The sequence below is a fragment of the Bos indicus genome, chromosome 1 (genome assembly GCF_029378745.1).
Source record: "Bos indicus isolate NIAB-ARS_2022 breed Sahiwal x Tharparkar chromosome 1, NIAB-ARS_B.indTharparkar_mat_pri_1.0, whole genome shotgun sequence".
Classification (NCBI taxonomy): domain Eukaryota; kingdom Metazoa; phylum Chordata; class Mammalia; order Artiodactyla; family Bovidae; genus Bos; species Bos indicus.
In genome coordinates, this window is record NC_091760.1 from 87,426,731 (window position 1) to 87,498,819 (window position 72,089).

Below are 72,089 nucleotides of genomic sequence, written 5' to 3' on the forward strand. Positions count from 1 at the left end.
GAAAAGGACCTCACCCTGATGTTCACAGTGACTATCTTTGCAGGGCAGGGAAGAGACTATGAATATTCCTTTTAAGGAAATAAAAATTTGCTTATCTATGTTCTTTAATTTTGTTTTAAGCTGCAATTTTAAAACTATAATAAACTTTTTGAAGGAAATCCACTAGAAGTTATACAATCTGAGTGCATTCTGTCAGATCACACTTGATTATTAATTAAAAGGGGATGAGAGAATGTGGGGGTGAACATATGCAGATGAGTACATGATTAAGAGCCCTAGTGAGGATTTTATAAAACAGAGAAGTGCCAAAGTTGTCCAGAGGTCACTATATGTACAACCCTGCTTATATGACAGAAAAAACCCCAGAGCATCTGCATAATTTAAAAATATTCAAAGTCAAATAAGATTTACAATATGAAGAGTTTCATTCATGAAAATATACACCTATTTTAATAACAATGATGATTCAAGAATGTTTGATTGTTAAAGATACTATTAAGAAATAGTGCCAAGAGCCAAAATGAATCACTTACAAAGTTGAGGAAAATTCCTCAAGTAAAGGGAAACTTAACATTCCTAATCACACACTAACTGAAACCATAATAGTAAAATTCTAAAAAAGATTACATGGGGACATGTATTAAGTATGACATTTAATCCACTTGTAATGCTGTTCAATATGTTCATCTGTACTTGTTTTATTTCTTCCCCTTCCTTGAACTCAGAGGATCAGATTTTGGGAGCCTATTCTACTTTCTCCAGTAATTAATTCAAGGAAACAGTGTATCAGAGATTGAAATCTCCTCACATCGTTCTTGAGTTCTCATTTCTTTTTTAAGCTTACTGAATGTCAGTGGTATTATAAAACACAAAAGTCTAACTTTTCCAGTAACTTTTAAGATGCCTGCTGCAAGCAGAATCAAAATTAACAAAAGAAACAACTCAAACAATACAAAAATCTTGGTAGTGCTTTAACACTGGGAAGAATTTAAATGCCACATGCAAATATCAAATGACATTTACAAAGCACATACCCTGTCTAATTCTTCTGTGAGCTAATGCAGTAATTACAGACTTTATACTTTCCAACAAAATCACCATTGAGAGTACACCAGCCAGGAAAAATTCAATCATAGTATAAAAGCCACAAAGAATTGCTGAAATTGTCACCCACTCAGATTTAAAGTTCAGAGGGTTAATTGTGTTAATTACTAACTGACTGATTCTTTTGTTCCTTAAGAATGAATGTCAGGAGTTAGTACCTGTATAGAATAAATATTCATATCTAGTTCTATATCTGTATCTGCATATGCATCTGAATATATGCATATTTGTATATCTATCTCATCTGGGCTTCAGTAATGGACAGCAGAGCCTGGTGGGCTACAGTCCATGGAATGACAAAAGCAGACACAAATGAGCACACAAACACAACACTGACATATGCAGTAATTTGCTGCTATGAAAAACTAGGAGTATTAACTCTGGGAAATATTCAGTTTATAACCAAAGACAATATCTTTAAAAGAAAAAAGCCATACTCTAAAATAGTTTTGTTTAATAGAACATTCTGAAATGATGGAAATATTCTATACCTGCCCTATCTAACACACTAGCCACTAGACCATTTGAAATGTGGTTCAGTTCAGTCAGTTCAGTCGCTCAGTTGTGTCCAACTCTTTGCAACCTCATGGACTGCAGCACGCCAGGCTTCCATGTCCATCACCAAGTCTGGAACTTGCTCAAACTCATGTTCATCAAGTCGATGATGCCACCCAACCATCTTATCCTCTGTCACCCTTCTCCTCCTGTCTTCAATCTTTCCCAGCATCAGGGTCTTTTCTAGTGAATCAGTTCTTTGCATCAGGTGGCCAAAGAATTGGAGTTTCAGCTTCAGCATCAGTCCTTCCAATGAATATTCAGGATTGATTTTCTTTAGAATTGACTGGTTTGATCTCCTTACTGTCAAAGGGATTCTCAAGAGTCTTCTATAACACTACAGTTCAAAAGAATCAATCTTCGGTGCTAAGATTTCCTTATAGTCCAACTCTTACATCTATACATGACTACTGGAAAAACCATAGCTTTGACTAGATAGAACTTTGCTGCAAAATAATGTTTCTTCTTTTTAATATGCTGTCTGGGTTGATCTTAGCTTTTCTTCCAAGGAGCAAGAATTGTTTAATTTCATGGCTGCAGTCACCATCTGCAATGATTTTGGAGCCCAAGAAAATAAAGTCTATTACTATTTCAATTGTTCCCCTATTTTCCATGAAGTAATGGAACTGGATACCATGGTCTTAGTTTTCTGAATGTTGAGCTTTAAGCCAGCTTTTTCACTCGCCTCTTTCATTTTCATCAAGAGGCTTATTAGTTCTTCTTCACTTTCTGCCATAAGGGTGATGTCATCTTCATCTCTGAGGTTATTGATACTTCTCCTGGTAATCTTGATCCCAGCTTATGCTTCATCCAGCCCAGTATTTTGCAAGATGTACTCTGCAAATAGGTTAAATAAGCAGGGTGACAATATACAGCCTTGACATACTCCTTTTCCTATTTGGAACCAGTCTGTTGTTCCATGTCCAATTCAAACTGTTGCTTCTTGACCTACATACAGGATTCTCAGGAGGCAGGTAAGGTGGTCTGGTATTTCCATCTCTTTAAGAATTTTCCACAGTTTGTTGTGATCTACACAGTCAAAGGCTTTGGCATAATCAATAAAGTGGAAGTAGATGTTTTTCTGATATTCTCTTGCTTTATCTATGATCCAAGGGATGTTGGCATTTTGATCTCTGGTTCCTCTGCCTTTCTAAATCCAGCTTAAACACCTGGAAGTTCATGCTTCAGGTACTGTTGAAGCCTGGCTTGGAGAATTTTCAGCATTACTTTGCTACCATAGTAGATAAGTACAATTGTGTAATAGTTTAACTAATATGCAGAGTATATCATGAAAAACACTGGGCTTGATGAAGCACAAGCTAGAATCAAGATTGCCAGAAGAAATATCATTAACTTCAGATATGCAGATGACATCACCCTTATGGCAGAAAGTGAAGAAGAACTAAAGAGCCTCTTGATGAAAATGAAAGAGGAGAGTGAAAAAGTTGGCTTAAAGCTCAACATTCAGAAAACAAAGATCATGGCATCCGGTGGAGAATGGCAAATAGATGGAGAAACAGTGGAAACAGTGGCAGACTTTATTTTCTCAGGCTCTAAAATTACTGCAGATGGTGACTGCAGCCATTAAATTAAAAGACACTTAATCCTTGGAAGAAAAGTTATGACCAACCTAGATAGCATATTCAAAAGCAGAGACATTACTTTGCCAACAAAGGTCTGTCTACTCCAGGCTATGGTTTTTCCAGTAGTCATGTATGGATGTGAGAGTTGGACTGTAAAGAAAGCTGAGCGCAGAAGAATTGATGCTTTTGAACTGTGGTATTGGAGAAGACTCTTGAGAGTCCCTTGGACTGCAAGGAGATCCAACCAGTCCATCCTAAAGGAAATCGGTCCTGAATATTCATTGGAAGAACTGATGTTGAAGCTGAAACTCCAATACTTTGGCCACCTGATGCGAAGAGCTGACTCATTTGAAAAGACCCTGATACTGGGAAAGATTGAAGGTGGGAGGAGAAGGGGACGGCAGAGGATGAGATGGCTGGATGGCATCACTGACTCAATAAACATGAATTTAAGTAAACTCTGGGAGTTGGTGAGGGACAGGGAGGCCTGGTGTGCTGCAGTCCATGGGGTCGCAAAGAGTTGGACATGACTGAGCGACTGAAATGAACTCGACTGAACCTGAACATTCTTTGACATTGCCTTTCTTTGGGATTAGAATGAAAATTGACCTTTTCCAGTCCTGTGGTCACTGCTGAGTTTTCCAAATTTCCTGGCATATTTAGTGTAGCACTTTCACAGCATCATCTTTTAGGATTTGAAATAGCTCAACTGGAATTCCATCACCTCCACTAGCTTTGTTTATAGTGATGCTTCCTGAGGCCCACTTGACTTCGCATTCCAGGATGTCTGGCTCTAGGTGAGTGATCACACCATCATGGTTATCTGGGTCATGAAGATCTTTTTTGTATAGTTCTTCTGTGTATTCCTGTCACCCCTTCCTAAAACCTTCTGTTTCCATTAGGTCCATACCATTTCTGTCCTTATTGTGCCCATATTTGCATGAAATATTCCCTTGGTATCTCTAATTTTCTTGAATAGCTCGCTAGTCTTTCCCATTCTATTGTCTTCCTTTATTTCTTTGCACTGATCATTGAGGAAAGCTTTGTTATCTCTCCTTGCTATTCTTTGGAACTCTGCATTCAGGTGGGCATATCTGTCCTTTTCTCCTTTGCCTTCAGCTTCTCTTCTTTTTTCAGCTATTTGTAAGCCCTCCTCAGACAACCATTTTGCCTTATTTGCATTTCTTTATCTTGGGTACGGTCTTGATCACTGCCTCCTGTACAGTGTCATGAACCTCCATCCATAGTTCTTCAGGCACTCTGTCTATCAGATCTAATCCCTTGAATCTATTTGTCACTTCTACTGTATAATCAGAAGGAATTTTATTTAGGTCATACTGGAATGGTCTAGTGGTTTTCCCTACTTTCTTCAATTTAAGCCTGAATTTGGCAATAAGGAGTTTATGATCTGAGCCACAGTCAGCTCCCAGTCTTGTTTGTGCTGACTCTATAGAGCTTCTCTATCTTTGACTGCACAGAGTGTACTCAATCTGATTTTGGTATTGACTATCTAGCGATGTCCATGTGTAGAGTTTTCTCTTGTGTTGTTGGAAGAGGGTGTTTGCTATGACCAGTGTGTTCTCTTGGAAAAACTCTGTTAGCCTTTGCCCTGCTTTATTCTGTACTCCAAGGCCAAATGTACCTGTTGATCCAGATATTTCTTGACTTCCTACGTTTGCCTTCCTGTCCCCTATAATGAAAAGGACATCTTTTGGGGGTATTTGTTCTAGAACACCTTATAGGTTTTCATAGAGCCACTCAACTTCAGCTTCTTTAGCATTACTGGTTGAGGCATAGACTTGGATTACTCTGATATTGAATGGCTTGCCTTGGAAACGAATAGAGATCATTCTGTCATTTTTAAGATTGTACCCAAGTACTCAATTTCAGACTCTTTTGTTGACTATGATGGCTACTCCATTTCTTCTATAGGATTCTTGCTTACAGTAGTAGATATAATGGTCATTTGAATTAAATTCTCCCATTCTAGTACATTTTAGTTCACTGATTCCTAAAATGTCAATGTTTATTCTTGCCATCTCCTGTTTGACCACTTCCAATTTGCCTTGATTCATGGACCTAACATTCCAAGTGAAAGTGAAGTTGCTCAGTCATGTCCGACTCTTTGCGACTCCATGGACTATAGCCTACCAGCCTCCTCTGTCCATGGGATTTTTCAGGCAATAGTACTGGAGTGGATTGCCATTTCCTTCTCCAGGGGATCTTCCTGACCCAGGGATCAAACCCGGGTCTCCCGCATTGTAGACAGGCGCTTTACCGTCTGAGCCACCAGGGAAGTCCAAGTTCCTATGCAATATTGTTCTTTACAGTATTGAACTTCATTTCCATCACAAGTCATATCCACAACTGGGTGTCATTTTTGCTTTGGCTCCATCTCTTCATTCTGGAGTTATTTCTCCACTCTTCTCCAGTAGCACATTGGGCACCTACCAACCCAGGGAGTTCATCTTTCAGTGTCATTTCTTTTTGCCTTTTCATAGTGTTCATACCCAGTTCAGTAGGTGCCCAGTATGCTACTGGAGAAGAGTGGAGAAATAACTCCAGAACAGTATGAAATGTGGTTAGTTTGACTGAATGACTGGTTTATTTTCTTTTATTTTAATTAACTTAAATAGCCAGATTTGCCTATTCACTACTGTATTGGGCAGCTCTTAAGAAGTTAATGAAATGACAGTGGTGAAGTGCTATCCAAATAAAATAGCCTCCATTTACTTACCAACTGTTTACATATGAACAAGTTAGACTTCCCTTCTACAGAATTAAGCCATCCACAAGGACTGATGACAGGGAAAATGGGTAGAAGACACACAAGCTATTTGGGATATTTAGGATGTTTTGTTGAGGTGGAGACAGCATTATTCTCTCTGTATATGCAGTAAATAGCACAGTGCATAGAACAAAGTAGGTGGTCAGTGTTTGTTTTTCAGTATGTTTGATAAGGTGTGTCTACTGGGTTGGTCAAAAAGTTTGTAGGGTTTTTCTCTATGATTTATAGACAAAGACGGTCCCCAAGAACTTCACAAAGGCAATGCCCAGGGCTGCTGCAGCCACCACCAGCACATTGCTCCTCAGCCAGCTCCCAGTCTTCTCTACACAGTCCTCAGTGTGGATCTCCTTCACCTTGAAATTGATTCCACAGCCTTGAGTGACATTGACACAGCAGGAGTCAGGGACTTGCTTGGTCATGAGCGGGATCATCTCCTAGTCTATGTAGTTAGCCACCCCAAAGTACCTGAATCACCTGGCAAGTTTGTTAAATGCAAAATTCAGATTCGTTGCGTCTGATATGGTTAAGACTCTGCATTTCTAACAAGCTCCCGCTGATATCCATATTTTGGTCTGGGCCACACTTTGAATAGTAAGGGTCTCTACATCACACTGCTTTTCTTGGGATAGTGCTACGGGGCCAGCATAAGTATTCAATACATGGTAATGGATGAACAAAGACAAATCAAACTATATGTGCACAGAGATTATTTTCAAAATTTTCAGAATGTTTCTTTCTTAAGAAAACCAGTACCTGCATTTAAAAAATAACCATTAAGCTTAATATGAAATCAAGTTACGTATTATGTGATTTCAACTCCATTTCTGTGACAAAGTGTGTTTGGTTTTAACCCTCATTGGGATAATATTCTAATTTAAAGAAAATAGCAACAGCAAAATGAACAAGTAATTAGTTTAATTTTGAGGTCTGAAATAAACATCTCGGATTCTTTTCTTCTTTCTCCCTTCATTCCCAGTAGCTCTCTGGGGAATGTGTCAACCTAGGAAGACACTTCCTTCCTATGGTATTGCTCAAAGTCTGCCCTAACATTTCTAAATTCAGGCTTTCTCACCCTGGGCCTAAATGCTCAAGGAAGTAATAGATCCCAGTCATTGATTGGTAGCAGCTTCCATCCAGCTAGTTCTAAAGAGCAATTGGGTGGAGGCATTAAACAATGCACACTTAGGCTGTGGTTAGAACAGTTAGAAGGCAGCCAGAGGGCATGTCAATCACCTTCCGGCTGCTGCAGTGCCAGGCAGAGGGATGACTGGCTGGAGACAGGGGCTACTTCGGGTCATTTATGCCCAGGCTCTGGGGGTCCCAGAGGCACTGCAGAATGTAGGAGAGGAGGGGCAAGTGTCCTGTTGGAGCATCAGGTAGTCTCTTACAAAGGACTTTCTTATTTGGCTCTTTTATTTATTTTTAAATTTTCTTGGTATGTTATTTTATAAGAAAACGATTGTTTTTAAATGACTGTTTTATTTTTGAGCAATAAAGGAATTCATTTCAATGAACCAAAATGAAATATTTGTGAATAATCCTATTTAGTAGCCAGAGGTAATTTAACAATCTAGAAATGGCTGGTTTAATGAACAACAATGAAAATAATTTTTAATAATTTTTAAAGATCTTGTTACTCTGAAAGTCCAGCTGACACATATTTTCTACAGATTACATGGGAAAATTAAAAATATGAAAATCTCTTTGGGATTGATAAGTTCACAACAGACAGAGGGAAATAAATATTTTCAGCAAGTTTTAAGCTCTCCTTCCCTTCCCTTTGTTGTAAATTGCTGAGTTGTCTTTTTAGTCACAGACTGTAAAAATTGGCTAGTAAACATTTTCAACAACTTTGAAAGCATTTATAGATCTTTCTTCCTTGCCAACTCTTGGTTCATATCCTTTATGTTCTTAACTTGTACTTATAGTGATATCTGATCTAAGGCATTTATATGCATTTTATAAGATGGATTTATATTTTATTCTGATTTTGACTTACCATATTGAGTATACTCTCTTCCAACTGACAGCTTTATCATAGCTTCATTATTCCAAATTTTTGTCAAGTAATTGTGAACTCTTTTGTATAATATTTATTAAGTAATGTTCAAAAAACTATCTCCTAGGTTCTGAGAATACAGAGGTGAATTGATGTCCCTCCCTCAAGAACCTGTGACTCAAAGGCCAAGTTTTCAAATATTTTTATGCAAGAATGTCTTTCTCTTAACATGGCTCTTTTGTTCATATACTGTTTTATCTGTTTTATCAATTATTCCATTCTGTTAATCCATTAGTTGATGGAAACTGCACAGACTCATCTTTATAGTGTACTTCTTAGAACTGACTCACCAACTCCATATCATGAAAGTAATTGTGGCCCTGAGTCCATATATTGAACCTGTCCTCTGAGTTAATAATGACTTTGGAGGAGGGTTCAGGATGAAGAACACATGTATACCTGTGGCGGATTCATTTTGATAATTGGCAAAACTAATACAATTATGTAACATTTAAAAATAAAATAAAATTTAAAAAAAATAACGACTTTGTTTTAGGCCAGGGTTTTAGAGCATACCTCTAATGAAATTAAGGTTCTGAGCTCAATCTGCTTGTGGGCCAGTTATCGTTACATGACTTGTAAAGAGCTCACACTCTAATCTTTTGTGAGTGATGTTTGTGAATGTCTCCCACTGGTTGCACAGGAAGCAAGTGAGAGAGTTGAGTCTTAGCCCAAATGCACCTTCACTGGTGGGAAAAGAAACCAAAGATCAGGTCTCATAGAGGAATTATTATTTAACCATGAGGCCCTTTGTAAAACTTTCATACCATAGAATCAATGTTTATGGATGAATAAATGAGCTTGTGCATGATAGAGCCTAAGGAGCATGGGGTGGTATCTGACTCTTACAACCCCATGGACTGTAGCCTGCTAGGTTCCTCTGTCCATGGGATCTTCCAGAGAAGAATACTGGAGTGGGTTGCCATTTCCTTCTCCATGGAATCTTCCAGACCCAGGAATTGAAACCAGGTCTCCTGCATTGCAGGCAGATTCTTTACTGACTGAGCTACAAGGAAAGCCCAAGGAGCATGGGAGGCCTATTCATATTAGCAGGAGAGAGGCCACCAGGGGTAGAAATCACACACATGATTGCTTCCAGTGTGGGGCTTTAGGAAGCAAAGTGTGTTGTTAGCATGAGGGAACATGAACATGCTGTATCCACTCCCACCCTCAGGACACAGCACAGAAAGTTATGACAGCCCCGCAAGGCCTCTTCAAGGTCAGTCTTTGGGATCTATGGTCACTTTCTCCTGCATCCAAAGCTTTAAACACAGGACTGTCTGGGTGGCAAAACTAGAACTGCAGAGGGACAGGGTCTATAGATGAAGTCTAGTCTCTGCTTCTCTCTTTCTTAACACATATACTTCTGTACTGTTATGGTTGGTTTGTCTGTCTATTTTCCTTCTCAATTCTGAGTTCCTTGAGGACAACAACCCAGTAACTCCAGTGTTTGATCTGGTACTTAGTAGGCCAGTAGGTCCTTCAGTTAAGGTTTGTGGACCACTTGGATGCTGAACATGGAGTCTGGGAAATAAGTATTAGCTGGCTAAAGACAGACAAGGCTGGAAGGTCTCCATACAGGTGGTAATGACAGCTGACAGGGGACTCAAGAAAGCCCGAAAAAACATGAAATCTGTAGTAAGGTGCATGCTGGGGGCTAGGAGGAAACCAATGGCAGCAGCAAAGCAGAGAACTCTGGCCAAAGTGCAGGAAAGTTCAAGCCTCCTGTGGTGTCTTCTGAAGTTGAAGTCAGCACTGAGTAGACTGAAGACCTTAGGTAGCCAGAGTAGTGAGAGCCTAGGTTGCAGCAGCCACAGCAACAGCGCATGTCAGAGGTAGCCAAGACAGGAATGGACAAAATTCACATTCTCCAACTACTGAGTGGATTAATGGGCTAGGTACTTGCAGAAACAAACTCAATCAACCCTTTAATCAACACAGTGTGGCAGTATTTTTACAACCATTATGCAAATGAAGGAACTGCAGAATAGCACACAACCAGGGAGTTTCAGGACTGGGCTGTAAGCCCAGATCATATGATTTCATGTTCAGTGCTACAACAAACATTCCTGGGCCAACCCACCTGAGCCTAATCACTCAGAGCAGGTGGAAGTCTCTGTCTCTGGGAACCGGGCTTTGCATCTCAACTCTGAAGAATCTAAAGTGAGTATTTTCTTGGTGATAAAGGCCAGGGACTCCCAGTAACCCAGTGAGTGGCTCAGGGCTCCACATGGCTGCTCATATTTCAAAGAACACATGTTCATTGTTATCCATTTACAACCTCCATATATTCTTTGGATTATATAACTTCATTGTTAACACTAGCAAGCAGGTATTCTTTCTGCCCCCTTCTGATGCCTAAATCAGAAGCTTTCTCTATCTCCTTTATACTTTAATAAAACTTTATTACACACACACACACAAAAAGAGAAGTTTGCGTACAGAAGTCAGTAATTTTATTGTGTTTAGTGTATTGTGAAATTTCTATCAGTTTAAATGGCATTGCTTCTGTTAGCTGAAATTTGTCATTTAGTTGATATTCTTTCCTTGTGAATGTTATCAATTCAAGCTTAAACTACTCAATCCTCTATATATCATCAGCTATAGACCTTTTCACTCATGTTATATTTGCCCCTTGAGTATGGAGCAAAAAAAAAAAAAACCAGAAGCAGAAGAAGAAAAACAATACTGTTGCTTTAAAATTGCAATAAATAGTCCTCTTTTTCATTTCAAAGTGTCCAGAGCAGCCAGTACTATATAAATGTTGGTTGCTTAGAGATAATAAGACATTATTCTCTATCTTCAAAGAGCTTACATATAAACAGCTAAATCAGAATAAAATACTTGCTAAGTAGAACTACAAATAATATGGCTAGGGCAGCTCAGGGAAACAGTTAATCCCAACAGCACCCTAAGAGTGAAGGTATAATAATGACTCTCATTTTAGTGGAAACTTGAGCCCTGAAGAAAGACAAAGACTTCAGGGGTTAGAGAGGGAAGAAAAAATAACCATACCATTGCCTTGCTGTTAAGATGTTTTGTTATTTTTAAGGCTACATCTTCATAGTTAAAGGGTCAGATTTGAGCCAGATTACCTTCAGAAACCATCTCCATCCTAGCTTATATCACTTACATTGAGCAAGTACTGATCTCTCTGTGCTTCAGTTTTCTCATCTGCAAAAAGGGCATAATAATATTTCCTGCCTTTTAAAAGTTGTACTTGTTGTAGTTCAACATTCAGAAAACTAGATCATGGCATCTGGTCCCATCACTTGATGGGAAATAAATGGGGAAACAGTGTAAAACTTTATTTTGGGGGGCTCCAAAGTCACTGCAGATGGTAATTGCAGCCATGAAATTAAAAGACGCTTACTCCTTGGAAGGAAAGATATGACCAACCTAGATAGCATATTCAAAAGCAGAGACGTTACTTTGCCAACAAAGGTCTGTCTAGTCAAGGCTATGGTTTTCCCAGTAGTCACGTATGGATGTGAGAGTTGGACTGTGAAGAAAGCTGAGCACCAAAGAATTGATGATTTTGAACTGTGGTGTTGGAGAAGACTCTGGAGAGTCCATTGGACTGCAAGGAGATCTCCATTCTAGAGGAGATCAGTCCTGGGTGTTCTTTGGAAGGAATGATGCTAAAGCTGAAACTCCAGTACTTTGGCTACCTCATGTGAAGAGTTGACTCATTGGAAAAGACTCTGATGCTGGGAGGGATTGGGGGCAGGAGGAGAAGGGGATGACAGAGGATGAGATGGCTGGATGGCATCACCGACTCGATGGACATGAGTTTGAGTGAACTCTGGGAGTTGGTGATGGACAGGGAGGCCTGGTGTGCTGCAATTCATGGGGTCGCAAAGAGTCAGACACAACTGAACGACTGAACTGAACTGAGTTGTTGTTTAGTTGGTACATTAAGTCTGACTCTTTGCCACCCCATGGACTGCAGTATGCCAGGTTTCCCTGTCTTTCACTATCTCCCGGACATGTCCATTGAATTGGTGATGCTATCCAACCATCTCATCCTCTGATGTCCCTTCTCCTTCTACCTTCAATCTTCCCCAGCATCACGGTCTTTTCCAATGAGCCGGCTCTTCACAGCAGTTGGCCAAAATATTGGAGTTTCAGCTTCAGTATCAGACCTTCCAATGAATATTTAGGACTGATTTCCTTTAGGAATGACTAGTTTGAACTCCTTGCTGTCCAAGGGACTCTCAAGAGTGTTCTCCAACACCACAATTCAAAAGCATCAGTTCTTTGGTGCTCAGCCTTCTCTGTGATCCAACTCTCACATCCATACATGACTATTGGAAAAACCATAGCTTTGCCTAGATGGACCTTTGTCAGCAAAGTGATTTCTTTGTTTTTTAATATACTGTCTAGATTTGTCATAGTTTTCTTCCAAAGAACAAGTGTCTTAATTTCATGGCTGCAGTTACCATCTGCAGTGACTTGGGAGCCCAAGAAAAGAATATCTGTCATTGCTTTCACATTTTCCCCTTCTATTTGCCATGAAGTGATGGGACCAGATGTCAAGATCTTCATTTTTCGCATATTGAGTTTTAAGCCAGCTTTTTCACTCTCCTCTTTCACCCTCATCAAGAGGCTCTTTAGTTCCTCTTTGCTTTCTGCCATTAGAATGGTATTATTTGCATGTCTGAGGTTATTCATATTTATCTCAGCAGTCTTGATTGAAGCTTATAATTCATCTAAGCCCAGCTTCAGGGCTTCCCTGGTAGCTCATGTGGTAAATTGTCTGCCTGCAATGCAGGGGATCTCGGTTCGATCCCTGGGTTGGGAAGATCCCCTGGAGGAGGAAATGGCACCACACTGCAGTACTCTTGCCTGGAAAATCCCTTGGATGGAGGAGCCTGGTAGGCTACAGTCCATGTGGTCGCAAAGAGTCGGACACGACTGAGCTACTGCACTTTCACTTTCAGCCCAGCTTTTCGCATGATGTGCTCTGCATATAAGTTAAATAAGCAGGGTAACAATATACAGCCTTGACATACTCCTTTCCCAATTTTAAACCAGTCTGTTGTTCCATGTATGGTTCTAACTGTTGCTTCTTGACTTGAATGCAAGTTTCTCAGGAGATAGGTAAAGTAGTTTGGTATTCCCATGTCTTTAAGAATTTTCCACAGCATATGATCCGCATAGCCAAAGGTTTTAGCATAGTCAATGAAGCAAAAGTAGATGTTTTTCTGGAAATCCCTTGCCTTTTCTATTATCCAACAGATATTGGCAATTTGATCTTTGGCTCCACTGCCTCTTCAAAACCCAACTTGTACATCTGGAATTTCTCAGTACACGTACTGCTGAAGCCTACCTTGAAGGATTTTGAGCATTACATTGCTAGCATGTGAAATAAGCGCAATTGTGTGGTAGTTTGAACATTCTTTGGCATTGCCCTTCTTTGGAATTGGAATGAAAACTGACCTTTTCCATTAAGTTGTCGTGAAGAACTATTAATCAATCCATATATGCAAAAAATATTTGAAACATTGCCTGATACATCATGTCATATAAACTTTAGCTACTGTTATTCTCGGTGCCTTTTAATTTCCTTATATCTCAAAGAGATAACAATACTGACCTTACCAATTTGTTGTTGTTTGTTAAATCACTAAGTCTTGTCCAACTCTTTGCAACCCCATTAACTGCAACACCCCAGGCTTTCCTGTCCCTCACCATCTCCCAGAGTTTGCTCAAACTCATGTCCATTGAATCAGTGATGTTATCTAACTATCTCATCCTCTGTCGTCCCCTTCTCCTCTTGCCCTCAGTCTTTCCCAGCATCAGGGTCTTTTTCAATGAGTCAACTCTTCTCATCAGGTAGCCAAAGTATTGGAGCTTCAGCATCAGTTCTTCCAATGAATATTCAGGGTTGATTTCCTTTAGGATTGACAATCAATTTGTTGTCAGGATAAAATGAGATAGCTTAAGTATTGGGCACACAGTTAATATTAAACATCAACCTTTCCTACTTTCTTAAGAGAAAATGTATTCCCTCAATTCAAATCAGACAATTATATGCACACAAAAAATGTTAGCTTAAAGTTTTCCCTTTTGGAAATTGCCACTGTGACACTTTAGAAATTTGTGAACATGCAAATAAAAGTATTGTCTCAAGTTTTTCTGGGAAATACATTATTTATGCCCAAGTTCCAAAGCTTATCAAATTCTGAAAATTTACATGGAAATTTCTATGATAGACTCAGTGAAGCCTTTAAAGAGGCTTATTTATGTCATCATTTCAGAATAAAGCAATCCTATCAAATATCTATAAAGCTTTGCAACAGTCATTTCTTCCACCCACTCTAAAGGCTTTAAAGTCTGTAAGCTTGTCAAGAAACTGTTGTTTTTCATTTCACTTTGGAACTCTCTAAGCTAATGAATGAGAAGGCTTGCATTAAAGGGCATTTATAATAACAGTAATAAAACACTCATACATTTGGAGATAAACCAACTTTAAAAATGAATTTTGGCTGTAAACTTATTCTTCTATATTAGCATGTATTTTGAACAGGTGCCCCCACAAAGGCATGCAAATGTTTGAATGTGGGCAGTAGTATTTTTTAATTACTTTCCTAATGGACTTTATTTTTTGAAATGTTTTAGTTTCACAGCAAAATTAAGCAGAAGATACAGAGATTGCCCACACATGTGTAGCCTCCCTATTATTAACATATCCCCCCAGAATGGCATGTTTATTACAACTGATGAACCTACACTGACACATTATGATCACCAAAGTCTAGTTTACACAGGGTTCACCTTGGTGTTGTATATTCCTTGGAATGGGACAAGTTTATAATGACATTATCTACCATTATAGTACCAGACAGAGTATTTCACTGCTTTGAGTGTGTTTTGTGCTCTGCCTATTCATCCCTTCTCCTGGCCCAACCTCTGGCAACCACTGATCTTTCTACTGTCCCCATACTTTCGCCTTGTCTAGAATGTCATACTGGAATTATGTGATATGCAGCTTTTTTAGACTGGCTTCTTTCACTTAAAATATGCATTTAAGGTTCATCCATGTTTTTATAGCACTTTTAGCAGCAGATAATATTTCATTTTCTTATATACCTCAGTTTAACCCTTTTACCACCGGAAGGACTTCTTGGTTGCCTCCAAGTTTTAGCAATCATGAAGAAAGATGCTGTAAATATCTATGTACAGGTTTTTGTGTAGATGTGTTTTAACTTCCTTTGGGTGAATACCAAAGAACATAATGAAAGCTGCCAAACAGCCTTCCCAAGTGATCGTGACATTTTGCGTTCTCACTAGCAATGAATGAGAGGTCCTGTTGCTTCATATTCTTGTCAGCATTTGATATTTATCAATTTTTCCAAGCATGGTCACATGATAGATATGTAGTGGTATCTCATTGTTATTTTAATTTACATTTCCCTGATGACATATTATGTGGAGCATCTTTTCATATTCTTATTTGCCTTCTGTATATTTTCTTGGTAAGATGTCTGTTAGGGCTTCTCTAGTGGTTTAGCAGTAAAGAATCCATCTGCAATGCAGGAGACTTGGGTTCAATCCCTGGGTCAGGAAGCTCCCCTGGAGAAAGAAATGGCAACCCACTCCAGTATTCTTGCCTTGGAAAGCCCATGATCAGAGGAGGCTGGTGGGCCATCATCCACGGGGTTGCAAAAGAGTCGGACATGACTTAGTGACTAAACAACAGCAACAAAGGTATCTGTTAAAGTCTTTGGCTCATTTTTAAAATCAGGTTATTGTTTCCTAGTTGTTTGTCAAGTCTTAAGAATTCTTTATATATTTTAGATAATAGTCCTTTATCAAATATGTCTTTTGCAAGTATTTTCTCTCAGTCTGTGTCTTGTCTTTTTATTCTCTTGAAAATGTCTTTTGCAGAGCAGAACTTTTTTTTTTTTTTTTAATTTTAATGAGTTCCAGCTTTTCAATTCTTTCTTTCATGAATTATGCCTTTGGTATTTTATCTAAAAAAGCCATCACCAAACCCCAGATAATCTTGATTTTCTCATATGTTATCTTTTAGGAGTTTTATAGTTTAGAGTTTTAAGTTTACTTCTATGATCCATTTTGTGTTAATTTTGAGGGGCATAAGGTTTGTGTCTAGATTTAATTTTTTGCATATGGATGGCCAGTGCATCCAGCACCATTTGTTGAAAAGACTATCTTTAGTCCATATATTGCCTTTGCCCCTTTGTCAGAGATCAGTTGACTCTATATGGTCTATTTCTAAGTTCACCAGTCTATTCCATTAATATGTTTGTCCATTAGTTCACCAATATCACACTCTTTTGGTAACTATAGCTTACTATATAGTAAGTCTTAAAGTTGGGTTGTTTCAGTACTCTATTACTTTGTTATTCTCCTTCAGTTTTGTGTTAACAATTCTGGGTCTTTTGCTTTTCTGTATAAACTGTAGAATCAGTTTTTTGACATCCATAAAACAACTTGCTGAAAGTTTGATTGGGATTGTATTGAATCTATACACCAAGTTGGGAAGAACTGATATGCTGATAATATTGAGTCTTCCTGTATATAAATATCTCTCAGCTTATTTAGTTCTTTGATTTCTTTCATCAGGGTTTTGTAGTTTTCTTCATATAGACTACATATCTATATCTCTGTTTATCTATGTGAGCTTCCCAGATGGTGCAGTGGTAGAGAATCTTCCTGTCCTTGCAGGAGATGCCAGAGTCTTGGGTTTGGTCCCTGAGTCAGGAAGATCCCCTAGAGTAGGAAATGGCAATGCACTCAAGTATTCTTGCCTGGAAAATTCCATGGGCAGAGGAGCCTGGTGGGCTACAGGATATGGGGTCACAAAGATGTGGATACCACTGAGCACACACACACACACACACACACACACACATATATATATAGAGAGAGAGAGGGGGAGAGAGGGAGGGAAAGAGAGATTTATACCTGAGTATTTGGGGGGGGCATTACTAATATAAATGATCAGTTCAGTTCAGTCCCTCAGTTGTGTCCAACTCTGTGATCACATGGACTGAAGCACACCAGGCTTTCCTGTCCATCATCAACTCCTGGAGTTTACTCAAACTCATGTCCTTGAGTCAGTGATGCCGTCCAACCATCTCATCCTCTGTCGTCCCCTTCTCCTCCCGCCCTCAATCTTGCCCAGCATCAGGGTCTTTTCAAATGAGTTAGCTCTTTGCATCAGGTGGCCAAAGTACTGGAGTTTCAGCTTCAGCATCAGTCCTTCCAGTGAATATTCAAGACTGATTTCCTTTAGGATGGACTGGTTGGATATATAAATGATATTTGTTTTTTTTTAATGTCACTTATTTATTGCATGCATATAGGAAAGTGATTGACTTTTGTATATTAATCACATGTCTTGCAACCTTACTATAAGCACTTAATAATTCCAGTTTGTTAGTTTGTTTGTTTTTTGGTCAATTCTTTCAGATTTTATGTATGAACAATCATGTCACTTGTGAACAAAGACAGTTTTATTTCTTCCTTCCTTATCTGGATACCTTTTATTTCCTTTTCTTGTCTTATTACATTAACTAGGACATCCAGTACAATGTTGAAAAGAAGTGGTGAGACAGAACATCATTGCTCAGTTCCTGATCCTAGTGGTGGTGGTTTAGTCACTAAATCGTGTCTGACTCTTGCAGCCCCATGGACTGTAGCCTGCCAGGCTCTTCTGCCCGTGGGATTCTCCAGGCAAGAATACTGGAGTGGGTTGCCATTTCCTTCTCTAGGGAATCTTCCCAACCCAGGAACTGAACCCGGATCTCCTGCATTGCAGGCAGATTCTTGTCTTATTACATTAACTCAGACATGCAGTACAATGTTGAAAGAAGTGGTGAGACAGAACATCATTGCTTAGTCCCTGATCCTAGTAGAAAGCTTCAACTTTCTCACCGCTGAATCTGATGTTAGCTGTCAGGGTTTTATAGATATTCTTTATCAAGTTGAAGTTATCCTCTGTTACTAGCTTACTGAGAGCATTTATTATGAATGACTGGTGGATTCTGTCAGATGCTTTTCCTGCATCTATTGATACCATGTGACTTTTATTTTTAGGCTGTTGATGTGATATGTTACATAAATAGATTTCAGAATGTTGAACCAGCCTTACACACCTCAAGTAAATTCCACTTGGTTGTGGTATAAATTCTTTTTATACATTGTTTAATTCAATTTGCTATTTTGTTGAGAATTTTTGTCTAAATTCATAAGACACAATTGCACTCATCTCACATGCTAGTAAAGTAATGCTCAAAATTCTACAAGCCAGGCTTCAGCAATATGTGAACCGTGAACTTCCTGATGTTCAAGCTGGTTTTAGAAAAGGCAGAGGAACCAGAGATCAAATTGCCAACATCTGCTGGATCATCGAAAAAACAAGAGAGTTCCAGAAAAACATCTATTTCTGCTTTATTGACTATGCCAAAGCCTTTGACTGTGTGGATCACAATAAACTGTGGAAAATTCTGAAAGAGATGGGAATACCAGACCACCTGATCTGCCTCTTGAGAAATTTGTATGCAGGTCAGGAAGCAACAGTTAGAAGTGGACATGGAACAACAGACTGGTTCCAGATAGGAAAAGGAGTTCGTCAAGGCTGTATATTGTCACCCTGTTTATTTAACTTATATGCAGAGTACATCATGAGAATTGCTGGACTGGAAGAAGGACAAGCTGGAATCAAGATTACTGGGAGAAATATCAATAACCTCAGACATGCAGATGACACCACCCTTGTGGCAGAAAGTAAAGAGGAACTCAAAAGCTTCTTGATGAAAGTGAAAGTGGAGAGTGAAAAAGTTGGCTTAAAGCTCAACATTCAGAAAACGAAGATCATGGCATCCGGTCCCACCACTTCATGGGAAATAGATGTGGAAACAGTATCAGACTTTATTTTTCTGGGCTCCAAAATCACTACAGATAGTGACTGCAGCCATGAAATTAAAAGACACTTACTCCTTGGAAGGAAAGTTATGATCAACCTAGATAGCATATTCAAAAGCAGAGACATTACTTTGCCAACAAAGGTCCATCTAGTCAAGGCTATGGTTTTTCCTGTGATCATTTATGGATGTGAGAGTTGGACTGTGAAGAAGGCTGAGTGCCGAAGAATTGATGCTTTTGAACTGTGGTGTTGGAGAAGACTCTTGAGAGTCCCTTGGACTGCAAGGAGATCCAACCAGTCCATTCTGAAGGAGATCAGCCCTGGGATTTCTTTGGAAGGAATGATGTGAAAGCTGAAACTCCAGTACTTTAGCCACCTCATGCGAAGAGTTGACTCATTGGAAAAGACTGATGCTGGGAGGGATTGGGGGCAGGAGGAGAAGGGGACGACAGAGGATGAGATGGCTGGATGGCATCATTGACTCGATGGACATGAATCTCAGTGAACTCTGGGAGTTGGTGATGGACAGGGAGGCCTGGCGTGCTGTGATTCATGGGGTCGCAAAGAGTCGGACACGACTTAGCGACTGATCTGATCTGATAAGAGACATTGGTTTGTAGTTTTCTTCTAATTCTTTGATTATCCTTTTCTTTGAATTCTTTGATTTTCTTTTCTAATTCTTTGATTATTCCTAGAGTCCATAGGATCTATAGTGATGTCCTAACTTTCATTTTTGATATTAGTCATTTTTCATTTTTCATTTCTTCTTAGTCAACCTGACTAAAGGCTTATCAATTTTATTGAACTTTTCAAAGAACTAACTTTTGGCTTCACTGATTTTCTCTATGAACTATTTTCAATTTCATTGATTTCTGTTCTATATTTTGCTATATTTTTCTTCTGATCATTTGAATGTAATTTGCTCTTCTTCTTCTAGTTTAATTTGTCCTTTTTCTATTTTTCTAGTTTCCTGTTAATTTTAGATCTTTCCTCTTTTCTAATATATGCATTTAATGCTATTATTTTACTCTAAGGACTGCTTTCACTACATCCTACAAATTTTTATGTTATATTTTATTTTCATTTAGTTAAGAATATTTAAAAATCCCTCTTGAAATTTATTCTTTGCCCTTGTTTTATTTAGATGTATGTTGTCTAGCCTCCAATTATATTTTGAGTTTTCCAGCTATTTTTCTGATATCAAATTTTAGTATAATTCTATCAAGATCTGCTAACAGGTATTAAATTATTCCTAGTCTTTTAAATTTGTTACAGTGTGTTTTATGGCCCAGAATGTGCTCTATCTTGGTGAATATTCCATGTGATCTTGAGAAGAATGTGTATTCTGCCCTTGTTGAATAAAATAGTCCATAAACGTCAATGATATCTAGGCCAATGACAATGGTGTTGAGTTAAACTATGCACTTATTAATTTTCTGACTGCCAGATCTGTCCATTTCTGATAGAGGGGTGTTAGAGTCTCTGCATGTAAAGGTTTCATCTATTTATTTTTGCAATTCAGTCAGTTTTTGCCTCACATATTTTGATGCTTCTTTGTTAGGCATATGACCTTTAGGATTCTCATGTCTTCTTGAATAATTGACCCCTTTATCATTATGTAATGCCTCTGTTTATTACTGATGACTCTTCTTCATCTGAAGTCTGCTTTATCTGAAATTAATGTAACTTTTTGTGCTTTCTTCTGATTAGTGTTAGCATGATATGTCTTTCTCCATTCATTTGCTTTTATTTGTGTCTTTATATTTAAAGCAAGTTTCTTGTAAACAGTATATATTTGAGTATTGTATCAACTCTGACAATCTCTGTCTTTTACTTAGAATATTTAGACCATTGATGTTCAGAGTCATTATTGATACAGATTGATAATCTACTATGTTTGTGGTAATTTTCTGTCTTTTGCGTTTACTCTTTATTCCTATTTTTAATCTTCCTCTCTTTTTCTGCCATTTGTGATTTTGAAAATTTTATTATTTCATCTTCTCTGCTTTCTTAATACATCAGTTATATTTCTTTTTTTTCTTTTAGTAGTTGCCCTGGAGTTTACAATATACAACTAATCCAAGTTGACTTTCAAATAACACTATGACATTTCACTACCTTGTAATAACAGTATAATCCTAATTCATCCTTCCTGTCCCTTGTCATTACAGTCATTCCTTTCACTTATGCATAATCATATATACTATATACTTATCATTTTGCAAACCCATGGACTGCAGCATGCCAGGCTTCCGTGTCCATCACCAACTCCCGGAGCTTACTCAACTCATGTCCACTGAGTCAGTGATGCCATTCAACCATCTCATCCGCTGTCATCCCCTTCTCCTCCAATCTTCAATCTTTCCCAGCATCAGGATCTTTTCCAACGAGTCAGTTCTTCACACCAGGTAGCCAAAATATTGGAGTTTCAACTTCAGCATCAGTCCTTCCAATGAATATTCTGGACTTATTTCCTTTAGGATTGACTGGTTTGATCTCCTTACTGTCCAAGGGACTTTCAAGAGTCTTCTCCAACACCACAGTTCAAAAGCATCAATTCTTTGGCTCTCAGCTTTCTTTATACTCCAACTCTCACATCCATACATGACTACTGGAAAAACAATAGCTTTGACTAGATGGACCTTTGTTGGCAAAGTAATAGCTCTGCTTTTTAGTATGCTGTTTTGGTTGGTCATAGCTTTTCTTCCTAAGAGCAAGCATCTTTTAATTTCATGGCTGCAGTCACTGTCTGCAGTGATTTTGGAGGCCCCCCCCCCCCCAAAATAAAGTTTCTCACTGTTTCCATTGTTTCCCCATCTATTTGCCATGAAGTGATGGGACTGAATGCCATGATCTTAGTTTTCTGAATGTTGAGTTTTAAGCCAACTTTTTCACTCTCCTTTCTTTTCACATACCTATGCTGCTGCTGCTGCTAAGTCGCTTCTGTCATGTCCAACTCTGTGCGACCCCATAGACAGCAGCCCACCAGGCTCTGCCGTCCCTGGGATTCTCCAGGTAAGAACACTGGAGTGGGTTGCCATTTCCTTCTCCATTGCGTGAAAGTGAAAAGTGAAAGTGAGACTGACTCATAGCGACCCCGTGGAATGCAGCCCACCAGGCTCCTCCATCCATGGGATTTTCTAGGCAAGAGTACTGGAGTGGTTATATACCTATATAAACTTACATAATCAACCAAACACCATCTTCCTGCCTTTTCACTTGCTTCTCATCTTCCCTATCAAAACCCTTTTTAGGAAAGGCTCTATTTTCAGTGGTTGAGAAGCACAGAAGAACCAGAAATCATCAGAACTATAATGACCTTAAAAATCACTTAGTTTAATTCACTTGACATGCCTCAAGCTCTTCTACAATATCCCTGTTATCACCATTGGTGTATACTACTGATGCTGAGCTCACCAATGCCTATAGCCTGTATACTGAATAAGGACAGCTCATGGAATGTAATCAGAATACACATTTTCACTATCCATTGTCACTTTAATAGATAGTTGTGGGAGAAGTTTATTTCAGCCTCTAAATAGAAATAGATAGAACTAGTGGTTCTGGTCACTCATGGCTAATGTAGAGTGCTACAGTCTGTTTAAGTCACAAAAGTCCATTTTCAATTTTGTAATTAAATACTCAATCCAATATATCTTTCAACATTTCAGTATTCATCAGATCAGATCAGATCAGATCAGTCGCTCAGTCGTGTTCGACTCTTTGCTACCCCGTGAATCGCAGCACACCAGGCCTCCCCGTCCATCACCAACTCCCGGAGTTCACTCAGACTCACGTCCATCTAGTCAGTGATGCCATCCAGCCATCTCATCCTCTGTCATCCCCTTCTCCTCCTGCCCCCAATCCCTCCCAGCATCAGAGTCTTTTCCAATGAGTCAACTCTTCGCATGAAGTGGCCAAAGTACTGGAGTTTCAGCTTTCGCATCATTCCTTCCAAAGAAATCCCAGGGCTGATCTCCTTCAGAATGGACTGGTTGGATCTCCTTGCAGTCCAAGGGACTCTCAAGAGTCTTCTCCAACACCACAGTTCAAAAGCATCAATTCAGTATTCATACAGAGACACAAATCTCTTACAATCCTTTACTGGGTGATCTGCCCCTTTCTTGGCTTTCCTAGCTAACCTTGTTCTTCAGACTCCTGGATTTGGAGTATAGAGAGAGAGAAAAGGGATAGGCAGCAGAAAATTCTTTCTTCATGAACTTAACCATAGAACTTCTGAAATCAAGCTTCAGAGCTCTTTTGCAAAGAACTCTTTCTTGCCTTTTAGCTAATTTTGTGTTTGTGATGCTTTATTCTTTTTCTAAAAAGAGCCTCTCAGTATCTATTAATTTAAGACCTCATGAAAGTTGAAGTCACAAGTGCTGCCTTAAGTTGGCTCCACTGCCCATGATTCTGGCTGATGATTAAAACTGATAGTTCCTGGGTATATAGAGTTGGCAGATTCTTCCTAGGCTCTCCTGCTGGGCCCTTCTGAGGTTACTCCCAGGATATAAGAAGTCCCACCCTTTGCTTATTGCTCTGCCTCCTTTCTCAGCTTCTGATTTTCCTGTGATCCTCCTCATCCAGACCCTTCAATGGACTCCCTTCACATTTCAGTAGATACCTCTTAAACAGGACTTTACTAAAGTTTCTTAAATATGTTCTCTGGGTCTCATGCATCTTTGATTCACTATAAGAGAAAGAGCAATTTCTTCCAATACAGAGAATCTGTTTCTTCTTGCTCCACCCATTGAGACTGATGGCCAAAGCCTCTTGTTGGTCACACCCCAATCCAACGCTCCTCTCTTTTAGAATGGTCTCTCTGAAGCCCATTCTCTCTAGGCTGGACATAAGGGACAGAGTACCCTTGCCTCATTCCCTGTGAGGAAAACGGAAGAGATAATATCCCTGTAAAGAAATCTTTTTGAAAATCCTTCCCCATGTCCAATCTCTTGACCTCCTGACGGTAGCCTCATGAAGTCATTTTCTTTGAAAATCTGTGTATTTGTCTAGCACTTCTCTTTGGAATGTCATATTATATTGTGGTGCCATCTTTGTAACCCCAGTTTAACATCTTTTCATACACCCAATGGAAAGTGCTAATCCAAAATACTTCTTTTCAAATTTTAAAAATGTGTCTTGCCATCCATGGCTGATTATATTCAGGGTCACACAAAACAAGGTTAATTCCTCTTCTACTTGATAACCATTTGTGGTAGACTGACTAATGTCCCCTACCCTCTGCCAGAAGTTATCCACATCCTAATTCTCAGAAGTTGTGAATGTTACTTTATATGGCAAAAGTGACTTTGCAGGTCTAATTAAGAATCTTGAGATGGGTAGACTACCCTGGATCCTTTAAATGAACCTACATAGAATCACAATATTCTTAAAATGCAGAGAGAGGGGGATATTTGCCTATAGAGGAGAGGGAAAACTGATGATGAACACAGAGACTGGAGTGATGTACTTTGAAGACAAGGGAAGGAACCACCATCCAAACGATGAAGTGAAAGTCACTCAGTCGTGCCTGCCTCTTTGCAACCCCATGGACTATTCTCCATGGAATTTTCCAGGCCAGAATTCTCCAGGCCAGAAACCTGGAGCAGGTAGCCTTTCTCTTCTCCAGGGGATCTTCCCAACCCAGGAATTGAACCCAGGTCTCCCGCATTGCAGGCAGATTATTTACCCACTGAGTCACAAGGGAAGCCCCCAAGGGTTATAGGTGGCCTCTAGAAGCTGGAAAAGGCAAATTAATGGATTCTTTCTCCAGAGCTTCTAAAAAGACCCTACTCTGCCTACATTTTGACTTTACCCAAGTGAATCAGACTTCAGACTTATGAAATTCAGAATTCTAATAGAAAAATTTGTGCTGTTTTAAAGGCTTAAGCTTTTAAAGGTTTAATTCTACTAAGGTCTTGGTAATCTTTTACAGTGATGTTAGGAAACAAAAAGATCCTTCAAATAGTTGAAGAGCATTATAGCTTCTCAAGCCTCTCAATAAAGAATCATGTAGCCCAGAAGGATTGAGACTCTTGTTTAAAAATATTTAAGCAAAAAGCAGTGGCACTTTCTGATGCCCAGCATCATCCAACTTATATAAATATCACTGTTCTAAAATGGTTCCCTATGTTTTGCTTATTTGTTTTTGAGGTGGGGTTTCCCAACTAAAGCCTATCAACTCATTTTTATGGTGTCAAATTTCTACCCTGTCTGGTCTTGGGAACTTTCTCCAACTCTGAGAAAATAAAGGAATACAGCAATACTGATGGTACCAGCATACGTGGCTCCGCTGCTGTAGACTATTTCAAAGTTCTCTTTAACTGAAACTTAGCTCTTTTGTTCTAAGAAGTTCAGCAGGCTGCATAACTGCCTTCTGCTAAAGAGCTTTAAATAATCCCTGCCCCACACTATTTTTGGTATCCAGGACAATAGATTATTATAGGCAAAAGGAAAAATTCAGGGCAGTACTCCAAAAATAGGCCATCTCATTTTAAAATGAATTATCTGTTACTTGGTCCCAGGGTATCTTGCAGGGACAAAAAAAAATTCCCCAGGGGAGCAAAGCAAGGACCTTGATGGCATTTTGGGCAGCAAGTTTCATTTTCTTCTATTTTGTTCATTATTTAAGTTTGATCAATTTCCTGTGTTCATTTACATAACTTTACATCTTACCACGTTCCCCCAATAACTGGATAGTCTGGCAATTTCACCTTAGCACTCTTAATATAGCTCTTGTATTTTTTTTTAGCAAAGTCCAAAATGGTAAGAAAATTCCAAGCCTCAGCTTCTATGTTCTCTACTTTGCTGTATTATTTGTGTTTTAATAGAAGTATGAATTTATATATATTATTATTATTATATCATTTGCAAACAAAGATACAGCAGCAACATCATAATTCCACAGTTGCCAGTTTTATGCTAAACACTTTTGTTGGTGTCTCTAATTATTCTATTTTTGGCAAATTACATTTCTTTCACTATTTATATTCTCTCAGAAGAACAAATTCAATTGAATTTACATTGACCTGCATTTGTGGAGCAAATACAATGTATTAATACTACCAGACAACATGCCAGACACTGGTTATAAAAGTGGCATGCACATGTTCCCCTTATTAAAGAGCTCACAGGTAACACAGGCAAGAAACTGATGCAAATATGCAAAAGAAACCCATTCCAAAATGTGAGAATAATGTAACTACAGATGCAAAAAGGACAAATAAGGAGGGAATCTTTTCTCTTTGGAAAGGGGAAGGGGAAGCTAGAACAAAGACATGATCTTTGGTTTGGGCTCAAGGCTTTTGTTTTGTAGGATATTTTGTTTTGAGGGGGCCAGGTTTCTGTTTTGTTTACAGAGCCAAGAATGCTATAGGGAAGTACATTTCAGAAGCTAACAAATAGATCAAAGACAATACAAATGCCTGGTATATTTGAGGGGAAAGCATCCACATTAATAGGAATACAGATATCACCTACATTGTAAGCCCTTCAGAAAAAGTGCTAAAAGTAAGCTAAGCAAAGAGTGCAAGGGGTGTTTTAGACTATATCTATCCACTTCCTTGTTTCAAATGTATAGATACACATGAGCACACAGGCAGAAACATTAGACTCTTCATCTTCCAACACCTTCATCTTCAGGCCAGTTCTGTGCCTCCATGTACAGGAATGAAGAAAGGAGACAGAGCAGATAGAAAAAAAAGTTGGGCTGGAAATCAAAAGCTTAAATTCAAACCTAAGTCACTACCTACTAGTGACTGTATTTTCCATTTTGATCTTCCCAGAGCTTCAGTTGCTGTTGAAGAATGGAAATAGAAATGAAAATAACTGCCCTGCCCATTTTTTCAGGTGATTGTACATGTCAATCGTAAAAATGAGCTGTCAGTTCTGAAATCTCATTAAGTATTAGTTTATGTGTATTACCTCTAATTCTTATAACAGTTGGTGAAGTGAGATGTATTAATCTCATTTTTCAAATGATTAAAGAGAAATAAATGAGATTTTTTTCTATCTGTATTGAGATGTAATTGACATAAAATAATGTGAAAGTTTAAGAAATACAGTGTGTTGATTAGATACACTTATATACTGCAGAATGATTACCATCATAGTGTTCATTAATACCTCCATCACATCACATAATTACCTTTTTTGTATGTGTGTGGTGAGAACATTTAAGATCTACTCTCTTAGCAACTTGTAAGAATAATATAGTACTGTTAACTATAATGACCATGTTGTATATTATATTTCTAGAACTTATTCATCTTATCACTGAAAAGTTTATATTCTTTCACCAGTATTTCCCCATTTCTCCTACCCTGATAACCATCATTTTATTTTCTGTTTCTATGAATTGCACATATATGTGATATGTGCAATATTTGTTCTTCTCTGCCTGACTTACTTCCCTTATCCTAATATCCTTAAAGTTCATCCATGTTTTTGTGAAAGATGAAATTTCCTTCTTTCTCATGATTGAAAACATTCCATTCTGTGTGTGTGTGTGTGCATGTATGTATGTATGTGTGAAATTACAAAAAAAAAAAAAACTGACTAGCCAAAGTAATCCTGAGAAAGAAAAAACAAACACTGGAGACATCACACTTCCTGCTTTCAGGCTGTATTACAAGGCAATAGTAATCAAAGTAGTGTGGTATTAGCATAAAAACAGATACATGGACCACTGGAACAGAACAGAAAGCCCAGACATAAACCCATGTGTATGCCAAACTAATTTTTGACAAAGGGTGCAAAAAATGTATGATGGGGAAAGGACTGTCTCTTCAATAAATGATGTTGGGAAAACTGGATATCCAAATGAAAAAGAAAGAAACTGGATCCCTATTTTACACATTTGAACAATTAACTCAAAATGAGTCAAAGACTTGAATTAAAACCAGAAACTGAATTTTCTAAAAAACATATAGAAAAAGCTCTGACATTGGTCTAGGTAATTATTTTTCTAGAAGTACAGGCAATGAAAGCAAAAATAAACAAGTGGGACTACATCTAACTAAAGAGCTTCGGCACAGCAAAGGAAATGATAAATAATTTGAAAAAGCAACCAATGGAATGGGAAAAGATATTTGCAGGCCATATGTCTGATAAGGGGTTAATATCCAAAATGCATAAAAAACTCATACACCTCAATAGCAAAAATAAACCGTCCAATTTTTAAAAGAGAAAAGGACCTGAATAGACATTAAAAAACAAAAAAGATATACAGTTGGCCAATATGTATATGAAAAGGTGCTCAGTGTCACTAATTATCAGGCGAATGCAAATCAAAACCACAAGGTGATACCTCGCATCTCTTGGATGACTATTATCAAAAAGAAAAGAATAACAAACATTTTTAAGGATGTAGAGTAAAGGCAACTGTAGGTGGGAATGTAAATTGGTACACTCATTGTGAAAAACAGTATGGAGATTTCTCAAAAAATTAAAAATTTAAACTTACATATTTTTCAGCTTTTTTCTTTCTCAAGATTACTTTGGCTAATGCAGGGTCTTTTGCAGTCCCATACAAAATTTAGGATTTTTTTTTCTATTTCTGTGGGGGAAAAAGCTATTTGAATTTTGATGGGGATTACACTGAATCTGCCAGTTGCTTTAAATACTGTGGACATTTTAACAATATTAATTCTTCCAATCCATGAAAATAGAATCTTTCCAATTATTTGTGTCTTCTTTAATTTCTTTCATCAATGTCTGGAGGGATAACCACTTAAGACATGCTTCTTTTTTTGCTGCAGTCATGTGGAACTCCTAATTGAAAGCCACATTGGCTATCACAACAGACTATCTAAGGACCTGTCCTTTGAATGGCAGCCACAAAACCCGGGGTGCAGCTGTGTTAAAGGTCCTTTCAGGGAGATACTAGTGGCTCAAAGTGGCCCATTTTGATGCAGATTTTCCTCTTTAACCAATGTGTAGGAGTCACTCAGTTTCTGTATTTCTTTCAGAGGGAATCACTTCACATTTACTGTCTTTGGGAGAAGTTCAGGAGCCTCCTATATTGCTATCTTTAAAGAACATCTTCAGAAATAAATGAGATTAAACACTTGTTTTCAAAGCTGTAGACTTAGATAGTAATGATTTTGGACCTGAACTTACTCAGATTGGTTCAAAATTGATACTTGTTTCTTCTTACACACAGATGATCAAATGAGATGAAGTATTTTGTTGTTTTGTGTGAGGTGAAGCAAGCTTTAAAAGTATGTACTGTAAATGTTGCTTGACTGATTACTGAGATTGTTCAGAGATTCTGCACTTTGAGAGTTTAAAATTGTCAGATGAAATCATCAATTGAATACAAAACTACAGTGTAACCAGAAATTTTTGTCATACTATACCCTGGGCTGTAGACTTTGGTACAGACTTTTCACTCCTGATTTGTCCACCACATTTTAAATATGATTGAATGTTTAAATTTAATCTATATAGATCTAGATTACCTATAGGGGTTCATACCGTTGCTGAGAGTCTAAGAATCTGATAGTTTAGGGGCATGGTAACCACTAACAATGACTCACCAAGTGAGTAAGTCGTTTTCTTTTCAATTTTCTTTCAATATATTTGGATTACATGAGAGAAGGAATCTTATATTTGTGCTATTTTTATTTAACATCTCCTTAATAATTGATAGTCTCTTTTTTTCAAAGAAAGCCAAAATTCAGGCTCAAATCTTTCAGTGGGAAAGTTTATCTCCTTAATTCTCTTTTATAAGATAGAATCTGTTTTTATTTTCTTAGTTGTTAAATATCTTCTATGAATGGCAACTGAGTCTGATTTTCTAGGTAAGGATATGTCATTTACTTTTCTAATAAATTTATTTTAGTAAAATAAAGGTCAGTTAATTCAAATAAATATTAAGTAAATAATAGCTCACATGGTACTCAGTTATGGCAAAAAATCATCAAGATGGTTCACAAATGATGAAGTACATGAAATTATAGTTTATTCCAACTCCCTCAAATTATAAATACAAGTCTTAAGTGAAGGTTAGTTTGGGGCAAAAAATAGAACTACTTCTGCTACCCTCTGTATTCGTTGTCTCCATTAACCAACCTACTTCCCCAAGTTCTGAAGATTTTCTCTTCCTTTTCCATTCTTTTTTTTCCTCTAACACTTAATTTTATACGAGCAAGCTGTTTCTTTTACTGGAATTTCAGTGGTATTTGTATTTATTGTATCTGATTCACACTGTTGGTAAGTACCTGTTAACTTGATTGTCAAGAAGCTGTCCCATCATTTAAACCATATAAAGGTTTACATTCAATTGAAATCCACATGTTCTTAACCGAAGATATTTTTATTTTATTAATAAATAATAGTAAAGCTTAGAATATTATTTTTATGTTGACAAGTTAAAAATAGTACTTATGCTTGACTTTAAGGAACTTAACTAAATTGGAACATCCTTTTTTAACATCAGGAGTGGTAGTAGCCTAAGATAAATGCTATGAACATAAGTGCAGTTTAATTCAATTAATGTTTATTAAATGCCAACTATTTGCCAGTCATTGTGCTCAGCACTGAAGATACAAGAGAAATTTAATATCCTAATAGCTATAATTTATTGGGCATGTTTAATTTATCATGCCATTTACTTCTTCCAATGGCCCTCTGAGATAGAATACTGTTACCCCTATTTTATAGGTGAAGGAACTTGGGTTCACAGGGTTTAGGTAACTCATCTAATGGCATACAGCCAGCAAGTGCCATGATCAGAGTTTTAATCTGTTTGAGGCTAATCCTCACGTTCTTTACATTCACTGTTTTACCTGTGAGAGTCCCAAACTTGATTAGCTTATAATTTAACCAGATTCATATGTGGTTTCTGCCCTCAAAAAACTGACTGTTTGGGAAGGGAAAAACGCGAAATATCAAAAAGGAGGAAAAATAATTTATAATGTTCCAAGTGAATATTATATCCATATACATGGCCAGTGTTCAAAGCTGCATTGAAGTTGAACACATTGGAAGACTTCTTCTGCCTCAACTGGCCAAGAAGTCTAGGGTTCAAAGAAGCAAAGATGATTTGAAAAGGTGTTTAATGCAGATCAATGGAAATGTGCAAATGAATAGAAGATTAGAAGAGAGAAGCCAGGGGATGTTAAATAGTACATTACAGTTAGAGCAGAGAGTATACATTAATAAGCAGAGGGACAGGAATGGAAAGGTTGATGGGTAGGTCATGAAATGCTTGAATGCCAGGCTTTGGGTTTTATTCTAGAGTCAAGGGATCTATGGAAGTTTCTTGAGCAGAGGAAAAGTATGACGATAGTGCTTTAAGAAGATCCATCTTGCACATGCATGCAGGTTAAGTCAGGAGGGGAAAGGAATGAGGAGACCAGAAGCATGGAATTGTAGTAGCGTGATGAAAGTTTAGAATGGGAGGTAGCCAAGGAACGGAAAATATCAGACACCTCTATATATTTAGTAGTCGCTCTTAGATTATACATCCAAGGCTCCCTCCAGGTTCTGGATCTCTAGGTCTCCTCTTTAGAAGAAGGCCACGATAAGGAGATTGGGGAAGTGGTGAGTGAAATTCCCACCAAGACAGGGTTACAAGAGGCAAGAAAGTAAAATATCTTAAGATGGTGTGATTCAGGGATAAGTAAAACACCAATGCTGCTGCTGCTGCTGCTAAGTCGCTTCAGTCGTGTCCGACTCTGTGCAGCCCACGGCAGCCCACCAGGCCCCGCCGTCCCTGGGATTTTCCAGGCAAGAACACTGGAGTGGGTTGCCATTTCCTCCTCCAGTGCATGAAAGTGGAAAGTGAAAGTGAAGTCGCTCAGTCGTGTCCGACTCTTAGCGACCCCATGGACTGCAGCCTACCAGGCTCCTCCGTCCATGGGATTTTCCAGGCAAGAGTACTGGCGTGGGGTGCCATTGCCTCCCCCAAAACACCAATGCAGGTAACGCTAAAGGCACTATAGAGAACTAGCAGGAGGGGATGGAAAATCCTTGCAGTCAGATAAAACCATATAAGCACAGACTACACAAAGAGAAATGAGTGTGCATGTGTGTGTGTGCACACATGTGTGTATGGCAGGCAATCTTTGTTCTGTAGCTTTCTGAAAGTCTTGCTGAAACCAGGACTGAGGAAAAATATCATTTCAGATCTTTGGAATTCTGCCTCAATAAGGTATTACCTGAAGTGTTTTTGCTGCATATTGCCAGAAAAGTATTATGTGGTTTAAAATGGAAGCCTGTTCTGACATGCAACTGCTGTGTAGTAATTTGTAGTAATTTGCAGTTGTGTATATTTTGTATTTGCCTTATTATATGACTGGTCATTTATGAAGCATAATTAGGACCTAGTAAGCTATAAATAAGGTAGAGTTTAATTTTTGACAAATTCTTTAGTGATTACCCCTGGCACAATAGCTACACTTGCATGAGCTTCTTAAATAAAAACTGCATGATGATCTTTCCATCTGTCAAAGTCACATAATTAAAAGCATCAGCAGTGCATAGAATTAGCACTTCAGGTTTTGTTCACAGGTTTGGACAGCATCCATCTTCAGTTTGACAGATGGAATTGTTTTTTCTTTATTTCTCCATCTTTCTCTTGTTTCTGTGGCTATGTAAGTCCCTATTGAGGGCCCCTGGGAAGACTAAGAAACAGCGACCTGAGATAATTGGCTACAGGCAGGATTCGTTACCTTGCTTCATTATTTATCACCAGACGTAAGCTGAGACTGTGTGCCATTAGAGAGGGTATCAATCTGCCCTGTTATCCCTTTGGCATGGGAGAAAGCTATTATAAGGGCACACAAGGACACTTGGCATTCTCTAAGATGGAAAGGTGAATTATTTGCTTCTTGGTGGCATTTTGTGAACATCTACTATATACTTGACTGTTAGAGTTACTAACTACAGAGTCATCACTTTCACTTGCATATTCTAGCTCTAGTTGTCACATTAAATAATAATAATAATAGCCAGCATTGGGCTTCCCTGGGGGCTCAGATGGTCAAGAGTCTGCCTGCGGTGCGGGAAATCCAGTTTTGATCCCTGGGTCGGGAAGATATCCTGGAGAAGGCAATGGCAACCCACTCCAGTGTTCTTGCCTGGAAAATCTCAAGGACGGAGAAGCCTGGCAGGCTACAGTCCATGGGATCACAAAGAGTCAGATGCGACTGAGAGACTTCACTTTCACTTTTCAGTCAGCATTATGAATGCTGTGTCATGGGCACAATCCTCATGCATTTTTGCATTTTATAGATGAAGAAAATGCAGAGAGCTAAAATCTTGCCCAAAGTTTATACTTAGTAACAGAACCAGAATTTGACTCTCTACTTAAAATAGTCTACATAAGTAGAAAAGTAATTAGTAGAGAGCCTTTTTTCTTTCCCGTACATGGAAGAACATCATAAGGAATAATAATAAAAAATAATTATTTGACTCAAAGTGTAAATACAACCAATATTCAAATAAGTAGAGGACTGTGTTCTAAAATGTATTTGTAAATTAGCTGTTTGGCATTTATTCATAAAATGATATGATGTCTGGGATATCTTTCAAAATAGTGGGAGAGAGTGAAGATGAAGTAAGATTGGTCATGAGTTAATAATTGTTGAAGCTAGGTGATAGTTACATAAAGGTTTATAATACTACTCTCTCTATATTTGTATATATTTAAATTTTTTCATAATAAAACTTCTTTGAAGAAACTGATGAAAACCTAGCAGCTTCTCTTCAGAGACATGTATGGCTACATATACATGAATGCATATATGGACCATTACACACAAAATTCTCAAGAACCTTTGTAGCATATAGTAATAAGATAGATAAAATAGATGGATGGATAAATAGTGATTTTTTTGTAAGGAATTGGCTGGGGACCAAGTGGAGACAATGGTATAAGTTGTATCCATGTCTAAGTCTGAAGGCAGTAGAAGTCTAATGTCCCAACTGTGTCAGAAAGCAAATATTCTTACTTGACCTTTTGTTCTCTATTCAGGCCCTCAGTGGTTTGGATGGTGCCAACCCACATTGGGGAAGGCAATCTGCTTTACTCTGTCTACCAATTCAAATGTAGAATTGAATTGAATTCAATTCAATTCAAATTTCAATTCAATAGAAATAGAAATTCAATTCAAATTTCATTCCACAGACACATCTAGTTTAACCAAGTATTTGGACACCCAATGGCTCAGTCAAGTTGACAAAGTTAATCATCACAGTCTTAATAAATCATAATACATCCAAAAGCAAAAACAAAAAGAAGAACCAAGCAAACAGTTACCTAATGAAATTCCAGATCCCTCAATTAATCCATGATCACAAAGGAACTTGATAGATGTGCTGGTACTTATGTCCATAGACACCAAGTTTAAAATCCCTGAATGGAAAGCTGTCAATTTACCTTATGTTAGCTGTATCTGAGACATAAGTAATTGGTTTTCCTTACAGTCCCAACTACTACTTCTTCCTCCCTTCCTCTCTCTCCCTCCCAGCCTCCCTTGATTCTTTCCTTCCTTCCAGAAAAATTTGTTGATCAAATGCTAGCAGGTATAGGCGCTAGGCACTAGGAATACAAGGTATAGGAACCAGAAGCATTGTCCTAGTGAGAAGCAGTTTTATAGTTTCTATGCAAAAGAGGCTTATAAGTAAAAACTGCTTGAAAGAAGGGCAGGACATTTGTCTTGAATCTGTTTTTGTGTAACACTTGACATGCCACTGATGAAATGCCGATTGTGCATATCAAGTAATGCAGGGAGATGTTAAATGGTACATAACCACCTTCCCATCCTTTGATACTGCCCATGGCCCTGCCCTTCACCCCAAAATCTAGTGAGGAAGATAGACAGTAAATAAATAAATCACTGCTAATTGTGGTAAATACTATGGAGAAAAATACCTGTATCAAAATATAATAACAAAGCTTAATTTATATTGGGAGGTCTTTAAAGCTCTATCTCCAAATGTAGCCACATTCTAAGTAGTGGAGGTTAGGACTTCAATTACATAAGTTGTAGGAGGACACAATTCAGCCCATAAGAATGGTCATCCAGAAAAAAAAAATGGGTGGAAGTGGGATAGGAAATTACATTGTAATTTTGGTGACAAAATACAAGGAAACTTCTGATAACTTGTATTTCCTCTAACATGTCTTATGCAATGTCATTAGCAAAGAAATGGCAAGGAGCAGATGGGAGGTCAGAGGAGAATAGAGAAAGTATGAACTGGAAGTTACTATAGATGGAAGATCAAGCTTATTGGAAGAAGAGATTTCTGGGCAGTGTCAAGGACTAAGGTGAGGCAAATGAACAATGTAAGTCCATCCGGCAGTGTAGTTTTTCTCTGCCATGTACTTAGATGCTCTGGTGAAGGCTCAACAAATATGAGTGATGGGTTCATTCAGAATGGGATTTTGTCAGAGAGATGTATTACAAAGGAGAGGAGTCAGGGACTCATTGTGATACTGGCCTGTGAAATCCAGGCTAGATAACCATGGAGATGAGGAAAAGTAGAGAATAATGGCTATTAAGGAAATAGAAAAATCAGTTAATTAGAAGAAGGAAATGTATTTCAGTTCAGTTCAGTACAGTTCAGTCGCTCAGTAGTGTCCAACTGTTTGCGACCCCATGAATCACAGCACCCCAGGCCTCCCTGTCCATCACCAACTCCTGGAGTTCACCCAGACTCACGTCCATCGAGTCAGTGATGCCATCCAGCCATATCATCCTCTGTCTATTTTGGAGCCCAAAAAAATAAAGTCTGACACTGTTTCCACTGTTTCCCCATCTATTTCCCATGAAGTGATGGGACCAGATGCCATGATCTTCGTTTTCTGAATGTTGAGCTTTAAGCCAACTTTTTCACTCTCCACTTTCACTTTCATCAAGAGGCTTTTGAGTTCCTCTTCACTTTCTGCCATAAGGATGGTGTCACCTGCATATCTGAGGTTATTGATATTTCTCCTGGCAATCTTGATTCCAGCTTGTGTTTCTTCCAGCCCAGGGTTTCTCATGATGTACTCTGCATATAAGTTAAATAAACAGGGTGAAATATACAGCCTTGATGTACTCCTTTTCCTATTTGGAACCAGTCTGTTGTTCCATGTCCACTTCTAACTGTTGCTTCCTGACCTGCATACAAATTTCTCAAAAGGCAGGTCAGGTGGTCTGGTATTCCCATCTCTTTCAGAATTTTCCACAGTTTATAGTGATCCACACAGTCAAAGGCTTTGGCATAGTCAGTAAAGCAGAAATAGATGTTTTTCTGGAACTCTCTTGCTTTTTCAGTTATCCATTGGAGGTTGACAATTTGATCTCTGGTTCCTCTGACTTTTATAAAGCCAGCTTGAACATCAGGAAGTTCAGGATTCACATATTGCTGAAGCCTGGCTTTGAGAATTTTGAGCATTACTTTACTAGCGTGTGAGATGAGTGCAATTGTGCAGTAGTTTGAGCATTCTATGGCATTGCCTTTCTTTGGGATTGGAATGAAAACTGACCTTTTCCAGTCCTGTGGCCACTGCTGAGTTTTCCAAATTTGCTGGCATATTGAGTGCAGCACTTTCACAGCATCATCTTTCACGATTTGGAATAGCTCAACTGGAATTCTATCACCTGCACTAGCTTTGTTCTTAGTGATGCTTTCTAAGGCCCACTTGACTTCACATTCCAGGATGTCTGGCTCTAGGTCAGTGATCACACCATCGTGATTATCTGGGTCTTGAAGATCTTTTTTGTACAGTTCTTCTGTGTATTCTTGCCATCTCTTCTTAGTATCTTCTGCTTCTGTTAGGTCCATACCATTTCTGTCCTTTATCGAGCCCATCTTTGCAGGAAATGTTCCCTTGGTATCTCTAATTTTCTTGAAGAGATCTCTAGTCTTTCCCATTCTGTTGTTTTCCTCTATTTCTTTGCATTGATCGCTGAAGAAGGCTTTCTTATCTCTTCTTGCTATTCTTTGGAACTCTGCATTCAGATGCTTATATCTTTCCTTTGCTCCTTTGCTTTTCGCTTCTCTTCCTTTCACAGCTATTTGTAAGGCCTCCCCACACAGTCATTTTGCTTTTGCATTTCTTTTCCACAGGGATGGTCTTGATCCCTGTCTCCTGTACAATGTCACGAACCTCATTCCATAGTTCATCAGGCACTCTATCTATCAGATCTAGGCCCTTAAATCTATTTCTCATTTCCACTGTATAATCATAAGGGATTTGATTTAGGTCATACCTGTGTGGTATAGTGGTTTTCCCTACTTTCTTCAATTTAAGTCTGAATTTGACAATAAGGAATTCATGGTCTGAGCCACAGTCAGCTCCTTGTCTTGTTTTTGCTGACTGTATAGAGCTTATCCATCTTTGGCTGCAAAGAATATAATCAGTCTGATTTCGGTGTTGACCATCTGCTGATGTCCATGTATAGAGTCTTCTCTTGTGTTGTTGGAAGAGGGTGTTTGTTATGATCAGTGCATTTTCTTGGCAAAACTCTATCAGTCTTTTCCCTGCTTCATTCGTATTCCAAGGCCAAATTTTGCCTGTTACTCCAGGAGTTTCTTGACTTCCTACTTTGCATTCCAGTCCCCTATAATGAAAAGGACATCTTTTTTGGGTGTTAGTTCTAAAAGGTCTTGTAGGTCTTCATAGAACTGTTCAACTTCAGCTTCTTCAGCATTACTGGTTGGGGCATAGACTTGGATTACTGTGATATTGAATGGTTTGCCTTGGAAACGAACAGAGATCATTCTGTTGTTTTTGAGATTGCATCCAAGTACTGCATTTCAGACTCTTTTGTTGACCATGATGGCTAGTCCATTTCTTCTGAGGGATCCCTGCCCACAGTAATAGATATAATGGTCATCTGAGTTAAACTCACCCATTCCAGTCCATTTTAGTTCACTGATTCCTAGAATGTCGACATTCACTCTTGCCATCTCTTGTTTGACCACTTCCGACTTGCCTTGATTCATGGACCTGACATTCCAGGTTCCTATGCAATATTGCTCTTTACAGCATCGGACCTTGCTTCTATCACCAGTCACATCCACAGCTGGGTATTTTTTTTGCTTTGGCTCCGTCCCTTCATCCTTTCTGGAGTTATTTCTCCACTAATCTCCAGTAGCATATTGGGCCCCTACTGACCTGGGGAGTTCCTCTGTCAGTATCCTATCATTTTGCCTTTCATACTGTTCATGGGGTTCTCAAGGCAAGAATACTGAAGTGGTTTGCCATTCCCTTCTCCAGTGGAAATGTGTTTAGTGATATTGTATTCTCTCGGCTGTTGGACACCCAGAAACACTTACCTTATCCACAGACCAAAAGCTCTAAAATAGGCCGTGCTGCCATCTTATCTATAGAGATGAATGTATCTTCCCAGAAAGGTTATTTCACTTCAAACCCCTTAATCCAGAGGCTGAAAAATTCCCATTGTCTCCCCAAATAGTATTAAAATAGGAAAATTCAAATCACTTTGCCGTATTGCTGAGCATATAAGACTCCTAGACCTAACTTCCTACCTTCACCCTGCTCTTCATGCCTCATTACTTACCGGTTAAAATGGTGTCTAAAATAGCTCTGAAATACTTACTACCTTTGGTTATCAGAGATTTGGGAAAGTGGAGGTTGGTGCTGAGAAACCTTGTTTGTGCTAACTAGGACTAACGATCTAAATGTCAAATGCTAATAGAAATTCACCAAAGGATTTGCTTAAAAAATGGCGAAATTCATTATTTTCAGAATTTTAATTGGTTGTTGTTTGAACTTTCTGGCTTCTCTCTGCATCAAAAACACATGCAAGATTTATTTTGCACAAGTATGTCAAGTAATGCTTTTTGACCAAACCAAGCAGACTTAACTTAATGACTATAGTGGTGGGCCTAGTCCCAATTGCATTAATTGGTAAAATATTTATGACCCACAGTATCATAATGTATGTGCAAATATAAGTGGGATGTTGAGTGACCCAGATAACATTGAGAGTGCCTTGTCTAGGATTGGATTAATTCTACTAAACATTGTTCTTTGATGCTCTTTGGGCCTAAGGACAACTGAACAGAAACTCCAAAGAAGGGACAGGAAAGAAAAAGCTGGGAAAACCCCCTCAAGAATGTATGCCTAAAATCTGCACTTAGCAGCTCAACTTCATGCAGAAATGAGAAAAGGATATCAATCCGTGGCTTGCCTACTCTGTGTCAGGTCCTTTTCCATCCATCATTCTGTTATAACAATAATATTGCAAGGTAGATGTTTACTTATTAGAAAACTAAACTTAGCAAGGATAAATAACTTACCCAAAGTCATATGCTTAGTAACTGGCAAGCCATGATTCCAACTTAACTTTGTCTGGTTCATGAAACCCTGTCTCCACCCTGTACTTCTTCAGGAACAGCCCCCTTCCTACTATCATACCTGTTATTCTGTCTGCCCCTTGAGAATTTTTATCTCCTTCCAGGTTGTTTGTCATATTCCTTGAGTGCATTTTCTCCTAGATAAAAATGTTGGAGGGTCAATACATAGCACATGTTCAAAATTGTCCACATAATTCCCATTGTGTCTCTTGAGAAAATGGCCTATTGGAATAGATCATATTCAATTCATTTATTAATTATGGCTTCACCATTTCCACTAAGGACATGAGGAACTGACAGATTAGCCAATAATCCTGATTATTAATTTATTTGAATCTCATTTATTTTAACAATAAATTCAAAATATTTGACTTGTGATCATCACTTAAAAATATTTTAAGAATGAATAAGATAATATACACTAAAAACTGTGGAGTGTTTATAAGAAAAGTAGTAAGCAAGATCCAATAGTAGCTTTATTAATAACATCAAACATGTGCTATATTGTACAAGGCCTTCCTGCTGAAAATACGGGAGCCTTGGCAACCCCTGAGAGGCAGTGAGAAATACAGAAGATCAGGCCTCCCTGAGTCAGAATACACAGTTTAACAACATCACTAGTCTATGTGTAGGAACATTAACATTTGAGAAGCATTGTTCTAATATATTTACTTTCAATAACCAGCATGTAAGTGTACATAGAATCACTCTTGCTGGAGGAGTTTTGAAATAGAAGACAGAATAAGAGTTTAGGTGTCAGATTGGTGTTAACACTTCCTAGTTTTGTGACTTTGGGCAAGTTTTTTTTTTCCATTGAAAGAAAATTGCTTTACAATGTTGTGTTGGTTTCTGCTGTACAACAATGCAGATCAGCCATAATTATACAAATATCCCTTCCCTCTTGAGTCTCTTTCCCCTCCTCACACCCCACAGTTCTTGGTCAAAACAGAGCACCAGGCTAGGCTCCCTGTATTATAAAGCAACTTCTCACTAGCTATCTATTTTACACATGAAATATAATGTATATATATTGATGCTACTATCTCCATTCTTCCCACTGTCTCCTTACTCTACTAGGTTCACCATCCATTCTCTATATATGCATCTCCATTTCTTCCCTGCAAATGGTTCGTCAGTACCATTTTTCTAGATACCATGTATATGTGTTAACATGTGGTATTTGTTTTTTTTTTTCTGACCTACTGCACTCTGTGTAACCAGCTCTAGGTTCATCCACATCACTTAAACTGACTCTAACTCATTCTTTTTTATGGTTGAGTAATATTCCATCATATATATATACACCACATCTTCTTTATCCATTTATCTCTAGATGGACATCTAGATTTCTTCCATGTCCTAGCTATTGTAAATAGTGCTATAATGAACATTGAGGTACATGTGTATTTTTTTTTATTTTATTTTTAAACTTTATAATATTGTATTAGTTTTGCCAAATATCGAAATGAATCTGCCACAGGTATACCTGTGTTCCCCATCCTGAACCCTCCTCCCTCCTCCCTCCCCATACCCTCCCTCTTTAGAATTGTGGCTTTCTCAGGGCATATGGCCAGTAGTGGGATTCCTGGATCGTATGCATTCCTTTTTATGGCTGAGTAATATTCCATTGTACATATGACCATAGCTTCTTTAACCATTCATCTGTCAATGGATATAGAGGTTGCTTTCCTGTCCTAGCATTGTAAATAGTGCTACAGTGAATGTTGGGGTACATGTGTCTTTTTCAGTTTTGGTTTGCTCAGGGTATATGCCTTGTAGTTGGATTCCTGGGTCATATGATAGTTTTATTCCTACTTTTTAAAGGAATCTCCATATTATTCTCCATAATGGTTGTATCAGTTTACATTCCCACCAACAGTGTACAAGAGTTCCTTTTTCTCCACATCATCTCCAGCATATATTGTTTATAGATTTTTTGATGATGGCCATTCTGACTAGTGTGAGGTAATACTTCACTGTAGTTTTGATTTGCATTTCTCTAATAATTAGTGAAACTGAGCATCTTTTCATGTGTTTATTGGCCATCTGTATGTCTTCTTTGGATAAATGTCTGTTTTCTAATTTTTGATCCATTTTTTGATTGGGCTGTTTATTTTTCTGATATTGAGCTGTACGAGCTACTTATATATTTTGGAGATTAATCCTTTGTCAATTGTTTCCTTAGCAATTATTTTCTCCCATTCTGAATGCTGTTTTTTAATCTTGTTTATTGCTTCCTTTACTGTGCAAAAGCTTTTAAGTTTAATTAGGTCCCATTTGTTTATTTTTGTTTTTATTTCCATTACTCTGGGAGGTGGATCAAAGAGGATCTTGTGATTTATGTCAAAGAGTTTACTGCCTGTGTTTTCCTCTAAGAGCTTTATAGTTTCTGGCCTTACATTTAAGTCTTTAATCCATTTTGTTTATTTTTGTGTGTGGTGTTAGGAGGTGTTCTAGTTTCATTCTTTTACATGTAGCTAGCTGTCCACTTTCCCCAGCATCACTTATTGAAGAGACTGTCTTATCTCCATTGTATATTATTGCCTCCTTTGTCAAAGATAAAGTACCCATAGGTGTATGGGTTTATCTCTGGGCTTTGTATCTTATTCCATTGGTCTGTAAATCTGTTTTTGTGCCAGTCCCACACTGTCTTAATGACTGTAACTTTGTAGGACAGTCTAAAGTCAGGAAGGTTGATTCCTCCAGCTCCATTCTTCTTTCTCAAGATTTCTTTGGCTATTCAAGTCTTTTGTGTTTCCATACAAATTATTAAATTTTTTGTTCTAGGTCTGTGAAAAATACCATTGGTAGTTTGATAGGGTTTGCAATTGAATCTTTAGATTGCTTTGGGTAGTAGAATCATTTTCACAATATTGATTCTTTCAATGCAAGGACATGGAATATCTCTCCATATGTTTGTGTCATCTTTGATTTCTTTTATTAGTGTCCTATAATGTTCTGCATACATGTCTTTTGTCTCTTTAGGTAGGTTTATTCCTGGGTATTTTATTTTTTTGTTACTTTTTCTTCTTTTTGTTATTTTATTCTTTTTGTGGTAAATGGGATTGTTTTCTTAATTTCTCTTCCTGATGTTTCATTGTTACTGTGTAGTAATGCAAGATATTTCTGTGTATTAATTTTATATCCTGCAACTTTACTAAACTCCCAAAGTCATTCTGTATCACCATCACCCTGATACCAAAACCAGATGAAGATATTAAGAAAAAAATTGCAGGCCAATATCACTGATGAACATAGATGAAAAAATCCTCAATGAAATTCTAGCAAACAGAATCCAACAACACATTAAAAGGATCACACATCATGATCAAGTGGGCTATATCCCAGGGATGCAAGGTCAATCAATATGATATACTATGTTAACAAACTGAAAGGTAAAAACCATACGATCATCTTAACAGACACAGAGAAAGCTTTCAACAAATTCAACACCCATTTATGATAAAAACTCTGCAGAATGTAGGCAAAGAAGAAACATACCTCATCTTGATAAAAGCTGTATATGACAAACCAACAGCAATCATTATTCTCAATGGTGAAAAACAAGATAAGGGAGCCCACTCTTACCACTGCTATTCAGCATGGTTTTGGAAGTCTTGGTCATGGCAAGCAGAGAAGAAAAATAAATAAAAGGAATCCAGAATGGAAAAGAAGTAAAACTCTCACTCTTTGCAGATGACATGATACTATACATAGAAAAATCCTAAAGATGCCATCAAAAAATAACTTGTTATTTAAATAACTTGTAAATTACAAGTTATTTAAACCTCTTTAAGTCTGGGAGTCTTTACCTATAAAGATGAGAAAAATAAAAATGGGGCAGAGTGGAAGCCAAGAGTAACACAGGCCAAAAGACAACAGGAAAAATGGATTTTGACATAGGGTCTATGGGAATGGAGAAGTGGAGAGCAGATTTTGAAGAATACTCTTGCACTTCATAGTTTATTAGAAATATATACCTGTATAATTTGGCTGACATTTAAGAACTAGAAGAGATTAATTTTGGCTAAGGTTTTACTATGCCTTTTTGCCTTTAAGCAGCTTAAATTTTGGAGAAATGGTCATAGACTTTAGAACACCAAGAGAAATGGTGAAACAGAGGTGACTTAAGGATACACAATCAATTTAATGGAAAAGTTCATATAAGCAAAACAAAAAAAGTCTTACAAAAATACATCTGCATAATATATCTCTCACAATTACTCTTGTGGTCTAATGAATTGAGATTTTTTTCTATACCAAAGCCTATAGGTTTTAAAAATCCAGTTTGCTAAATTCTAATGAATAAAATTTACCAAAGATACTTTCTTTTTCAGGAAGAATAATGGTTTAATCAAAACATCTCTAATTTTTTGATCTATTAATGTGATTCCAAAAATGAGAAAAGTAAGCAGAACTTCATCTATTTCAGCATTGATTAAACAAAACAAAAAGTTTGAAATTATAATATCAGATATACTGTTCATTTTCCAGACATAATTTTTTCATGTTCTCCTGCCAAAATATGGATGATGCAAGTGTTTCTTTGAATGATAGCATTATAGCAAATGTTTTTAAGGGAGTGTTTTTTAAATGAGAAACTAATAATCATACTGATAATAAATTGTAAAACACTCTTCCCACTCAATCTGGCATTATCCTTGTCTTCCTTTTTTAATTGGAGTATCTTGCACAAATACATCTGCCTAGAGTTCCAGGTACAGGTAAATGGATGTCTCCAAAATAACATGAAAAATAAAGCTTTACCATGGTTTGACATTGGCTGTTGGGACAAAAATACAATAATATGCTGTATTTTTAATGGAGTTTACTGGGGTCAGCTTGGATATTGGCATGGAGACTGTTGTTTTTCTGACTAAAGGAGTCCAAGAAAATGAAACCTAATATATTTGAGCAAATCTTAGATGATCCTGTACACAAAAATTTAAAAATAAAATGCCATTACACAGTACTGGCACCTATGCACATAAAGAAAAACAACAAAAACAACTTTGTGCAGCTTATGGTGTTTTGAGGTTTTTAAAAAGCTTCATTCTAATTTTAACAAATCATCATACTGTGTTTGCTCCTTGGAGAAAAGCTAGAACAGAAAAATGATTCAAATAAAAATGTTATATCAGAAACTAGAGGAATCAGAGCAGGATTTATAGCACATATTTCAAAGAAAGTAAGGAGATTATAAAAATCTAAAACAATGCATAATTCATGATAAATCCTGGCATATTTGAAATGTCCTTGGATATTAATTGGGTGCCCAGATAGAAGTGAAAGTGACTTCACTTTCACTTTTCACTTTCATGCATTGGAGAAGGAAATGGCAACCCACTCCAGTCTTCTTGCCTGGAGAATCCCAGGGACAGAGGAGCCTAGTGGGCTGCCATCTATGGGGTCGCACAGAGTCGGACACGACTGAAGCGACTTAGCAGCAGCAGCAGCAGCAGCCATATAGAAGTTGGTATACTTTCCGTCCTATGATGAACTTAGAGAAAACTTTTCATATTTGTATAATAATTCAGAAGTGTCTTGCAAAAAAAAAAAAAGAAAGAAATGTCCATTAGGGATTTTCCAATGTAAAGTATGTGATCCTATGAAAAGACTAAATTGAAGAGTTGGAGTACCTCGTAAGAATGATTTTTGAATCACAAAAATCATTTTATAGATTTTGGGAAAGTGGGAAGGGTTGTATCCTAATGATGATTGTAAGCTGTTGATATGGGGCTTAAAATTGTCAACAACAAATATCTTATTTATCATTTAGTGATATCCACAACATAGATGCACCAGTTCCATTGCTCTGCAAAATCTGTGGATCAAAAGTAATCTCTCTTAGAAGTCTTTTCCAGGTTTCGCATTTCTGTGTGCTCACTAAATATTTTGAGATGGAGTTCCCCCATAGCCCACAAGCACACTGAATTTAAACTCTATAGGCAAGCAGTAGTTGACTATGCCAGTTATGCAAATAACAGACTATAGCAAGAAAATTGTATATGGCAAAGAGAATATTTCTTTCTGAAAATATCACTTGTACAATGATAAACCACCTATCTTTTAGGAATCAAAAAACTATTAACATCTAAGTATTGATAGTGTTTGTTGAGAAATAATTTAGATAGAAGTAATTGTTTAGCAGAAAACAGGAGATTTAGATAGTTGGGTGGATTTAAAATTACCCAAAACAGAATGATTACTAGTAATACTTAATAGATATTGCTGTTTTCCCTTACAATAATAGAGAAACCTCTGTTGTGATACTTAATTGTTCCAGGTATTCATATAAATCAAGATAAATCAAATTCTCTTCAAATAAACCTTCTAAATATGAAGACTGAAATTAAGCAGTGATCACTTTCATTAAGCAGTGATCACAAACATGTGCCATATTGTTCAGGATCCTGACTGTATCTGTTTCCTATGGCTTCCATAACAAAACCAAACTAAGTGGTTTAAAACAGCAGAAGTGCATTCTCTCACAGGCTAGAAGTCTGAAATTAAGGTGTTGGCAGGGCCATGATCTTTCTGAAGGCTCTGGGGGAGGATCCTTATTTGACTCTTCTAGTTTCTGGTGGTTGCTGGCATTCACTGTCTTGTTAATGCACCACTCCAATCTCTCCATCTGTCTTCACATATTCTTCTCTGTTTCTGAATCCAGATTTCTCTCTTCTTATAAGGACATCAGTCATTAGATTAGGGCCCAACTTAATCTGGTATAACCTTATTTCCAAATAAGGTCATATTTTGAGGTTCCAGTGTTATCTTTTTGAGCAAAACATAATTCAATCTATAACACTGGCCTAGTGTTAAGTAGTCTAGATGTAGTCATTCACTATCCATTTACAATTATTTATTTGTATCTATTGAGTGTCTATTATGCCAGGCACTGTTACAAATAAAATAGACTATATCCTTACTCTTAAAGAGCTTATGGTCTGCATTCAAACCAAATCCTATAGCTGTATATACTTTATATTGTAAAATTATATGTAGCTTATAATTTAGCAAAATCTTTTAATCTACATTTCTGTGATTAGTGTTCAAAATACCCTGCCATATATGCTAAGTTCAGTTCAGTTCAGTTCAGTCTCTCAGTTGTGTCTGACTCTTTGTGACCCCATGAACTGCAGCACGCCAGGCCTCTCTGTCCATCACCAACTCCTGGAGTTCACCCAAACTCATGTCCATCAAGTTGGTCATTCCATCCAGCCATCTCACCCTCTGTTGTCCCCTTCTTCTCCTGCCCCCAACCCCTCCCAGCATTAGGGTCTTTTCCAATGAGTCAACTCTTTGCATGATGTAGCCAAAGTATTGGAGTTTCAGCTTCAACATCAGTCCTTCCAAAGAACACCCAGGACTGATTTCCTTTAGAATGGACTGGCTGGATCTCCTTGTGGTTTAAGGGACTCTCAAGAGTCTTCTCCAACACCACAGTTCAAAAGCATCAATTCTTCAGCGCTCAGTTTTCTTCACAGTCCAACTCTCACATCCATACATGACCACAGGAAAAACCATAGCCTTGACTAGATGGACCTTTGTTGGCAAAGTAATGTCTCTGCTTTTGAATATGCTATTTAGGTTGGTCATAACTTTCCTTCCGAGGAGTAAGCATCTTTTAATTTCATGGCTGCAATCACCATCTGCAGTGATTTTGGAGCCCCAAAAAATGAAGTCTGCCACTGTTTCCCCATCTATTTGCCATGAAGTGGTGGGACCGGATGCCATGATCTTCGTTTTCTGAATGTTGAGCTTTAAGCCAACTCTTTCACTCTCCTCTTTCAGTTTCATCAAGAGACTTTTTAGTTCCTCTTCATTTTCTGCCATAAGAGTGGTGTCATCTGCATATCTGAGGTTATTGATATTTCTCCCAGCAATCTTGATTCCAGCTCGTGCTTCTTCCATCCCAGCGTTTCTCATGATGTATTCTGCATATAAGTTAAAGAATCAGGGTGACAATATACAGCCTTGATGTACTCCTTTTCCTATTTGCAACCAGTCTGTTGTTCCATGCCCAGTTCTAACTGTTGCTTCCTGACCTGCATACAAGTTTCTCAAGAGGCAGGTCAGGTGGTCTGGTATTCCAGTCTCTTTCAGAATTTCCACAGTTTATAGTGATCCACACAGTCAAAGGCTTTGGCATAGTCAGTAAAGCAGAAATAGATGTTTTTCTGGAACTCTCTTGCTTTTTCGATGATCCAGTGGATGTTGGCAATTTGATCTCTGGTTCCTCTGCCTTTTCTAAAACCAGCTTGAACATCTGGAAGTTCACGGTTCATGTATTGCTTGAAGCCTGGCTTGGAGAATTTTGAGCATTACTTTACTAGTGTGTGAGATGAATGCAATTGTGCTAAGTTAGTAGCTACATTATTTTGGGAAAGGGGAGACCAGGACTTAGAGAGGTTAATTTTTATTCAAGGCTGCCCATCTGGTAAAAGCAACCAAAGTTGGAACCAGAACTGAGGTAAAAATGTAATAGAGTATAAAATGCTGTGTTATATCCACTTGCCATTCCTAATTAATAACAAGGAGCATTCCTACATATTAGGGTGTTTACAATTCATCATATTCAAATATGATTAAAAACTAAAGAACACTAGCTCATAAAGCAAAATTTGTTTATTTATTTTGACAAATTTCTTTTATTTCTAACTATTCATGATACTACAGCAAACATTCTGTGATTTATTTTCTAAAAAACAGTGTAACACCTTAGGAGTGGCAAGAAGCTATCTCAGGTTTTCACTGAGGAATAAAGCAAAGCTAGATTTTGATGTGAATTCATAATATCATAGATCCATTGGAATTTCAGTATTAAATATGTTGAAAGGAATCTTAAAGCTCATGTCATTCAATCCCACATCCCCTCCACAACAGGTATCTAGACAGAAAATCAAGACAATGAAAAATATACAAATATGAGCATGGTGTATTTATTCCCCTATAATTAATCTATATAATGGTTGATACTTTATATATTCCAGACTTCAATGAGTAACAAAACTATGGCAACTCTTAATGAACCAGCATCATATCTGCAGTCATAGTGATGGCACGGATGGGGAAATGGTGAGGCAGTGGGTGAGCCCAGATTCTACTCCACAATTGTGTGTATGTGTGTTTTCAGTCTTTCAGACTTCTTTCTGGCACACTCCCTTATGAGAAATGCTTTAGCAGACACACAGTTCTTAGCCCCTTACAACAAAGCTGCTGCCAGTGCTGAAACCAACGTTAAGAAACAGAGAGAAAAAAAGCACTCAGGACTGAAACCAAGGTGATAGAGACGTAGGCTCAAAATCAGCCAAAAAAGGCAGATGCCAAATGGAAGCATATACTACTCACTTTACAAGACTCTGCAGTAATAGCAAAAATAATGTCATTTTAGTTAATCAATAAGAGGGGTGAGGGAGGAGAATGAATAAGCAGGAGAAGGAGCTAGAAAGAAATCTCTGAGAAGATAAGCTGCTGCTCATGGACAAACAGAGTACATTCTGATTAATTTAAATAAAAAGTTGCGTATTTCAATGACAGTGAGTCTTTGGGTCATCTGCATGCACTTCTTATTCTCCCAATACTGAAGGAGCACCTTCTAAGCAATTGGGATTTTGGGACTATGTATTCATATCTTGTAATATGATTTTTTACTCTCCTGGAAACAACCAGAGTGATATTTTCTTATGAATAACTCATCATCTACTGTGGTCTCCAAAGTCATTTTTGTCATGAATGCAGGGAACACAACATTCCCAACACTGTAGTTGTGTGTCATTAGCTAGACTTTCTCATTTCTTACTAATGTTAAGGGCTTTATAGAAGATTTCATACCTCTATTCCTTAAATCCAAAAATCCCTTAACATGACTTTTCTGTTGTGTTTTTCTGCCCATAATCTATTCCCCGTTCTGATAACTTCCTTAAGTACATCCCTTAAACTTTTTGCTCATGTCTTATTTTCAGGGGAAGACATTATTGAAGTGGGAAAATGAGGCAAATGCACTGAATGCAGCCCTCAGCTCCCTGCGAACCAGCAAGTCTTCACAGGGGCATAGCTGAAGTCAGACTAAAGAGAGCTGGCTCTGAGATTTCTTTTAGAATCTGGGGAAATATAAAGATTTCTTTCTATTCAGATAATATACAATAAGATATTAGCCTGGGGCTGACAGTACCATTTTCATGCCTGAAAATAAGCCCAGCTATAGAAAAGTAGAGGCAAGAAATGAAGAAATAAATATTGGGTTGGCCAAAAACTTTGGGATATTCCATAAGGTCTTTTTCCAAAGTGGCCCAAAAGGCCACATTTTGGCCAAGCCATTATTTCTGAATTTAGTGCTTAAGCACCTGGATTCAGCTATGCCTGAAAATAGACATCTCCTTTGGACTTTCCAGTTACTTTGGATAATTATTCCCCTTTGTGCTTAAGCCAGATTAAGTCCAGTTTTCTATTGCTTTCTGTTAAAAGATTTCTGAATACTCAAGCCCTTAGGGCCCAACACATTATCCTCAAGTTGTATAATTCTTTGTTTCAAAACTGTATACTGTCTTCCATTTCCTTTCCTCTACCCCTAGTTCAACCATGCTTTTCCTGTCAGAATCACATTGATCTAGAAAAAGGGAAGTATTTTTTATGAAAGATCATTTATTATAAAGATATTTCATGCTTATCCTAAAAATATCAATCAGAATAATACTATATGAACCAAATAATACAAGACATCTGTTCATCTCACTCCTCACTTCACCCCACTTCAAAAGCAAACGTGTGTGTGTGTGTGTGTGTGTGGTGTTGAGCAAGGAATATAAACTAAAAGTGCAAAAACAGCTATTAAAAGAGGTGGTACATCCACATTTCCTAGTGTTCTCAAAATATAAAATTTTAAAAATACACAAAAAATTCTCATATATGTAGTGTAATCCTGCTTTAACTAAGAATCACCACAAAGCAGCCTGCCTCACCCCTCAGAATTTGAGCCATTCTTTTCTCTTATCCTGCAATTCTTTACTTGTTTATTTATTTAATTCTGCTTTATAGTATAGATAGCTGCCAATACACATTTGACTCCTCTCCAGGTGATAAGAACCCTAAAGGCAAGGAATGAGTTTGATTCATCTTTGTGTTCCCAGGATTTAGTCCAGTGGTTAATTTATGTGTTTAAATGAATTAATGAGTGTTTGAATGATAAATAAGTATAAAAGATCTCACTGATCAGCATTCTCTAAAGTTGAATTGGGTATGCACACATTCTCCTGTATTTTAATTTAAGCTCATTCTCTTAGAGTTTCATGTGTATTATCAGAGACCAGGCAATTGATGAGCAAGCCTTTAGCACCAATTCTCTGGGGAGAGCAAACACTCATCTTAAGTTCATCCTATCCTTAATCACTATAGAATGATGACAGGGAGGGAAAAAATAACCAAGTAAGATGTAATTATTATATCTTCTGGAATTTCCAATACAGACTTCAGTTAAAAGAGGTGGTACATCCACATTTCCTAGTGTCCTCAAAATATAAAATTTATATCTTATAGCCTGGACCCTGTAGCTTTCTAACCTTGATCCTGTGACTTAGCTAATAAAGAATTCTTGACTTGTTCTGTGACTGAATTTCTATGTAGTAATTAATACCTCATCTTTTCTCCTTCATTTTTCCTTAAGTCCTCTAAAGTCTGGAACTGGAATCAAAGTTTTGAAATGATGGATTGGGATGTCTTAAGGGCCACAAATTTTTGCCTCCTTGCTCAGATTTCCAAATATTGCTCGTTCCTGGATTTCCATCACCCTGGATCCATCAGTTTTTGTTTATAATCTTCTCAATACTTACTACCCTATTGAACTACCAACTACTCTTGTTTGTCTCCCACCTTGTAAGGTGGGAGGCAATATAGCCTAATGGGAAAATAGTCAATCTTAGAATTAAGCCTACATCCAAATACCAGTTCTGACACATAACGGCTGTGTGGTTCTGGGTGAGTTACTTAACTTCTCTGCACTTGTATTTCTTATAAATAGGATTTATAATTAATGTGCCTTCCATGTACTTATAGATAATATAGGGAGTATTTTTAGTGCCCCCTTCCATCTGCATTTATTTGTTTGCCTTTTAGTTCTCAATTCCATCTCTTCCTTTTTGTCTTCTTCCAAATATCATAGTTAGCAAGAAATATACAAACTTTCTGGACTCAGGCCAATCTTCTTTTGGTTACCTTGTGCAAGAAGGCTCTGCTGGCTCTGCAAAGGGCTGGGAAGTTGGGCGGAAGAGAGAAGCTATTGTTTTTCCGCTTCTAGTGGTACATTCAGCTGCAGCAGCTGTCACAGCTCTGGGATACAGAAGAATATGTGGTAGTTTTAGTAATATTTGGCAGGATTGCAGCTGTTGCTTGGTCCCAACAACAGCAGCAGTGGCCATGTCTCCAGAATATTTGCTTTCATTTACTAAAAGTTAAGAATATGACTCTAATGTAAATATAGACTTCATATCATCAAATATTTTAATCAGTTTGATAAGTAATAAGCAAATCAGCAAGATTGTAAGGCTGGTGCAAAGAAGATTTAAAAATAGAGAGTTACACAGTCAATAACACAAAAGAATGATTAAAATGAATTTGCTAATAGATACAACATGCCTACAAAACAATGAACTATAACTCCTAGTGTTATCTTTGCAAATGAGAAGAAATTATTTGTATTTCTATCAAACATCTATAAATTAACATGTAACATGTATCTTCACTAAATCTGGACAAAATATATTCTCCTAAATATCTTAGGGTGCATCTGTTAAACAGTGCCCTCATAAGATAGTGGAAAAACAACATGCTGCCCAATTTTTTACCTCATTTCCTGTTTTTAGATAAAACTTTCGCAAATGACAAAAGGACATATTCCACCCCTACCCCCAATCCCCTATAACCAGATTGCTAGACCCAGAAAATTCTTCAGATAAGTAGTCTTGTGCCTTTATTGTTTAAATGAGATGTGGAATATTAATGCAAATTTAATATGTGGTCAATAATAGGTGAGAGTAATAATAGTTGCCACTATTTTTAAAAACTATGCTTGAATAATCAGTTACATAGATGTAATTTGGAGCTATTTTTTTTTCTCTGCCCCAGTTTAGGACCTGGTCCTTCTTACACTGTCCAGTTCATTCTAATTGGTCATGCCATGTTCTGGAACATCACTTGGATGAGTATAGAAGTAACTAGTGACTTTCCATAAAGTAATTAGTTGACAAGGAAAGAATCACCATCTCATTCGTCATTTTGCTGAGTGTTTAGGAAATGCAACTGTAAGATCAGTACCATATGGTAGAGCTATGGCTAAGACAGTAATGTGCATATGCCCAGAGACAATTGCCTTATCAATTGGCCAGCAAGGTGCTGCCATGCTGTGGCATCTTCTCACCACATTTGTGTGACACTGAATCTAGTTCCATAATTCCTAGCAAAGCGTGGGTACAGACAGGATAGCATCTGGACAGATTCTTGTTTGCCTAATAAGGAAGGATGATTAATTTGGGATTGGAAAAAAATTTTTTAAATCTTTTGAAAATCCTGGACCTATGGTTCTATTTTCATTTATTTTTTGCATCAATTTTTATTGGCTTTACAATGTTGTGTTACTTTCTTACTGTACAGCATAGTGAATCAGTCATATGTATACATATATCCCCTCATTTTTAGGTTTTTTCCTGTGCTATACACTAGGTTCTCATTAGTTATCTATTTTATACATGATTGTGTATATATGTCAGTCCCAGTCTCCCAATTCATCCCGCCTCCTTCTCCTGCCTTGGTAGCCATTAGGATCTAGAGATTGTCATACAGAATGAAGTAAGTCAGAAAGAGAAAAACAATTATCTTTTAATATCATGTATATGTGGAATCTAGAAAAACTGTAGAGATGAACTTATTTGCAAAGCAGAAACAGACTTACAGATATAGCGATCCATGGTTCTATATTTACTTCAGGATGACTGACTCAATGTGGATATGAAGAAATGTATTAAGTGATTACTCAACCCTCTGAATTGAATTAGAGAATGTTGGCCTTTCTTCTCTAACAATTTATTTCAGGGCATTTAGAGTCATCAGCACTTTCTTTTAGTCTGACTCTAATAGTTTTTTAGACCCTTTGTCTCTTATCAATCCAGCCCCCATAGCGGTGTAAACAATCGCCATGGAGAGCTCCATGTGTTTGTGTATGTAACCTCCTCTCCTGAATTTGAACAGCCCCATTCCCATTCAGGCATGTAATTCAGCAAATCCAAGATTTCCAGTTGGAGAACTTAGTACCAGATTTGCCTTGATATTGGTTTCACACCGATGCATAACAAGGTTTCTAGCACACAGAGCGGTACCAGCAACTGAACCTCAACTTTGGTTGCCTGTTCAATTCCCAACTTCTACAAGGATAAGAGAATCCTGCCTTGTTTCTTAGAATTAGAGATTTCTCCCTGCACCTAGTCCTGATGTTAATTCCCTTTCTGTACAGACAGACTCCCAAGAGTTCAACTGTTTTCTTGGATTTGGAATAATATCTGTTGCTAGACAACTGTGATCATTCATCATGACTATTCCTCTGTGCTTATTTTGACCAACCCTGAAACATCTCTGTGGTGAGTCTCTTTCTAACACCTCTTTTGTTATCTTACATGAGCTCCATTTAGACTTGAGTAATGATTACTGTACATGGTTTATAACAAGTAGAATCCTTAAACATGGGTTGCCTAGGTAACATAAATGCTAGAAGAGGATTTGAAGACCAAAATACTGTGCAGCTCAGCTATGCATCAACAACTTAGAATCCATACAGATGGTATCTCCTTTATTCATGGAGAGTGGTGGTCCTAATGGCATTATATGCCACACAGAATTTTTACCAATTCTTTTTTCTTTTTTTTTAAAGAAACTCAGAAATTCTCTTTTTTTAAGCTGCACATTTTTAAAATTTATTTATTTTTAATTGAAGGATAATTGCTTTATACTATTGTGTTGGTTTCTACCAAAAATCAATATGAATCAGCCATAGGTTGACCCATGGCACCACCACTTGAACACCCCTCCCATCTCCCCACCCATCCCACTCCTCTAGGTTGTCACCAGGCCCCAGCTTGAGTTCCTTGAGTCATACAGCAAATTCCCACTGGCTATCTATTTTATATATGGCTATCTATTTTCCTGTCTCCATACATCCCACCTTCTCCTTCCTCCCCACCAGCCATATGTATGTCTGTATCTCCATTGCTGCCCTGCAAATAGTGTCATCAGTGCCATCTTTCTAGATTCCATATATATGTGTTAGTATACAATATTTGTTTTCTACTTTCTGACTTACTTTACTCTGTATAATAGGTTCAATGTTCATCCATCTCATTAGGATTAACTCAAATGCATTCCTTTTGTGGCTGAGTAATATTCCATTGTATATAGGTACCACAGCTTCTTTATCTATTCACCTGTCAATGGATATCTAGGTTGCTTCCATGTCCTATCTTTTGTAAATAAAGCTGCAAAGAACATTGGGATACTTGTGTCTTTTCAATTTTGGTTTCCTCAGGGCATATGGCTAGTAATGGGATTAATGGGTCATATGGTGGTTTTATTCCTAGCTTTTTAAGGAATTACCATACTGTTCTCAATAGTGGCTGTATCAATTTATATTCCTATCAGCAGTGCAAGGGGGTTCTCTTTTCTCCACACCTTCTCCAGCATTTATTGTTTGTAGATTTTTGATGATGGCCATTCTGACCAGTATGAGGTAATACCTTATTGTAGTTTATATTTGCATTTCTCTAATAATGAGCAGTGTTGAGCATTTTTTCATGCGTTTGTTAGCCATCCATATATCTTCTTTGGAGAAATTTTTTACCAATTCTTTTTTCTTTTTTTTTTTTAAAGAAACTCAGGAATTTATCTCTTTTTTAAGTTGCACATTTTTTTTAAAGTTGGAAGTTTATTGAAAATGTTTACAATACTGTGGTAGCTAAAGTAAATATGTCAATCAGAGGATCTGGCCAATAATCCACCAGTGTGGATCAAACACTGAATGATCTCTAGAGCTGAAGTTTGGGGGAGGGGAGGCCAGTTGTGTTCTCCAAACTGCCCCCTTTGTCATGTTGCAAAAAATACTCTAATATTCACTATATTCTCACCTAAGACTTTTCTATCTTATTTTATTCTCATAGTTATCAATATTTTTGTTCAGAGTAAAATCTTCTTAGTTTTTAATTATTCAATATTTTAACCTTCAAAATTGCTCTATTAGCAGTTTATGCAGTATCTTATGCAGTATAATATCAACCATCACTATAGTTTAGTTTGACAGAAACTCTTCACATATGAATGTATTGTAATAGAGCTGTTACTGAATTTTGACTGGTTGCATTTGTTTCTGCTTGACTGCTTGTAAAGTCTGATAGTCTTGTACATTTATAAGAGTTCAGGTTACACTAACCACTCTTGCAGAGAAGTAATAGTGTATATTTTATTAATGCATATTATGTAACATGGGAACTCAAAACTTTGGACCTAGAAGTGTTTCTTAAGGTCTAATAGAAGAACTGTAGTCTAACAATGTGTATACACTTGGAGCCCTAGGAGTGTTCTCAACTTTCCCTCCAAAGTACCCCTAAATGCCATGAATCTGGGAGTTCAACACATAACTACTCACCTTAAACTTAAAATACTGTTGTCATTTCATGTTTTATGTATAAATAATAAGAGGAGTTTTACTTTAAAATCCATAAGACATCTATGTATAATCAGGTAACCATGGATAAAATAAATTAACTCAGAATTTAGAAATAACGGAGTTCAGGTGTGGGCTTTTTCTTCTGGGGAAAAGAAAAAGCTGTGTTCTCACTATCTGTTGTACTGAAAAGGTAAGAGTCAGAAGTAGGGAGCTAGATATTAAATAAAGTGAAACTTTGTTCCCTTTCTGAGGCAGGAATCAGCTGCACTCAGAACTTAAATCTATCCTTAGATATCCTTAGATTGGGAGATTGGGACACCTAATGTGACTTAGCACATTTCTCCTGAGTCAGAGGTGACATATGCTTAATAAAGTTTCCTTGTCATCATAATATCCTTCAATATGCAAAACTTTTTGAGCAGAGCCAAACTGAATAAGTTTAAAGATTTCCTGAAAAACTAATGAGCCCTGTCTGATTTTGATGTTCAAAATTATTTTAAAAATTTGTTGGGTTAAGGTAGCCCCAACAAAGCCCTGTTTTGTTGTTCAGTTGCTAAGTGGAGTCCAACTCTTTGCAACCCTGTGAAAGTGAAAGTATTAGTTGCTCAGTCATGTCCTACTCTGCAACACCATGGACTGTAGCCCACCAGACTCCTCTGTCCATAGAATTCTCCTGGTAAGAATTTTGGAATGGGTTGCCATTCCCTTCTTCAGGGGATCTTCCCAACCCAGGGATTAAACCCAGGTCTCCTGCATTACAGGTGTATTCTTTACCATCTGAGCCACCAGGGAAGCCCATGGACTGTAGCATTCCAGGTTTCTCTGTCCTCCACTACCTCTCAGAGTTTGCTCAAATTATGTCCATTGAGTCAGTGATTCTATCTAACCATCTTATCCTCTGCCACCCCCTTCTCCTTTTGCTTTCAATCTTTCCCAGCATCAGCTGCTTGGGAAACCTACCAGTTGCCCTGTTATCCAAAAGTAATTTACCATGAGGGTAAAAGGAAGGTGAATTGGGCCCAAATATTTTTGTAACTTGAAAGCTAGTCCAAATTCATCTACCAGGCATGGAGTCATATTTAGGGGAGAAGTGGCTGATTTTAGAAGCACAAACTAAGGCAGCAATGACTTTGGGAGCCAAGCACAGGACACCATTGCACACTATACCAGCAAGCGTATCACTGTGCCTGCACAAGCACCTGTGAGATTAGAATCCCACAGCAACATTGGTTGAAGATTGGCAGTTCAACCAATGGTGCTGACAAGTTAATTGGGTTTTTACATTTATTTTCTTGTCATTTGAAGATGGGACTAATCCCTATGGACAGAGTAGGCCCTATAATTGTTGAATGAATTAGAGGAAGGTTGCAGAACATGAACAATTGATTTAAAAAACAAAAAGTTCACCTATTTGTAAAGTGTATCTGCATTTTGGTTAAGGAGATCATTGAATAAACTCCAGTCATGGAACAGAAGCTACTCATGGTCAGATGCCTGTCTGTAAGTGATATGGGGCATGTCTGGAGAGAGATCAAAGGTTCCTTTTACACCAGGTGAAAGACCTTAGACAACCTGGAGATGCTTGGATGAATCAGTGTAGAAGAGAGTAGCACCCCTCTCCTGAATAGGAAATCTATAGAGTGCTAGGCTGCAGAATAATTTGGCTCAGACAGACAGAAAGCAGCTGAACTAGGCATCCATGCTAAGGCTGAGTAGCAGCAGTCACACAGTCTAACCAGGTTCTTACATATTCAGCTTCCAGGGCCACATTTGCATTGATCTCCATCCTCAAGAAGGAACATCTGAGATTCACATTGGCCAGTGAAAGATTAGAGCAGATAGGACACTCCCTCTGAAGTCAAGGGAACCCCTTGAGACCCTCAAACATATCAAGAGCCACTAGAAAAGCCTGGACATCCTGATAGAGTTGACAGGTGGTGATCCCAGAGTTGTTATACTCTGATAAAGGATGCCATAGTTTCTACTCCATGGTGATGAATCTAGACATTTCCACATAAATGCTTATTGAGTATAAAATGTCTTCATCTAAAGAGTATAGTAAAATTGACATTTTAGGAAGATACTTCAATGAACCACTGTCACTTTACTTTTCTCTTAATCCCCTACCCCATCTTGCCGCTTCTTGTCCCCTCTCCCAACTGCTAACCACTAGTTTGCTCTCTATATCTGTAAGTCTTTTACATTTTCTCATTTTGACTAGTTTGTTGTACTTTTTAGATTCCATATATAAGTAAAAGCTTACAGTATTTGTCTTTCTCTGTCTGACTTAATTCACTTAGAATAATACCTTCCAGGTCCATCTGTGATTTTACAAATAGCAAAATTTCATTCCTTTTTATGGTAGAGTAGTATTCTGTTGTGTGTGTGTTTATATATACATTATGATATATATGATACTTGTATATCATATATATATATATATATATATATATAATTTTTTATCCATTCATCTGTTTATAGCCTCTGCGGTTGCTTCCATATCTTGGCTATGAAATAATGCCACAGTGAACACTGGCGTATCTTCTTGAATTAGCATTTTTGTTCTCTTCAGATATGTACCCAGGCGTAGATTGCTGGATCATATAGTAGTTCTTTTTTTGTTGTTTGAAAAACTTATGTACTGTTTTCCATAGTGGTTCCACTGACTTATATTCCTACCAACCATGTACAAGTGTTCTCTTTTCTCTATGTCCTAGCCAACATTTTGATGATATTTATTCTGACAGGTGTAAGATAATATCTCATTGTGGTTTTGAACTGAATTTCTCTGACGATTAGTGATGTAGAGAATCTTTTCCTATGCCTATTGACTATCTGTATATATTCTTTGAAAAAGTGTTTCTTTAGGTCTTCTGCTCATTTTTTAATTGGCATTTTTTTATATTGAGTTGTATGAACTGTTTGTATATTTCAGTTATTAACTCCTTGTTAGAAAACTTCTGCAAAAGTAGTTTGGGCTAAAAAATAAATAAATAAATAAAAAATACAACCTCTTTCTGAAATAGTTTGTGTTAGAAACAATTTGTAAAAATCATTGCATGTGTTAGTTGCTCAGTCATGTCCAACCCTTTGCGACCCTATGGTCTGTAGCCCATCAGGCTCCTCTATCCATGGAATTCTCTGGGCAAAATGCCATTTCCTTCTCTAGGGGATCTGCCCAACCCAGAGATCAAACCCAGACTCCTGTGTTGCAGGCAGATTCTTTACTGAATGAGCCAACAAATCATTGGTTACTATGGATGTCATTTATGTAAATGCATTTTAATTAAAGTGAAGAGAAGGAACAGAGAGAAGTCTTTCCAAAAAAAAAAAATGAAATGATCAAATAGGAAGCAGAAGTATTAAGAGTTATAGTACAGTAAACTAGATGCAATTAACTTGCTTTGACTGCAAGTCCAATTCTTTGAGCTACAGAATTTATGAAGAATTATATAGTGAGAGTCCTAGTCTCTACTACTCCATCTCTTTCAAGCCAAAACATTTTCAACCCTCTTCACTCCTTCACATATTCCTTTGAGCCGTTAGTAAGATGTTTTGTTCTCCTTAAAATGCCTCTCAGACCATCTCTTGTCAGTACTTTCCAGCCTGGCTTCCTGTCCTTCCCTCCTGAGACCCCTAGGGGTCCACTTTACCCTTACTCTAAGATCTGAAGCCAGTCTGCCATTAGACTAGAGGAATTTAAACAGACATAAGCCAAATAGTTTAATGTTTCATCTTAAACATCTGTGAACCTGTACAGATTCTGAATCACTGAGCAGGAATCAAAGAACAAGCAAAGAACAAAGGTAATGATAGTCTAAGACAATAGTTCCCTCAAGCCCTCCAGGGCATGGATTCCAAACTTCAACACAAGTCTCCATGATTGGATCCCTACCGTGATTCTGGCTTTACTAAACTTAAAAAAATTAAATAAGATCAATGTTGCACCACTATTTATTGAGCAGTATCTTTATACCACATGCTGTTTAAAGCACTTTACATACCTTTATCTCATTTAATTCTCATAACTCTCATGGGCTGATTATATTCTTGTCCCCATTTTAGGTTAGCAAAAAATGCTAATACTAAAATAGCTATTACTTGCTTAAATTCTCACAACTAGAAATAGACCAAGTCAGGATTTGAACCCAAACCTATTCAACTGGGAAACCCAACTTCTGCTGTTGGATCTTCCTCACTTAAATCCACTTTGAGTTTGTTGCCACCTCATGTTCAGATCACTGCAAAGAGCCTGGTAACCAGGGTCCTTGCTTCAGTCCTCTCCCCAACTCCAAGCTTTGTCATCTGTCCCCAGAAATGTTTGTAGCTTCCTCCTGGCCTCCTGCATGAGCAAAGAACAATATGGAAAGAATTAAAATCAATATGGGGACGGGAGGTTAGCGTGTACTTCATCCCATTACATTCTTCAATATCAGACTTTGTTGAGGATCACCAAACAGATTTGCTGTAGTTCTCAGATGTGTTTTATCTAGAATAGACAAGGGACAAACGACAATTTTATGAAATAATAAATCATTTCTCACTGTAAAATATGTTCTTTATGAGAAGATCATTCATCGTTATCACTGAGTCTTTCAGCCATTTGTTGTGAGATTAATTTATGCAATTTTACCAGCTAAAAGCATGATGATGCCAAATTTTCAGTGGAGATGACACAATAGAATATGGGATCCACTATAGCAGAAGGTTGAGAACCAACAACCAGTATTGCTTTTTGAGCTTCTTAAAAGCATAAAGCCTCAAACAGTGAACAAACTGCTCTAGATTTTTTTTCCATGGCCAATTAGGGCATAGGCTTATTTTTAGTAAATAGTCCACAGAGATTTTTGAAGGAATAAGCACAGAGTACTTATGACTTTTCCTTTCACTAAAAAATAAACAACACAACAAAAAACACTTTTATTGTAACTACATAAACATTTTTTTAATTATAGGAGAGAAAAAATTACCTACAGTTCTACTCTCTAATACAATTATGATGAATATCTTTATATATTTCTTTTCATCATTTCATTATTTTTTCCTCATTGAAATAAAATTCATAATGGATGAAAACAGGCAATTCATAGAAGAAATATAAATGGGCAATAAGCGTGCTTTGCTGGTAATCACGAAAATTGAAATTAAAACAATGAGGCATCATTTATTGGCAAAAATTCAAAAGATTGAAAATATTCACTTTTGAATACAGGCACAGCTATATTCCACTTATTGGAGTATATAATGGAAAAAGGTTATGGGGCAATTTGTTGTATCTATTAAAATTATATTTTAAAGTATCATCCTTCAGAAATATTCAGACAGGTACAAAAAATATATATGCAACAATGCTCATTGAATCATTTTTTGTAGAATTAAAAAAAACAAATATCATCTGAATTTGTATCAGTAAAAATGGTTAAATGCATTACAACATGTTCATCCTGGGGAATGAACATCAGTAGATGTTTAAAATCGTGATGCAAGAATAATAATAGCAATGTCAGTTATGGAAAAGGTTTCCAATAAATATCATTAAGTAATAAAAATATGTTATAGGACAATAGATTTAATATAATCTCATTACTTAAAAAATGAAACATAGAAATGTATAGATAGTGAGAATGGAAATGCACCATGTTGTTAACAATGATTACATCTAGAAATGAATAAAATTAGAGTTATAAAGAGGTATTATTACTTCTTAAGAGTTTTTTTTATTTTAATGAGATTATATGAATGTATCTGAATTTTATTATGTAATTATTGTATTTGTTGTGGAATTTTTTCAATATTGGAACAAAGAATTATAATATTCATATAATTTTAGATATCCTTAAATTCATTTAGCATTATCCCCAAGCATATTGCCTGCTTTTTATAACAAATATTTTAATAACATACAATATTCCATCCAGTAAATAGACCACTTTCTATAGTAATTACTCTCTTTCTGGATTTTTACATTGTTATGGACTATATATAATGTTGCAATATATATCTCTTTCAAAAACAGGATTTTTTTACTTTCTTTATTTTGAAATGAATTTCTATCAATTAGAACCCCAGGGCAGAATTAACTTGGTGAAATGTTAAGAATCCTATTGTGTTGAACAATCCTATTGAAGCCAAGAGCAAGACTTTATTGCTCTCCATCCCTGCTGCCAAGGAATCTTCTCTACAAACAGCAAAGCCTCTATTTTATTTGGCCAGTTTTTCCCATTGTACCATTTAGTGACTTTGATCTTAATTAAGCAGTTAATATTTCTACCATCTCATATTTTGTGACCGGACCCAATATTAAAAAGGTGAAGCAAGGAGGCAGGAAGATGGCTTGTTTTTATCATAATGTACCAGCACGAAGACTCAGACATCAGTTACTACTTGCTATTCCAGGGAGCATTCTCTGGTTGGCGAGGACTATGCTGTAGAACATCTTTTCCCAGAAGGCAATGAAGTTGCTCAGCAAGAGCAGGCTTCTGTGGAAGAAAAACCTGATAAAGATCAAGTAGCCCCAGGAAAGCTGTGCTTAGATTTTTGAACAAGGTGTGCCTTCAAATAGATGAGCTCAATCTTGATGAAAACCAACTGCGTTCATGCAACCCAAGACAAACATTTTCACTTCTGTAGTTGTTGCCACTTTCTCCTGAATACCCAATTCTTAAAATAATACAGGAGCTCTTAAAAGCTTTCCATTATTCTGCAGTTCAGGAAAGTTGAAGTTAGTTACCACATTGGGAGCCTTAGGAAGTAGAGCTTTCATTATAATATAAATATATATTATAAATAATAATATATTGATGCTTACAAATTGTGGTGTTGGAGAAGACTTTTGAGAGTCCCTTGGCCAGCAGGAAGCTTTCCCGGTGGCTCAGAGGTTAAAGCGTATGCCTGCAACGTGGGAGACCTGGGTTCGATCCCTGGATCAGGAAGATCCCCTAGAGAAGGAAATGGCAACCCACTCCAGTATTCTTGCCTGGAGAATCCCATGGATGGAGGAGCCTGATGAGCTACAGTCCACAGGGTCACAAAGAGTCGGACACAACTGAGTGATTTAAATTTCACTTTAACTTTCTGGCCAGCAGGAAGATTTAACCAGTCAATCCTAAAGAAAATCAACACTGAATATTCATTGGAAGGACTGATACTGAATCTGAAGCTCCAATACTTGATGGGAAGAGCCAACTCATTAGAAAAGACCCTGATGCTGGGAAAGATTGAAGGCAGGAGGAGAAGGGGACAACAGAGAATGAGTTGGTTGGATGGGATCATCCAATCAATGGACATGAGTTTGAGCAAGTTCTGAGAGTTGGTGATGACAGGGAAGCCTGGAGTGTTGGACCATAGCCCACCAGGTTCCTCTGTCCATGGCATCCTCCAGGCAATACTGGAGTGAGTTGTCACTCCCTCCTCCAGGGGATCTTCCCGACCCAGGACTTGAACCCACATCTCATATATCCTGCATTGGCAGGTGAATTCTTACCACTAGCACCACCTAGGAAGCCCCAGAAAGGGTTCAGTCCAGTTCAGTTCAGTCGCTCAGTCATGTCTGACTCTTTGCAACCCCATGGACTGCAGCACGCAAGGCATCCCTGTCCATCACCAACTCTCAGAGTTTGCTCAAATTCATGTCCATTGAGTCAGTGATGCTATCTAACCATCTCATCTCTATCATCCTCTTCTCCTCCCACCTTCAATCTTTCCCAGCATCAAGGTCTTTTCTAGTGAGTCAGTTCTTTGCATCACTTGGCCAAAGTATTGGAATTTCAGCTTCAGTATCAGTCCTTCCAATGAATATTCAGAACTGATTTCCTTTAGGATGGACTGATTGGTTCTTCTTGCTGTCCAAGGGACTCTCCAGAGTCTTCTCCAATACCACCACAAATATATAACAATTACATGTAAATCAGAGACCCTCATCAAAAGGTAGAGTTTATTTTTCCTCCACTTGAAATTGAGAATGGGCTTTGTTGCTGCTCAGTTGAACAGATGCAATAGAAGTGAAGCTATGTAACATCCAGTGCTATGTCATAAAAAGCAATATGACTTTCCTAGCCCCACCTTGATACTTGCCCTTGGAACTCAGCTACCACATAATGAGAAAGCACATTACTTTGAAGAGATCATGTGTAGGTGTTCCAGCCTACATATTAGTCTCCCCTAAAATCTCAGTCTTTTCCAACACCACAGTTCAAAAGCATCAATTCTTCAGAGCTCAGCCTTCTTCACGGTCCAACTCTCACATCTATACATGACCACAGGAAAAACCATAGCCTTGACTAGATGGACCTTTGTTGGCAAAGTAATGTCTCTGCTTTTGAATATGCTATCTAGGTTGGTCATAACTTTCCTTCCAAGGAGCAAGCATCTTTTAATTTCATGGCTGCAGTCACCATCTGCAGTGATTTTGGAGCCCCCAAAAATAAAGTCTGACACTGTTTCCACTGTTTCCCCATCTATTTCCCATGAAGTGATGGGACCAGATGCCATAATCTTCATTTCCTGAATGTTGAGCTTTAAGCCAACTTTTTCACTCTCCTCTTTCACTTTCATCGAGAGGCTTTTGAGTTCCTCTTCACTTTCTGCCATAAGGGTGCTATCATCTGCATATCTGAGGTTATTCATATTTCTCCTGGCAATCTTGATTCCAGCTTGTGTTTCTTCCAGCCCAGCATTTCTCATGATGTACTCTGCATATAAGTTAAAGAAGCAGGGTGACAATATATAGCCTTGACATACTCCTTTTCCTATTTGGAACCAGTCTGTTCCATGTCTAGTTCTAACTGTTGCTTCCTGACTTGCATACAGGTTTCTCAAGAGGCAGGTCAGGCGGTCTGGTATTCCCATCTCTTTCAGAATTTCCCACAGTTTATTGTGATCCACACAGTCAAAGGCTTTGGCATAGTCAATAAAGCAGAAATAGATGTTTTTCTGGAACTCTCTTGCTTTTTCCATGATCCAGAGGATGTTGGCAATTTGATCTCTGGTTCCTCTGCCTTTTCTAAAACCAGCGTGAACATCAGGAGAAGAAGGGGACAAGAGAGGATGAGGTGGCTGGATGGCATCACTGACTCAATGGACATGAGTCTGAGTGAACTCCGGGAGTTGGTGATGGACAGGGAGGCCTGGCATGCTGTGATTCATGGGGTCACAAAGAGTCGGACACAACTGAGCGACTGAACTGAACTGACTGAAAATCTCAGTCAATAGCCACTGTCAACTATCACATATGTGGAAGTGAGTACATTGGTTCTCATATGAACACTGTTGCCTCTCTGCTCCCTTATAAGGGAACATTTGACAATTTGGGGAGATATGTTTGATTTTTACAACTTGAAAAGGAATGCTGCTAATAGCTAGTAAGTAGTAGACCAGAATACTGCTAGATATTCTACAATTCACAGTCCCCTACAACAAAGAATGTTCGACCCAAATGACAACAGTACTGAGATAGAGAAACCCTGCTTCAGATGACTCCAGCCTGCATCTTTCAGCCCGGCCAGCGAATTCTAAGTGGAGCAGAGACAAACTGTCCCTGCCAAACCCTAAGTTGTACTTTCATGAGGTGGTTTGTTTTTGAGCAATAAATAATTGGAACACCATCAAATAAGTGGAAGAACTAAATAACACCCTCAGGCTTTTGTAAATCCCAAGCTCATGCATCTTCCCATGCTGCCTTGAAGAAAGAATAACAAAGAGTAACAAAGCACTTTAACCAAAGTGTAATGAGATCTGGACACAGGTGAATAAAGGAAAGATGACTATTACAGGAAGAGAGAAATACAGTATTTTTCACTGGGTAATTGTCTCTGTTCATTTCCAAGGCAAACCATTCAATATCATGGTAATCCAAGCCTATGCCCTGACAAGTAATGCTGAACACGCTGAAGCTGAACAGTTCTATGAAGACCCTCAAGACCTTTTAGAACTAACACCAAAAAGAGATGTCCTTTTCATTATACGGGACTGGAATGCAAAAGTAGGTAGTTAAGAAACACCTGGAGTAACGGGCAAATTTGGCCTTGGAGTACAGAATGAAGCAGGGCAAAGGCTAATAGAATTTTGCCAACAGAATTCACTGGTCATAGCAAACACCCTCTTACAACAACACAAGAGAAGACTCTACACATGGACATTACCAGATGGCCAACACCGAAATCAGGTTGATTATATTCTTTGAAACCAAAGGTGGAGAAGCTCTATACAGTAAGCAAAAACAAGACCAGGAGATGACTGTGGCTCTGATCATGAACTCCTTATTGCCAAATTCAGACTGAAATTAAAGAAACTGGGAAAAACCACTAGACCATTCAGGTATGACCTATTTCAAATCCCGTAAGGTTATACAGTAGAAATGAGAAATAGATTTAAGGGACTAGATCTGATAGACAGAGTGCCTGATGAACTATGGGTGGAGGTTTGTGACATTGTACAGAAGACAGGGAGCAAGACCATCCCAAAGAAAAAGAAATGCAAAAAAGCAAAATGGCTGTGTGAGGAGGCCTTACAAATAGCTGTGAAAAGAAGAGAAAAGCAAAGGAGAAAAGGAAAGATACACCCACTTGAATGCAGAGTACCAAAGAATAGCAAGGAGAGATAAGAAAGCCTTCTTCGGTGATCAGTGCAAAGAAATAGAGGAAAACAAAAGAGATCTCTTCAAGAAAATTAGAGATACCAAGGGAACATTTCATGCAAAGGTGGGCTCAATAAAGGACAGAAATGGTATGGACCTAACAGAAGCAGAAGATATTAAGAAGAGGTGGCAAGAATACACAGAAGAACTGTACAAAAAAGACCCAGATAATCATGATGGTGTGATCACTCACCTAGAGCAAGACATCCTGGAATGTGAAGTCAAGTGGGCCTTAGGAAGCATCACTACGAACAAAGTTAGTGGAGGTGATGGAATGCCAGTGGAGCTATTTCTATTTCAAATCCTAAAAGATGATGCTGTGAAAGGGCTGCACTCAATATGCCATCAAATTTGGAAAACTCAGCAGTGGCCACAGGACTGAAAAAGGTCAGTTTTCATTCCAATCCCAAAGAAAGGCATGCCAAAGAATGCTCAAACTACCACACAATGCACTCATCTCACACGCTAGTAAAGTAATGCTAAAAATTCTCAAAGCCAGGCTTCAACAATGTGTGAACCATGAACTTCCAGATGTTCAAGCTGGATTTAGAAAAGGCATAGGAACCAGAGATCAAATTGCCAACATCCACTGGATCGTTGCAAAAGCAAGAGAGTTCCAGAAAAAAACATCTATTTCTGCTTTATTGACTATGCCAAAGCCTTTGACTGTGTGGATCACTATAAACTGTGATCCTGAAAATTCTGAAAGAGAGGGAAATACCAGACTCCCTGACCTGCCTCTTGAGAAACCTGTATGCAGGTCAGGAAGCAACAGTTAGAACTAGACATGGAACAACAAACTGGTTCCAAATAGGAAAAGGAGTACATCAAGGCTGTATATTGTCACCCTGCTTCTTTAATTTATATGCAGAGTACATCATGAGAAATGCTGGGCTGGAGGAAGCACAAGCTGGAATCAAGATTGCTGGGAGAAATATCAATAACCACAGATATGCAGATGACAGCACCCTTATGGCAGAAAGTGTAGAAGAACTAAAGAGCCTCTTGATGAAAGTGAAAGAGGAGAGTGAAAAAGTTGACTTAAAGCTCAACATTCAGAAAACTAAGATCATGGCATCCAGTCCCATCACTTCATGGGAAATAGATGGGGAAACAGTGGACACAGTGGCTGACTTTATTTTTCTGGGCTCCAAAATCATTGCAGATGGTGATTGCAGCCAAGAAATTAAAAGACACTTGCTCCTTGAAAGGAAAGTTATGACCAACCTAGATAGCATATTAAAAACAGAGACATTACTTTGCCAACAAAGATCTATCTAATTAAGGTATGGTTTTTCCAGTAGTCATGTATGGATGTGAGAGTTAGACTGTAAAGAAAGCTGAGTGCCAAAGAATTGATGCTTTCAAACTGTGGTGTTGGAGAAGACTGTTGAGAGTCCCTCAGACTGCAAGGAGATCCAACCAGTCCATCCTAAAGGAGATCAGTCCTGAGTGTTCACTGGAAGGACTGATGTTGAAGGTGAAACTTCAATACTGGCTCCCTGATGCGAAGAACTGACTCATTTGAAAAGACCCTAATGTTGGGAAAGATCGAAGGCAGGAGGAGAAGGGGATGACAGAGGATGAGATGGTTTGATGGCATCACCAACTCAATGGACATGAGTTTGGGTAAACTCCGGGAGTTGGTGGTAGACAGGGAGGCCTGGTCTGTTGCGTTTCATGGGGTCACGAAGAGTTGGGCAAGACTGAGCAACTGAACTGAACTGAACTGAATTGTCCTCCATGTTCTTAACTTCAAATTCATACCCACTCCTCTCTTCCCTGGAAGAGCTGAAGAGAGAACCCTTGGTTTCTTCTTCACAGGTCTCTGGTGAATATGCTTTTGAGGCCTATCTGACGACCCCAAATACTCCTCCAATAACTTTTAACATTTGAGAGATCTGAAAGAGGCCCAACCTTCTCCTAGTAAGCTGTGAAAATATTGTTTTCACAAGTATGTTAACCCTAGAGAGAGCTGATTATTCAGTATCATTTCTTGACCATATCACACCCCCATTTAATTCATAAAATATTTAAATATTCAGCTGATTTCCTAAATACCTCATCACTTCAAAGTAATTGCAGTTCTGGTATCTGTCCTAAGAACATAAACTGATATGTAAGCAATGATTTGTGGACACCATTGCTTACTGCAAGATTGTTTGTAAGAGTTTTAAAACTAGAGAAACCTTAAGGTCTAACAAGAGTAACATAATTTAGCAACACAAATTTATAGTATTAATCTACAGTAGACTATCGTGCAACCATAAATGAACTGCTCTATTCTGTTCCCTACTTTGCATACCTTCTTACACAATTGACCTACTTCTATGCCTATGATGATCACACCTGTTTCTCAAGACTAGATCTTTGGTACACCCTATCTTTGGTTTTTTTGTGTGTTCTACTTTTTTAAAACATTTCCTTAACTTTATTTTCAAACCTTTTATTGATTTGCTGTTATTCTTATTGTTCTTGTCTGTTCTTGTCCTAATTTTTTTAATTTCTAAAAGTTATTTCCTTTTACATATTATCCAGTTACTTTTTTATGGATGCAATATCTTCTCTTATATTTCTAAGCATACAAATTACAGGGTTGTTTTTGTATTTGTCATGTTCCCTCTGAAGGTTTTGTTTGTTCTCTGTTGGAGCTATTGCTTAATTTTATAATATACCATGCACATTTAAGAGAAAGGCTCCAAAAATATGGTTGGAGTTTTTCTAGTGGAAAGGGGAGAAAAGATGAACTTTTAAATTAGTAGGCTTTATTTTAGAGCAATCAAGTAGGAAGATAACTTTTTAAATATGGGGCCTAAATAACTGACATTGGGGCCCCTTCTCGATTTCCCAAGAAAGTAATCCTCTTTTATTCAGCCTGGGGTATGTAAATGACTGGCTGTTATGGGAAAGATGTTGGAGAAGACCCATGATTCAGGAAATAGATATCCCCCAGTCCTCCTGTTCCATCCACTGTGTCTGGACCACACTTCAGTGTCACTCTCTGCAGGCACATAGGTTTTATAGCTTCCTTCCCTTGCTGAGTTAGTTACTATTCCTCCTTTTGAGTTTTGTTTTCCAAAACTTGTATCATTTCTCATCTTTTGCTTTCTCTTATGATCCATTTGTACTTGTAGTTCTATGCTTTTTAAAAACTCTTTTACTAATATTTTAGAAAAGTTTCCATAGAGAGAAGAGATAAATGCATCTATTCAATCACATTCCCATCTTTTTCTCTCTAGTTTAGATACTGCTTTCACCATACACTAAAATTGGCATATAATTGGCAATATTTTAAGGCATTCTTAATCTATCCTACTGTGCTATCTAATTATATAACAGTACCAGACTTCTAATTATCATGACTTTAAAATATATTTTCATATCTGGCAGTGTAATTCCTAATCAGAATTCTTTTATAAAATTTCAAAAATTTTCCTGGCTGTTCTTGCACTTTCAAGATTAACTCTAAAATCAAGTTATATAAACTTTATAAACCAATTTAAGAAACTTGACTTTTTCTGTTGTGTTTCCATATTCAAGAACTTCATATGAGTCCCTGTTTATTTAGTAAAATTTTATATTTTCTTTCATATCAATACTGGTTAATTCTTAAACCTGTTTTTAGGTATTTCATGTTTTAATTTTATTTTGAAAGAGAAGTTTTTTAATTTTATTTTCTAATGTGTTTGTGATGATACAGTGGAAAACTGATTTTTTTAATTCAATTTATAATTTAAAATTGTACAGGTTGCTAATTCTTGATTCACTTAGATTTTCTTTATATGTAGACATATTATCTGCATATAATGATAATATTTGTTTGGCTTCCAGGAGTTATTTTTATTCATTTTCCTACTTTATTACACTATCATTTGAAATACAGCATTAAATAATGATAGTAATAACAGGTATTGTTCTCTTGTTACAGATTTTCATAGGCATGTATCTGATGTTTTATTATTAAGAATAAATTTATCAGGTTCAAATATATAGCATTTATGACTTTTAGAAAGTGATAACACAGTTAATGAGAACTTTCAGCAAATCCTGGCACTGCCACCCTAGCTTCTCTTGACCCTTCCCTCTACCTCCTCTTTCCATAATCAGTCATCACTAAGACTTCACAATTCTACCTCTTCAATATCTCTTAAATCTTCCCTGGATTTCCTCTTCTACTGCCTTAGTTAATACTATTATACTTTTTCTTCTATTATCATATAAACTTTTAACTATCTGCTGATGCAGAACCTCTCCAATTCATTTCCATACTTCTGCTCAAATGAATTTTTGAACTGCAAAACTCATTATGTCACCTCCTAGTTAAGCCTCTATTGCTCTTAGAATAAAATTTGAACTCTTTAATATGGCTTGTAAGGAACTCAGTCATCTGGCCCAGCTTAGCTTTCCAGGCTTTATCTCTCACCACCAACCATTTACCTCTACATTCTAGCAGTATTCTATTTTCTCTCAATTTGCAGTCTTTGTCCAAATTATTTCTTCTGCTCAAAACACTTTTTCCCCTTCTTTGCTGCCTAGCTCCTATTCTTTGCTCAGCAAGCCTTCCAAGAAACATACTTTTGATATGTAGCCCACGGATATCTCCTATATTTTGCTAACAAAGCCATTTGAACTCTATAATACAATTACTTTATCACCACTCTGTCTTTCCCACTACAATGTAAACTATATATAACCAGAGATAGTTTCTATTTTTTTTCACTATTTTATACATATTGCCTAGTCGAGCACCTGGAATTAGTATTCAATAAATATTTGTTAAATAAGCTTCTGTTAAGTGAAGAAACAGATATTGGATAGATCATGTATATTTTTTTCTTTGAACTTCCACTGATGCTATTAGTGACTTATTATTTTAATGGTGCATCATCTTTGTATGTCTGAAATAAAAACTAATTGGCTTTGGTATAATTGTCCCTTGATATACTGCTAATTCAGTTGCTGCTAAGCTGCTAAGTCACTTCAGTCGTGTCCGACTCTGTGCAACCCCATAGACGGCAGCCCACCAGGCTCCCCCGTCCCTAGGATTCTCCAGGCAAGAACACTGGAGTGGGTTGCCATTTCCTTCTCCAATGCATGAAAGTGAAAAGTCAAAGTGAAATTGCTCAGTCATGTCCGACTCTCTGCGACCCCATGGACTGCCGCCTACCAGGCTCCTCCATCCTTGGGATTTTCCAGGCAAGAGTACTGGAGTGGGGTGCCAGTTACTTAATATTTAATAGATTTCTTTGCATCTACTTTGCATCTACCTATCCTTCAGATTATTCTGTTTTTTGTTATTGTTTGTTGTTATCTTTGTCTAATTTTGATATTATAATTATATATAATAGCTTGATTTTATTATTATTTTTCTGGATTATATTTTCTCCATGAAAACTCTCATTCAGTACTGGAGCCCTGGAATCTAGTAGAGTAGGTACCCAAAAAGTACTTG